The sequence below is a fragment of the Manacus candei genome, unplaced genomic scaffold (genome assembly GCF_025592945.1).
Source record: "Manacus candei isolate 608988 ecotype Guabito, Panama unplaced genomic scaffold, ASM2559294v1 h1tg000019l, whole genome shotgun sequence".
NCBI lineage: Eukaryota > Metazoa > Chordata > Aves > Passeriformes > Pipridae > Manacus > Manacus candei.
In genome coordinates this window covers 2,249,356-2,310,303 of record NW_026138067.1, presented here as the reverse complement: position 1 = coordinate 2,310,303, position 60,948 = coordinate 2,249,356, and the positions used below count along the sequence as shown (strand labels likewise).

Sequence of the window (60,948 nt, the reverse complement as noted above, 5' to 3'; positions counted from 1 at the left end):
TAAAAGTTTAAGACAGATAATACATTAGTTGATTAAAAACAAATCAGTAAGCATTTGACGTTGCATAGCAATTTATTTCCAGGCGACATCTGTAGGAAGATCCTAAGGGAGAAAGTCAGAGTTCAATAACTCCATATGAAGCACCTCATATTTTGCCACTCATCCTCACACCAGTATATCTCAACAGGAAGTCACAGTCAGCACAACATATGGATCCAGTCTGAGCAGGCTGCTAATCCTCAAGAGTTGCAAGACTACTTATGCTGCCCATCATGACAGACATTTGAGCTACAGTCTTCCCTTGACTTCTCCAAAGAGAGCATAAAACGGTTTGTGTCCCAAACAATCCACAGTTTCTGAACTTGGCTTTTATTAATTTTAATTTTTTTCCCACAGAAAAAAAAATTTGTTACAAGAGAAAAATACTTACTATGTATACATAATTTCGATAAAAAACTGTCCAAGACAACAAACAGGATAAAAGGAATTGGATTCCTTAGATTTGTTATTAAATAGCTGCATGTAGGTAAGTCCATATGCCATACATGCCACTGCTAAACGCCACTGTTAACAAGTAAAGCACCACCAATAATTCTTCTGTGTAACTGAAGTAACAAAGTTCAAAACTTTGAAAGGCATTAAACACCCATCTATTGTCCCATTAAATAAATAGGTAACCTTAAACATCACTGAAAGGCAGAACTACATACATCTAACTGCACTGAAATCAAAACCATTGCCAGATTAGTTATGTATTTAAACATATCTCTGAGGTACAAAACAATCCAGAAGACCTTTAGGCATCATTAGCTCTGCATTTGGCATAGTTGGAGTGTGGCAACATAATCGTGACTTTTTTTTAGCTGCAGTGATGAAGTAGAAAAACATCATTAAAATAACACACACTGCGTGTCTTACAATTCCCACCTTGTTTCTCCCCCCACAGTTAGTTTTTAAAAAGAGTTCTAAAAGCATGATTATACAGATTTATGTTGAGGTATTATTTCACATGAAATATTGCTTGTGTTGGAACAAACTCAGCTTTTCTTTCATCTCGAACACCACAGTACTCCACAGTCCACCCACCTGTCAGTATTGAGGAGACTTAGAGATTCAACAGCCGTTAGTGATAACAGAAGTTACTCGTTCCATCTCCAAAACACAACAGTAAAACAGACACCTCTACATGCAAACACATCAGGTGCACACATGACCTCGCATTCACACACACAGCCTGCACCTTCTCCTGTTGGAGTTTTGGTTGAAGGACAGGTTATACGAAGTCAACAGCCATAATTAAGAAGCATTTCAGTGACACCTTATAAACCCTACAACCTGATCTCACAGCTCTTTTTCAGGTGAATTGCATGGGAAAGCTCATGAGGATCACAAGATTTGTACGTTTTCAGATGACTTGGTGAAAATAAGGTGGTAAGAACAAGACCTTTATCTTTCAATAAATAGTAATGCCACCCGAGCAAATAGTTTGAAGAATTTTCAATGCCTGTTAAACCTTTTGGCCCTCTTTCTTCCACAGTTGTGTATCTTCTCCTCATTTCCCCTCTCCCCTGTCATGGAAATTGTATTTAAGATTGTGTTGTATTAAATTGGATTTCCATTTACTTTAGCAGAAATAAAACCAGTGGCTTTTAAAATAATATGAATAGAAATGTATGCTCAGAAATGCCTTTCCTTAGTCTCAAACATCTCTCAAATCTATCAACCGAGTTCAAGTATGTGGTAATTCAGAAAGCAAAAGAGCATTTTTTAAAGATTAAAACAAAGCTGCACATGGTAGTTTAGCCATGGCTTGATTAAACTTCGTTTTACAAGTCAAAGGGTCATGGTGAGTGCCTGAAAATACTATACCAATTTATTCTTTCAAGGTAATTTTTTTTTTCATTTACTAAGATCAAGCGTATCAGAAATTGGAAATGCAAAGGAGGAAATAAGTCAGCAAAATAGCCACACAAATTGCTATGCAAATTCTCATTCTTCCCAGAGAACAGCTGGCACACATCCCAGCTGCAACACTTACTACATGGGCACCCTCGGAGGCTGGCGTATTAAGACACAACGGAAGCTCTAGAAATCAGGGGGACAGGAATTAAAAGAAAAAATCTTCACAAAAAGAAACACAAATTGAGGTTTTTGTTTGTTTAATAAAAGCTTGCAAGGCACATGTTTCAACTGAATTGCAACATCTACAGCAAAGCAGATCAAAATTTGTAAAACTTTCCCCCAGCCCTTTCAGGAAGTTAAACCTGTGACCTAGTTGAAAACCAAGCTGGGCTTGTGTGTGTACAAATCTGATGTAATTATGCCCTACTGTTGTCCTTCTGAGGGATATAATTGTATATCTCAGGGAACTTATTGTTTATTTTTCACAGAAGCTGGAGCTTAGACAATATTTTTGCTAGTCCACATCTGGATAAGAAATTAATCCACTTTGTTTGTAAGATATGATTATTTCAGTCACTCATTTTAATGACGCCTTTTTACAGGAACAACCACAATGTTCTCTCACATAGAAGGCTCCTTCTGTTACTTAAGGCTGCTGTGCCAATGGTGCTGCAATACAATTTTCTCTAATATAAAAAAGCAAGGTAAAAATCTTAAATGATTCTCCTAAAGTAGAATCAATTGAAGTATTAAGAATACATCTTAAAAACTATGACAAAACTAATAACAATAACTATGTCACAGTTCAAATAAAACTCAACACATTCATTTAAACATGTATAAAGGCCAACGTGCTGCAACATAGCTTTGTTTAGATGTCTGGATGGCCTTGTTTGTGGTTTTCTTAATATGTGTGTTCTACACGTAGGTATTCAAACTATGTTCTATATGGTAAGACATACATACAGCACTGCAGTAAAACACAACAGGCAGTCAAGGACAGTTAAATATTGCATCTTGGCATGGCAGTCTAAGGCATGAAGCCGAAAGCTTTGCGACTTCTTCCACCCAAGTGCAGTTGTAACCCTGAAGTTTGCTACCTGGAATGCCTTATTGCTGTTATGAAAGGATATTCATGAATCATTAACTTCAAGAGAGAAAATGACTGAAACACAGACATGTGATTCTTTGACAGTGATTCAAACAAACTTACTTTGTATAAGGAACTCTAAACTTACTTCCAAATATTACATCTACATCCATACTAGCACACAGAGGGGAGGTTCCTGCAGGCCTGCCTTGGCTCAAGTTAATTTACAAGCTTCTCTTGCTAAATGGCACTTGAAAAGCCTGAAAGAGCCCAGTGCAGTAAAACATGTACTTGTGCACAAGCAAATAAATGCAGCCTGCACTTGACCAGACACACACACACCCCCACCCCTCAACATGATGACTGTATGCCCAAAAAGGATATTTACTTTTACCCTGTACCACAGTTGTACTGGTAAATGTTTCTCTCAGTGACCACATCCCATATATTCAATAGATTTATCTGAGCATTGGTTTCAAATAAAATGTATAAGTTAACATTTTGTCAAGACTCATAGGCATAAAAATATAACTGAAAGTAAAAAACAGATTACGGACATTGACTTTTACAACAATAAAGCTTTTTTCCTTTAAATCACTCCAAAAGTGGTAATAGGTTTAAAAAAATCTCAGCACTACCTGTCAGTGTAAAGTAAGGAAGTGTATCTGCATAGAGCAGAGAAGAGTCATGCATATACACCAACATGCTGCAGTTCCTAATAATTTCAGAGTTAAAATCTCTGATCTTGCATTTTATCAACAAGTGCAGTAAGGATCGTTTTGCAGCTTTCATTTGCAGATATTTCTGTTGAAAGTTCATCCTATTTTGACAGATCCTTCATTAAAGACATCTGGGCTCTAAAGAATTATTCCCACATGCCTGATAGACTGGCCTCCAGGCCAGGTGTTACACAATTACCTAACTACAGGTAACTCTTAAGGGGTGCACAACTTCTTCTAGAACTTATGTTCTGGCTTTCTGTCCAGTTACACCTACGTTAAGCAAAGCTATCATTGCCTTTTATTGGATTTTCCATTCTCAACACAAGGACTAGGCCCAGAGTTGGAATTAAAGCATAATTCACTCTCTTGAAAGTCTATCAGTCAGCAGCAGACAAGATGATAAGAAAAATAGTTGCAGAGGAAAAGGGGGGGTCATATAACAAACACAGGTTTTAGAGGGAAGCAAAACTGCACAATACTTTCCCAGCTTTTCAAAGATCTCTGTGTAGTTGCATAATTGATACAAAAATAGCTATGAACGACTGTACCATTATTTACTAATGGTGGTGACTATAGTGTTTTAAATGACAGTTATGGCACTACCTTAATATAGCTATCTCATAATAAATTGAATGAAATGAGCATGACCTATCCCTCCCCATACACAGACACACACACACGCATACCTCACACACACAGAGGGGGTGAAACCGAAGTGCAGAAGTCTCAGTAGCAAACCTAACTGTCCTGCTACACTTGCCTGAAAACAAGCACACTGTGGTATATACTGGCCCATTGTGCTGGCTGCTAAGACACACATATGCATACACACACATACACACTTAGGCATGGAAGAATCCTGAAGACAAGTTCTTTCCAAACTGAAGATCTGACCCTGTCAGCTCCTACTGCTAGGTCTAAGCCCCAGCACTTCCACCAGCATGTCTCTAACAATATAGAGATCAGTGCCTTAATCTATGGAAGTGTTGTTTAAATAAAATCTTCCTTATTCGATTTATACAAACAGTATAGCTACACATAAGATGTATAAATGTGTTTGATAAACATAGAAATGTTTACAGTGGAAGACAGGGAGAATTAAAACAATGACAATTAAAAAAACCAAACTAAATATCCAAACACTTATTTGAAAAGACTCAAGATACCAACTGCTTTTTGGCTAAAAAATAAAAGCTACATGACCTAAACGGGCTCTTGAAATAATTTTTATGCTATCACTGAGGTCTATGCACATCAGTTCTCTAACACTAAAGTTAGAAATCTCATTTACATGAAAATTAAAATGATTTAAAATGGGAAGAAAAATGTAAAAACATGGAAGACTGTCACATGTTGTAGAGACCATAAAATTGATAAATGTTCCCGTTTCCTTCAAGGATGGTATCTCTGTCTGTTGATCTGTAGTTCCAAAGAATTCCAGTTTCGTAAAAGAAAGTTGTCAGTATACTGCACGTGTGCACATATATCTGAAAAAATAACTTCCTTGATCCAAAGGAACTTTTTAAACCGAAATTCATTCAGAATAAATCCTCAGAAGGGAGCTTGCATGCTTTTTCATGACTGGAAGGATATCACAGTGTTGATTCTATATACAAAGTAGGATCTATTCCAGTACACTCGAGTAAAATAATTCACATATGGAGAATAGTTCATTTTGATTTCATGACAAAATCGTCCATATTTTGAGTAGGCATAGTTGTCATCTTCCTCACAAACCACCTGTCAGAAAGAAGAAGACCTAATTAAAATACTGAAGGTAAGTGGTTACAGAATGTAACTCTGTACATTTAATTTATTTGGTATTCTGTAAATTTCATTTATGATAGACATCTAATTTCCATACTGTACAGTTCCTATAAACTGAAAATACATTCCCCTATAATTTGTTTAACCACCCAAAATAGCCTTTTTGAATTAACCCCTTTGCCAGGATAATAGACATTAAAACCAGTTTACTTCATTCACATAATAAAGAACAACACAGCAGAAATCACCCCCACACACCCGTTTACCCAGCAGTTCAAGCCTGACCCGCACAGAGCACACCAGTAATGAAGGGAAGTCTCAATTACCTTTTCCACACCAAGTAAGTTTGACACACCTATTAAAGGCACAACACACACACATATAGCCCTACAAATTCCAACCAGTTGACTTGGAAGCAAACTGCTTGTGTGTTTGAGCATCTGCTGTTTGATATTCCTGAAGTAATCTCTTCATTATTCCTTCTGAATAATGAAGAAATTTACATGATGTTAAAAAAAGGTGGTAGGACAAATTCATGAAGAAAAATCCACCAGTGGCTATAAAGATAATTTCCCTGTAATGCTAGATCGCTGGAAAATATTTGTCTTTCCTATGAGTAATCTTAAGTTCTCAGGGAGAGTCAGAAATAACATACTGGGCTAGGACTATAGGACATACTACAAGCTAGAAAGTAATACTGATCTTCTTAAACACATCCATTTAGTAAACACATCCACAGACCTGTCAACAGCATAACATCCCATCCACTGTCTCACTTTGGGAATAAGTAAATGCTGCAGTCTCTAAATACATACCCACTAGTTTGGAAAGTCTTGATAATCTTTCAATATGACTTGGACAATTTTTGTTAGCAAGCAAACTGAGAGATTTTTTTAAAGTTTCCTGAGACAACACACTATATCAACTCTCAAGAACAAACTATGTCAGTTTTCTGAAAAAAAATAAATACTTTATTCCTGTTGGCCATTCCACTAATTTTTCTACAACTACCATTTGAGGTTTCAAGTCAGCATGGACTCAGCCATGGACAGGAAGTGTAAGTGATGCTCATTACTAGGCAACCAACCTTTTTCTAAAAATACTGAAAAGTCAGTTGTCTACATTTAAATATAGGTACCAGTTGTTTCATTACAGATTTAGATTACAGACATTCCTCAGAACAGATTTTAACTGAAACTCTCGCCATGAACCTCCTTTTCACCTTCAAATCTCTCCACTATAAATAGGATAACCCATGTCACTTTTGACAATTCTAATTACACAGAAATAGTAAATGACTGGTTTTCTGTACTGACAGCACTGTGTGTGGCATTATCCAAGACAGGCTCCTTGGATTTGATTGAAGTTTTTTCCTCCCTTTGACTGAAATCATCATTGCAAGCAACAACTGCTCTGAAAAGTGCTGGGAGGTGTTCCTTCCAGTGTTAGGAATTAAAGAAGGAAGAAACTCTTCCTGATACATGAATCAAACAAAAACTCAGAAATCTGACAGTAAAACTGTGCAGCTGAAGTTAGGATTATCAGGCTTATGTGCAAGAAAGAAGCATGCAGGAAGCATGGAGAGGAGAGAAGCAGCGGTATGAGGGTATGGAATCCTGAAATTGTGGTTAATTGCTTCAGAGGACATTTTAAGTGTGAAGAGGGAACAGGAACTTACTCATGCAAACACAGATCTGAGAAGAAACTGAGAGATACGTGTGTTGATTATCAATGATGGAGGTTATTCATACACACACACTCTAGTTGTGGTACAATATATTGTATACAACATGGAATAATCATAGCATACATGATTTTAGCAGCAAGGCAGGGAAAGAAAACAGATTTCAGCAATGGTAAGGAAGTTAACTGAAAAATTGATACAATATCCTTCCTGGATAAACAGGTCAGGAAACCTAAAAGTGAAAGTGACACTAGTTGTAGATTCCTGGGGAAAATACAGAGTAATCCCCCAATAACATACCACTCCCTCAAAACAAAGCAGCTAGAGGAATGTTTGCATTACAAGTTCTTTTGAAATGTGTTTCATCAAAAGTATAACTTATAAAATAATTAACACAGATGAACCGCTTAGATTTTTCCCCTAAGAATGGAATATAAGACTATATACAAGAAATGTATGTATCCTCCCCATTAAAAAAAAAAAAGGATTCAAAGCAAGGATTCACTTGGTACAGTTACTACACACTAGACTGTAATGTCAAGTAGATGCTTCAGTTCTTTCTTAGTCAGGAGACCAACTAAATGAACTAACCTGTGATTGCCTAGAAGTAACCGGTGACTCTCTCGTGTACACCTGAGAACGAGCAATGAAACTGTGAGTTTAAGGCCACTCCTGCCTTTATAAAGTCAAATTTTTTGCTGGATTCTCAGGAAGCAGATGAACAAGTGGTAATGAGATTGCTTTATAAACCCCATCTCAGTCCCTACTTCAGCAGCAAGAGCAGCACTATCAGCATTCCAAACAGACAGAGCATGGCAATGACTGAAACAGCATTCATGGTACAGTTTATACAACCAATTTTTCTACCAGATGTGGTTTAAACTATCTATTGGGGTGCTAACCTATCTGCAAGGCTGAATCAAATAGACTTGTAACGTCATTAGTACCAAACAGGCTGTACTGAACTAAATGGCAGGCTTGTCCTCATCCCAGCCAGAGTTTTAGAACTGAGTTTATCCATTTAATGATTGGCAGAAAAGCAGCACAGCTAGATACTTGTGTATTAGGAGGGATTAGGGCATTTAAATAATAACATTGGGTAAGATAACAAGTGTAAGAAACAGACAATCCAAAACTCAATTGATTACTTTTAAAATATTTAAGTCTTTGTCTACATGTCAACTACAATCGGAAAAACAAGATCAGCATTATAAGAAGATTTCTTTTTAAATTAATTATTTATGCATTCAAACATTCTTATTTTCTCACTATTACTTACATGACCATTAGCAATATCCAATAGATCTTTAACTCTGCATCCTCTTACAGGTCCCACTTCATTGCAAATTGAATCTTCTATAACCAGAAAATTGGCTTTGTAGGATGTGAGTATCTTATAAATATCCTCTGCTGACCTCTTTGAATAGATCTGATAAATCTATAAATTAAGAAAACATGTTCACGGAATGCAAAAATCAATGATAATACTGGGTCACACACACCACACACAACGATCTGCAACAACAGACCAAATGTACACACCAAGTTATGTCTGGTTCTAAAATCTCTGAAATAGGTGAAGTAGTGGCCAGCTGAATGGGAAGTATTTGTCTCTACTCATGGCAAGTTCTCATCTTACATATTTTGAGTGGCCTGAAAAGTCTTCAGAAATAATATTTTGATATTTTTTTCTGTCCAGAGTAAAGCACTGATAATTTACTTGATAATCCCTTCTGTGTCTGCTGGACTCCTATGTCCTCCTTCCTTCTAATACATTTGATTGTTCTTCCATTACATTTGGGTGAAGAGGAACACAGTTCCTGTGAAAGGCCATGTTTACAAAATTGGATACTCACATTCTCGTTTCTTTTCAGAAGATCATCATCGTTGTACAAAGGCAAACTTGACACCATCCATCCAGTACAGAGCTTAATCACACCCATGAGCTGTGGGCTGCCTGCAAACACTGCAGCCACAGGAGCCTGTCGCCTGCAAAAGCAACACCAACACACGTCTGAGTACAGGATGCATTTCTCAAAACTATGTTCTTAATTTTATACACTGTGGGATCTTTCAAGGTGCTGTGGGATGAACTGGATCACATGGAGGTTTCATTGGGGGTCTAATTTTAGTTGGTGTTAATGTTGCAGTGGCAGTAGTTTCCTTGTCAGGAAATGTTCAGATGTGCAGGAACATGGAGTTTGAAAGGAAGGGCTTTTGCTGGGGCAAGGACTGATGGCTGTTCTCCCCTCCTTGCAATCCACAGAGCACCATTCAGAGTGGTCCTGGAATGGATCCAAGTATTGTTTTTCTGAATGGCTGTCAACTTGCGACAAAACAAGCTTGTGAGGGAAGGTAGACAGAAGGAAAAACAACATGATGTTATCTTGTATAAGAAAGTCTTCTTATCATTTTTATTTGATCTCTAGAACATGCATTTCATGATCTATGAGAAAATAACGTCATCATACAGAACAATGTCTACACTAATTAACTATGTTTCTAGGTTTCGTTTCATTTTTTGACTATTTGTATTCCTGTGTTAGTGAGATAAAATAGTCATTGCCATACTTTATTACAGACTTTAGGCAACTTCTCTTGCAGGGAAGATTCAAAATAAATTTGTATTATTAAAGGGAAAATTTAAAGAAAATATACTCTAGTAATGTCATTGAATTAAAATTCCCATATGGATAGCTGAGTATATCTTTAAGGAAAAAACCCTTTATTTTCTTTAAAAATATGAACAGCTGCTACAAATAAGGGTAGTAAAATTGCTCTTAGCTGAGTGAATCTCAATGCAATTGCCATGATTAATTATGTACTTCAAGACTAATATATGGAGACTAACATAAGAGCCATTAGGTACTTGGCATTATCCCACTTGCTGCCTTGAAGAGCTACAGCAGTGACAAACAACATATACTACCAGCAACAGCAAGAAGAAATTGGCTGGAACTCTGTAATTACCAGTCTTGCCTTTTCTGAAGATGAACAGGTTGACATTAAAGACTACATAAATACAGAAAGTAATATTCTAAAAAAATGCAGTTAAAGGTAAGTTATTTGAACACAAGGGATCTAATTTTCAGAGAAGTACAGTTCCTAATAATGACACAGTACAAATTTAGATTGAATGAGGCCAGAATGCATTTCTGAATCTTCTGGTGAGAGGAAAAATCTATCTGTGAAAATAACTTGGTATTAGCCATGTATACACTCAGTATAAACTACATAACATAGCTCAGCTCTTGTTGTGCCCTGCCTAGGCAGACTGGTAAGAACCCTTCCAGGATCCAGGTCACAGGGGAAGTCTGAATCATACATGTTCCTCTCCACGTATCCTGACAAAGTCTTTAAACCCTCACATTCAGGCATTTCATTTGACTGGCTCATGCACGTAAAAGTTTAGTGTTTCTGTCCCTCACTGGTGTTACAATCAGCATGAATCCTCAAATCCCATGAAAAGTTAACATGCAAAAAACCAAGCACTAAGATGTCCACCTTTATTTGGAAACTAGGTCTCACGATGATATGATTTGCTTGCGTGTTTCAGGATCTTCTACTGTAATCAATGACAAACTCCTGTTTCTTTCCATGGGAATAATAACAAACTTAAAATACACATTTCTCCCCCCATGGAGATAGACAGAGGTATCTTTGTCTATCAGCTTCACAAACTGCTGAGGTAAAAATACCCTGACAAAAAGCAGTAAAATAGAAATGTAGGACTTCTTGCTTACTTTATCCATGTCATAAGTTCTACTGTATCAGGATCATAGAATTCTTGCAGTTCTGTAAGCTCTGTCATTATCCTAGGGAAAAACTGATGGAAATGTTTCTGGTTACTTACAGTAAAAAAAAATATCTACAGAGCATCTGATTATATTAAGGCCTTAAGTGACAAAACAAAAATGGGCTTCAACTGACTTTTCCCTCCTGACTGGTACTTTTATTTGAATATTTTGCAAAACATAGTTTATACTTAACGTGACAGCAGGAGACCCTCTCCAAAATAAATATGTTAAACACAAGTTCTCATCTCTCTCTCTTTCATTAGAATACTTAAAATTAAAAAATAAATAAACAAATAAATAAACACACAGCAAAAACATTCATCAACGTTAAGTGGCCTTAAATGCATCAAAACCATAGCTCAGGTTGTCACATGCCATTATAATAAATAATGGCACTGAACCAAGAAGATGATAAATCTCTCATGGTAAACCTCCTTGAGCAGGAGGGGTTGGACTGTTGTGAGTTGATGGAGAAGTGTTATTCAAGCAGGACAGGAGAAATTTCCCAGAAGGGCCCTGGTAATCTGCCCCAGACTTCCTTCTGACTTCAATCACTACAGCAAAGAAGATTACACTATACTGTATGAAGTAGGATATCTCTCAGTTTATGCTCTTGAAAAGCATTTTGGGAAAAGGAGGGATTTTGTGAAGTGAGACAAAATGCCATCTGTTTCAAAACAGACCAGACTGCAACCCTGCACCATGGCTTCCCTATCCTGTCAGGTTTGAGGGCTAAAGGAACAACAGGTCCTTTATTAAGCCAGGTGATTTTGTCAGCCCTTGAGCCATTAGGAGCATTTATCTGAGAAAGGTATGGCTGGAAGCTGTCCAGCCACGAGGGGCTGGAGCATGTACATGTACATGCTGGTGTAAATGCTAACTGAAAACTACCTTATGTCAGCCCTTTTGGAAAACAGATATAAAGTTTACAAGTTATGCCAGACCAAAGGAACAACTTACTTTGGGACAGCCACAGTGGATAGTAAGAAGTGGGAGCCTGCTTTCAGCTGAGGCATTTCCACTCCCATTACCTGGACAACTCAGCTGTCAAGTGATAGCATTCTACAACCAGACATGTTAGAGTTGCACAAGAACAGCTGCCACATGTTTGTGTCAGGACTGAAAGCTGTAGCACTGCTGTTATACACACACCCAAACTATTCCTAGAACAGATCGATAGAAAGAGGAACCACTACTGCCACTCCAAGGAGAACCCACTTGGCTCAGCAATCACAGCCCTGCAAAAACCTGGTTAGATGAGGGATTGTGCTAGACTGAGTCAGAAAGCAGCCAAGCAGAAAGATGCTGAGCTGTACACTCAGCTGTACACACATAGCCACAGTAACAGATTAGGGGTCTCAAGGCATTTGCACTGTTCTGTTACTACTAATCAAAGTTTCCAAGCTCAGGGATAAGTTATGAAAATCTGGAGAGCAAACTGTTCACCATTGCTTAAAAGCAGCAACTGGATCTGCAATGGCTGAAGCCCTCTAGAGTCCAAACCCCTATACTGCTTTCATTAAAAAAATCTGAAAAAGAGTTATTTGGTCAACTAAACTAGTTTCCTCTGTTGTAAAAGAATTCATAATTCTATTGAGCAATGGCAGCATTTTTCAGGAAAATATCTATTGCTCCATCAAAAATGTGTAAAAGGTCAGATTACATTGCAATCAAACTTTCTATTATAAGACAGACGTTACAAAACCTGTTCAAATACTGTTGGCCAAGTCTGGCTTCTATATTTGAATTCTTATAAAACTATTCAAACTAACTATTTTGAAGCTATGTCAGTATAACAGAGGGTTATACTTTATGGAATGTTTCCCATGTTTTTTAGACTCACAGAAATTTAAAAAGTAATTTCCAAACACTCTCCTCCCAGTCCATCTGTGACTTGCAATAAAGAACTAAGTGTTTATTTTAAACATGGAAACATCTGTAAATTTTCTTCCCTGTACTGTTGTATATACACACCTCTACACAGTGCTCTGCACAAAGGATTTAACTCCATTATAATTTGATGGGAACTTTTCAAACTGATTATTTACATATGGTCTCCCATAATTTTATTTCATCTAAACTCACTCCCTCTCACTAAAACCAAGATTGGGACAACACATTTTTCAATATTTTAAGATTTTATTTGTTAGTATTTTGTTTGTTGAGTCAGTTTATATATCCAAAGCATAATAGCTGAATATAACATTTAAATTTAAATTTAAATTTAAAAATTTCTTTATTACAATAAGTAAGCATTGACAAACTAAATTGTCAAATACCTCATACTGAAAAAAGTAAACAGTTTTGTTTAAAAACAAAACATATTTTCAGTGGATGACAACTTCAATTGCATTATATATATTTCATTTCACTAAGTATATTATATTTGCTCATCATTTTGACTCATGTGCTTACATACAAAAAAAAACAACAAACCAAAAAAACCTTCACAAAGGTACTTTTCTTACCTCTTTCCACAAGCTGAATCCAATTATTGTGGGAACTGCCATACTCAGAATAAGAGCCTAGAAAGTACATGTTAGAAGAAACAGATTATGCACCGTTCTCCAACCTTGAGGTGTCTGTTGATTCTACTCATATAGTAAGCAACATTTATGCCTGAAACCTTAGAGTGACAGTAGGTGAAACTTAGTGGGGTTTTGCCAAGCAAAAAACTCTCTGCAAAGAAGAATTTACATAATTTAGCATAGATGAATTAATTTGACCATGATAACTTTACCATCAATTTTAGGAATGGTAAATAACAATGATGTAGGGAACAGAAGAAAAGTAAATACCTCACATTCAAATGCAATGAGAAAATCTGAGACAGGAAAAACCCAAGCATTTCAAACTTCTGCTCTTGTTGATGCTTTTGTTCAGATTAACAATATTGATATGCAAAACCCAGAAACCCATTTTTTCAGCACACCATCATTCTAGCTGATCTAATTTTTGCTTTGCAAAAAGGTGAAAATAGCTTGTATGGTACAAGAAACATTTGTTAAGGAACACACAGAAGGCATTCCCCTGACAACAAGCTACTAACACACCTACTGTGTTAATAGTAAAAAAGCAGGTCTATATAACAGAATGCATGAGTACACAAAAGAATGTGCTTACCATGTACATGAACATATTGGTACTCCTTGATTGAAAGAACACTGTCAATGTTTCTGATATAACAGAATTGTAACAGCATTTTCACAAGTGACACTGTGAACCTCTAAGCATAATATATTTATTCCTATAAGCTTCTTGAATTTAAGGTAAGTAATATCCTATCCTTATTTTATTAATAAAACTAATGCACAAAGCTGCTAAAAATCACACAAAGCAACTCTTGTCATATTGAGAATAAAGTTAGGGTTGGAAGCGGGGGAGTTGTTTGCACTGTAACACAAGCTCATCTTCAGTCACACCATTTCTCTACAATGGCCACAGGTAAACAAATCTTACACAAAGTAATTCCACTTATCATTTCTTACAAAGCAGCTTTACTCTCAGCAAGTAAATACATCTTAATATCACATTTTAAGATTAATTTCTTAGTAAAACAAGGCTTATATCAATGCTTGCCTGCATACCTGTGCTGTTTTCTCCTGCATTCCTCCTAAAAAGCACATGACCTTCTTGGCCAATCTCAACTAGATATGACAGAGAGACTGAGGTCTCCAAGATTTGTTAAAAGAAATTAAAGAGATGAGCAAAAGGAAGATGAAGACAGCTCTGCTTCTTGTGAGGAAAGGCTGCAGTGTGAACACAACTTTATCACCAGGTACCAGACAACAAGTGCAACAGTGATATTATGAATGAAAGACACAGAGAAAGCAGACTATATGAGACCCACTGCTCACAGAACAACATGTTCTTCTCATGGGCTCTTCTACTGGTCTTAGTTAACTGTTTGCAAAGTTATATGCTTGCTACCTATATTTCCCAGGACATTGGCAACAGTAACTCACCAGCAGTATGGGGTGCACAGCTTTCAGTCGAAGCCACTTGAAAAGTGTCATCCAAAGTTCAGGAGAACACACCCCAAATGCAGCAAGCATGCAAACATAAGGTGTCCATAGATATTTCATTCTGAAAAACACTGCAATAACTTAGTTGGGACTCTGTGCATGCCTCTGCACTCAAGCTATTTATAAAAAACATTTAGATGTTTTTCACATGCCAAACACCGTCTGGATGTTCAAGTAATCTGAGGTCAACTTTGATGGCACTGAAGGGTAAACCAAGGAAATCTCTAGCAGAAGAGCAGGCACCTGACTATCTGCTGTGAGATGGAGGAGCAAGATCCAAGGTAAAAGATGACAAAATCCTTCACAGAGTTCAGGGGAGGATGAAAGAAAAACAAAGGGAATAGTAAAGTCACTTGGCTGTTGTGGTTTTCCAGCCAAGAAAGGACAAAAAGCAGCGATTCAGCAAAGCTGCACAGATAATGTACTATAAGAGTTCCTGAAGAAAGGAAAGGAAAATATTTAATAAACAATTTATGATTTGCTGGTGTTGTCTGCCTCTTAAGAGTAGACTAGTCAGCTCAACTACACAATAACACAACAGTCTGCTCACTTTAAGAATTTGTGAGTATTTAGATTTTAGGATGATGAGCATAATACAAATACAAGACACCTTCAAGCTGATTAAGCTGAGAGACAAGATTAGAACAATGTCTTCCAAACATCAGCTTCTGTAGCTTTAAGAACTAACACAATACTTTTGAAATTAGTTTTTCTACTGCTTTAACATGTCAAGCAAAGGTATACTTTGTGGTAGCCTACACACAAGAAGACAGATAAGAAATCTTCTACATGCCAGTATTCCAGAACTACTCTGTTCATCAAAACACTACACAAGATCTTGCTAGAATACAATATTAAAAATAATTATAGCAACGTTCTACACTTAAATACCGCAAAGAAAGTTATTAAAATGTAATTAAATTCAAGTCTTGGATTTTGGCTACATTAAAGCTTTAAAAACATGTTAAAGAGACTAAGAACAATTGTATCAAATTTATAATCACAATTATCACTGACTGCTCCTCTACTAACTAGTACCACTACATGCCAAAATTATTTCTGAAAAGGGGTAAATTTCAAAGGGGTGAATGGTGTATCATGTCCAATTAGGAACTCTCTGTTGCTTTCAAAAGAGATACATTAAAATCAGACTTACCCTTCTAAACACATTGCTAGACAACCAAGCAAAATTGTGTGAATGACATGATAAACTATTTCTGGCCTCTCTCCAATTCGACCATCCTCAAGTTTAACTGCTTCTTTCAGTGGTTCACCACTGCAGTTGGAGAAAATGAGATATCACTTAATTCAGACATTACCTCAGGCAAAGGTGTCAATAAAAATACATTTAAGTCAGTAGTACACTGAGATCATATTGTGTCATATCATACAATACAGTTGCACTGTTTACTTGGTTTTTGTATGCAATCAATGATCTATCAGTACCTACTGTCCCTTGTTTTGGATTGCAACCTCTCTGGAGCAATGGTTGCAAATTGTTACAATGGGATCACTGTCTATGACCCTTAATCCTATTTTAAGGTAATTCAGCACAAGAGGCAGTCTAATTTAAGAGCAGGCAGACTCCACAAACATTTAGATGAAGCATGCTGAACGTGCATTTAAAGTTTCTTCATATCACTAGGTTGGTGAAGAATTATGGAATCTGTAGGATAATTGTGTTTGGAATGTGTATACCATTTTATGACAAAGAAAGATAATGAAAGTAGCTTTGAGTCACATATTCTAAATTCTAACAATATATTATAACTAAAAATCACAACCAAAATCTTACAACAAATGTTTTTCTACAAACAAGATAGCAATGCATAAGATAGGTAACATATTTTTCTACCATATGATTTCAGGTTAGAATTTTATAATAAACTTCCTCATGACAAATGGAAAAATAGTTTGAGATTATTAATTGATTCAAAATTTGAAAAAAAAATGAGGGGGGAGAAGGTTTATATTAAGTTTTTCTTTAAAAAGGTGTTGGACATAGTGTAGTCGCTGCTTATTATAAAGTAGTAAATAGCTATTTCAACCACTAGCAAACAATCAGAAGTTTGCTTCATTGTTTTGAATATACCAGCATACATCTGACCTGACATTTTCATTCACAGCAGCATAATTTTTATCTATTAGAAATCTTCATTCTTGAAATAAACCTACTGATTTTTGCTGCAGACAAGTGAACAATTTGTTCTAATACCTGAGCAGTTACACCGTTCATCTTCTACCAGGTAAAGATAATTTCCTAGTCATTGAGTTTCCAAGACAAGCTACAGTAGGATCTACAGTTGCTATTCTTAGTCTGTAAACAGACAGCTCCACTACCCCTTCTCTCAAGGGAACTGTGACTGTGAATCACTGTGAAACTAAAAATAATTGAGTTGGTTTTACTTCAGCTCTGTTCTCAGCAGCAAAAGCTGATGGACCCTATCACAATAAGCCAGCATTTTAAAAAACAAACAGTGAAGCATTAGAAATCACAAATCCTCTCAACTCCACCTGTCTCATTCTTCTCAACATGTAAACTTGAAAAAGACAAAACCAAAAAACCCAAACCCAAAAGAGAAAAAAAATTCTAGTAACGATCAGGTAGCTTTGCTGTTGGAACTGTAGCACAGATATAACATTTTTCTCTCTGGCAATGGGAAGAGACATACGTATATCCCAAAACAGAGTTCTGCAGGAATTGCACCTATGGGGAAACAAACCAATGACAACTCCCTGTCCTGACTGGAGGGATGCTCAAGAAGCTCCTCACTAAAGGACTTTTCTTTAGGAGGCTCTGGTGGGCCTTCCCACTGGTGCTCACACCCTGACAAGCTCAATGGTAGAACAAATTTTGGAGCAACAAACACGATAACCATTCCCTTAGACATCAAGGAAACTCTTATTTTTAACTTATTTTTTAGTATAAATAAGCTACTTACCAAATTCTCCTAAAAATGACCTGAGTTACAGAAAAAAGGCAAATAATTAATACTAAAATATAAAAAGGCAACAGTGATGACTGTGTTAGTCGCAAAAAAAAGTCTTGGGAAGGTGCCTGAAGAGATTCTTGACAAAGGAGCCAATTCATTGTAAAATTCCTAGTAAGGCAAAAACATCCCATTAAAGACAGTAACAATACCCCACAGATTAAAAAAAAAAACCACCCAGCACTCAACCAATTGTAGTTTAACCTACTCATGTCATAGGAAACTATTTTAAACACATCTTTGAAAAGTTAACTTTTTATCATTTGAAACTGCTTTGCAATACTGTTTAGAGTAACTGTCAAAAGCTTATCTTCCCAAAAATTATCTGTGATGTGAAGAGACCAGGCTACAACTCTTCCATAGCACAAAAGCCCAAACTCCCATATAACTCCATTATGGAAACCACAAAGCACTTCATTGTCACAGTGGATTAAGATTTTAGAGATACTGATGCAAGAAGGTATGCTTGTTCTCATTTCAAACAAGGAGATGAAGAAGGAAAAGTGGTCATCTGAGATCACAAACAAGCCTGAGGCACTGCCAAGAATAGAATCCTTAATGCTGAAATTCTAGTTCTGTAGCCGAACATACTTGATCATTCTTCTTTCTCAATTAACGAGCAGGAAGATTATATAGTCTGCCAATAAGCACAACCAGTCATATTCTCAAGTGGAACTGGTGCAGCATGTGGTTCTGTGAATGCATTCTTCTCTTACTTTGTTTCGCTTCTCTCCCTCCTTTTATTTTCCCCCAAGGGAAGACTAGAGGACTGAATCACTTTCAATTAGATGCAATAAATTTAAAGATTAACAGCTAGGTATGTCCGAACTGGCCCTAAAAGACAGATCTTGAAGCTCTTGTGCAGCAAACCATAATTTCAACTCACAGTTACACAGTGCTCTAGGCGTAATTGCACCCAGTTTGTCTCAGTCTCTGGCTTCATTGCAGGGTTTGACAGCTTGAAAACTGACATGTAGAAAGTCCGCAGGGGAAAAAAAAAGAAAATCTGTAACACTTGGTAGCTGAATAAACTGAAATCCTGACCAAGAGTCCTTTCTTTTCTTGCAAAACACTTAAGAATGAGGATGTGTTGTGTGTTTAAAAAATGCATCTTAGCCAATGTCACTACATCTCATCTTCCAAAAAATCCCCAACAACTTCAGTTGTGTGTGACATCATTTTTCACTTCTTCCCCTGAAAGGCTGTGAAGCAGTTTTGTAAGAGAGATGCAGCTTCCAGGCGAGAGTTCCAACTCCTGCACAGAATTGCAAGTCTTGGCTTGCATCCAGGAGGTGTCTCAGTCCTTACTAATACTCCATTGGAAGTTTTCCAGAAAATCTGTAGCCATGAACATCTTCTTGTAGAACAACATTCAACTCTTTTAAAGACACTAATGTTTTTTCTTAGAATCACAATTCCTTCTGACTTTTAGGGTGTCCCTTGTCCTAATTTCTTCCAAAACATACAGTGGGGTTTCAGGGGCACCCCATAAAGCAAGCATGTTTGGATAGCATTGATAGTTCATGAACTCTTTACAGAGCCTTTTCTTTTCCAGGCTATAAAAAGCTATTACTGCCACCTTTACATTATTATCTTTGCTTTCAAGTCTAGAAACCCTAGACAGGCTACAGAAAGTTTTCACTCTTCAACATCACAAGAGAAGAAAAATCCATGAAATGCTTTCACCTCAAGGTATGAAAAATAGTGAGGTGCCTTGGAAATCTCAAAATCATAAGTCAATTCTGTATATTTTTAAATTCAATATTAAAACTGTTTCTCTAGCTCCTCTGTAAAATTGTCACAAGACATTGAAATTTTACACTTCTCAGAGCAGCCTCAGATGTTTGGATATCTTGGGAGGTGTAAAGAGTTTAAAAAACTTACTTAGTTGTGTTTAATCCAAGTTTTACTTCAATGAACTTCAGCAAATGCTCATTTTCTTTATGAGGAACAAACATCTGAAAATTAATTTAGCAGAGAAAAATCATATGAAATGCTGGAAGCAGCTTTCACATAGTCATTCAGATCATAAAATGTCAGGAAACAATAAACTATTCAAGATTTAGCTAAAACTAACAAAGTGGATTAAGTGTGACAATTAAGAATCACAGAATTAATTAGGTTGGAAAACACCTCTGAGATCATCGAGTCCAAACTCTGACCAAACACCACCCTGTCAACTAGACCGTGGTACTAAGTGCAACATCCAGTCTTTCCTTAAACAGCCCCGGGGACGGTGATTCCACCACCTCCCTGGGCAGCCCATAACAATGCCCAATCACTTTCTCTGTGAAGAACTTTTTCCTAATGTTCAACCTAAACCTCCTCTGGTGCATCTTATGACTCTGTCCCCTTGTCCTACTGCTGGTTGCCTGGGAGAAGAGACCAACCCCCACCTGGCTACAACCTCCTTTCAGGTAGTTGTAGAGAGTGATGAGGTCTCCCCTGAGCCTCCTCTTCTCCAGGCGGAACAACCCCAGCTCCCTCAGCCACTTCTCATAGGACTAGGTACTGGTATAGTATTGTAAATGTTCATTTCAGTAAATCTATCTTTAGGGTTTCCTTCAGAATATTCTCTTCATTTTGTTCATGTACTCCAACAGGAGGGCCAGTGAAAAGCTGACAATAAGTTGCCCAAAGACTACTGAGCAGTGTAAAAAGGATCATGAAAAACAGACACAGACTTACTCCCAAGGAAGTCAAAGAGTGCTGCGCTTGGCTCCACTGGAAAATAGGACTGCAGCTTAGCAAAAGTTATGAGCATTTGTAATTTTCACAGAGATTGTCTGAGCAGCCTAAAGTTCTGCAACTTAACTCGTAACTGTAATTTAACTCGTAGTTTTCAAGGTTAGGTTTTATTCTCCTGGAGATACAGCAAGGCTAGTCAATCTGACTGGCCCAAGAAAACAATCATATCTGAGCATTCTTTCAAACTTTTTAGGTTTCACTAGTTTCTTTAGTTTTAAGTCAATACTGTTAATTAATACAGCCAAGGTGAGTTTGAAACATAAAGGAAAAGCACAATAAAATATGTAAAAGACTAGAGCCAGCAAGAGGGAATTGCTAATTAAAATATAAGACCAAGTTAAAATCCTATTGTGCTAACTCAACTCCTAGCTGACCCCTACACAAAGTGAAAGTCTCTGTTCCCATGTTCTACTTGAAATTTAATTGAAATTATCTACCCTGAGACTAATCACACTTGTTCCTTGCTACTGTGCCTCCATGCACAAGAATATTGTTTTAATATTTAGACCAGTTCATAGGGCCCATCCAAGTTATAACAAAACCCATATATATAAAAAAGATAAAGTGTGATTTAAAGAGTATTTCCATACTAGGTTTCAACCCAAAAGACCAAAACCCCAACAAAAGACATCTGTTTGAGTTGCTAAAGTTTTTATATAGATACAAAATTACTTCATTTTCAGTACTCCTATTTGCTATGAATTAAGCTATGAACTATCATATCAATATGATAAGAAACATTTCAAAAGATTTTTTCAAGATATATCTGCAACTTTCCATTTAGACCCTGACAATTAAAATCACTTTTTACAGAGGAATCTTACCTTTAATAAGAAGTTTAGTGTCACTGCCACTGTAAGTACCAAATAAATGTACATTACTTTCAGCAATCTTGACATAAATGTACCTTTTTTCATATTCATCTGCAAAAATATTTTAAGAATGCTGTATCATTTGGAGTTCAGTTTAAATTTTCAAACTACACCCAGAGGAGGGTCTAGTTACCTGAAGGCATTTAGAGAGCATTAAAGCTGCTACGAAACTGAGTAATGGTGACACTAATAAGGCTGAATTTTCAAACTGCAGAAGGTACCCCAAGAAGAGAGAAAACAGGTAGATTTTGTATACTTCATGCACCTGTTGAAGAAAAGAAATAAACCATAATAAAACAAAACTATAGTGGATATACATCTTGCTTTTTAGAGCAGTAGCTCATTTCTCTGTTAATGAGGGGACTAATGGATGTGGATCCTCCAGCTCGAGTCTACAGGGTACCATTTGGCTCTGGAAACTATTTCACATCTAAACGATACTGGTCAGCCTCAGTAACTAGTGCACAATTACTTCACAAGAACTCTGTAAAAATGCCAGAAGTGGGAGTATTTTACCATGTCTCCCCATTCTGTAACACCTTGCTGTGATGCAGCATGAAGCAGTAACCACAATGCACCAGTAAGAACACAATTTGTGTGACAGAGCTGACTCCTGCAAACAGGTGCTTTCCTTGCCCTCAAAATAACTTGTTCATTGACATTCATTCGGGAGTACTCAGATTGTTACTGATACTTTCTGTTATTTACTATTTGATAAGCAGATCTTATAGATCAAGCATTTCCCACTGCTGAGGAACAGAAAAAAAAAAGGTAACTGAAAGAAGGGGTGACGAATTAGAATTGCGTGCAGATGGATATCTAATAAAAGTAGAAGGCACACATGTACAAAAGAGCATATATACCTGTTGCATTTTATTCTGCAACAGGCAGAATTAAAATGCCTTATTGTTGCAACATTTCTAAGAATCATTTTGCAGAATAAATTCAAATACTTTCTAGTATTGAAAAATCAATTGGCCTTCAGCATCTGTCTAGTCTATTTTTATTGTCTAAATCAGTGCAAGGTGGGCCATTCGGGGTGAAAACGAGCCCTTTAACTCCATAGAGCCAACAGAGCACTTTTTTGGTCTGCCCCACCCTGCCGTGATTAGGGGAAAGTAAGGAAGAGGCAGCCAGGCCAAAATGGAGTATCATTCATCACTCTTTTAGCTCTCCAAGGATGTTTCACGTCTCAGAAGCTTTGTTTAGCTTCTGACCCTTTTGTTAGGAAAGCTGTCCCAAAACAAGTAGACCAAAAGAGACTCAGTTTAAAGCTATCTTATTCTTCTGATGACATGTGCTTCAGCTGGGTCCAAGCTGCAAGACACTCGCCCCTCAGTCTGTGCCCTCTGGAGTCTTGAACAGTTTGTATGACAGGCACCTCAGAGGCTGCGTATAAGTCCCCAACTATCAGTGGGTTGAAAAGTTTCAATACCTTCTCTGTCTGTGCCAGGGCAAAGCTGTCTAGCAGGAAAAGAGAAATAGCCTGCACAAACAGGAGATAATGACTATATTCCCACATCATCATGAAGGTATATGTTGAAGCATTCACCAAAAGATAACAAAACTTCTAGGAAAAAAAAGAAAAACAAGAAAAAGCATTAATTTTGTACCTATGTATCTCTGTCACTAAGTAACTAGGAGGTCATTAAAACATTAACTATGGAAATTAATTATTATTTTAAAAAATAATTAAAATACTGACTTTAACTGTATTCAACATGTTCTCAGTTGGAAGAAATTAATTACTGAAACATTCAAAAACATTTAAAGTCAACCAGAAGAAACATCATTGACAGAGAGACAGGGTAATGAAGTAAACCCCATCTTCTCCAAGCAACAGTAAAAGCAACAAAACAGTTTACACAGTGAAAAAAATTCTGCATCAATTTATTTAAAAAAGGACAGACAGCACATAGCTCATTACGACATTGTTCTCTCTGAACCCTCACGGGGGCATAGCAGGGCAGGGCACAAGTCACCTAGCAAAAACTGCTAGGTGAAATCCAAGTGACTGTTTTGAAAAGAACAAACAAAGCATCTACTGTTTTCTGCCTAGAAAGGCAACAGTGGCAGAGGTAACTACCCTAGAGCACAGTTCTACCAGCAACTCTTTGTTAAGAAACTAATTTTGCTTTACCTCAGCAGAACAATTTAGGTTTTTTTTTAAATAGCCTGTGAGAGCTGCTACTTGACATGCAAAATATGGCAAAGCCCAATTTTCCCTTGATGGTATGGAGTAATCAATTCTTGTTGTATCTGTCCTAGAATAAAGTACAGAGAAACAAAATTATTACAATATTTATGGAGCAAAGATATCAAGGAAAGCCTAAACGTCACTTCTAGCCATCAGTGTGGCCTTGTAAGCAAACTTTTCCCGGTTTTGGTGTGAAGTAACACTGACACAATTTCACCACAGATACAGGTCACACATTTAATAACAGCACGGAAGGCCCAACCTTTACTCATCTATTCAGCAGGTCTCCTTATTAGGTGGCATTTATAGCACTGAAGCCAAAAAGCATCTGCCTCCAGCTTTTTCTGACCTGCCTCAACACTTCCAAGTGGGATGTGTCACACACTGCTTCTGCCAACCTGCATAGGGACAACTGAGGAGTGCTAAATGCTCTTATGTCCCCCAGGCAGGGAACCGCTGCCCTGGCAGCAGCTTTTCACATTGCAGTGAAAATCAGCTCACAGCTGAGAGAAAAGACTCCTTTCAGTTCTCATACAGTATGTTTTAAACAAGTGATTCAGGTGGTTGAGCACAACTTAGAATACAAACTGGTGCTCCCTCATAGCAGCAGCAGCAGCAGCAGATATTTTGTCTACAGGGAAAATTCTGCCCAGCAAAACAAGAGATTAAAGACGGATGAGGAGCATGCAGGGTTTTCCCATGGAATGACTTGACAGTATCCACATAATTAGAGGTGTAGGTGAAAGTTTTAAAAAGTGCTAAAGTGACTTAGAAGCACAAGTAACGGTTTCAAAAGTGATCAAAGGCATCAGCTTCAGAGGTACATAGTCTTCTTTGTGTCTACTGTGCCTTTAAAAGGAAGCCTTAAGCTCCTTTATCATTTAGATATTTGAAAGCATCGCCTTTCATTTTTTCCTCTGAAGCCTCTTACAGAGGTGTATTTGGAGCTTTTCTAACTACTAGATCTTTCACTTTGTTAACATTGTTTAATCTTCTTTGCTGTTGAAAAAATTACAGATTTATTCACCATTTTTCCTACTTTCCACTGTTTACACAAGCGTAATGAACACTATTCTTAGCTACTAATCACAGATTCGGTCATGATGACTTCACACTCCTTGAAGATGCTTCCCAACAGTTCAACTTTAAAGATATATCTACAACACTTTGCTCCTCCATAGTTCTTTTATTTCAAGTGCTCTCAAGTTCACAGAAAGCCCCAGAGCTACTTGGTGAACAAACCAGGAGCCTGAACATAGGTTCTCATTGCCCAAATGAGGCTCCCTATTATTGTGGTGCTTCATAAGGGGAAGGGACATTTTCTTCCAAGTGAATTGTTTTAAAATAAAAAAATCTTGAGGTCAAGATCATCCGAGAAGATTCCACTTTACAGAAAAATCCACTACAAAAAGAATATTAAAAAAATCAAATATTATTTGCAAGAAAAATGCACTTGGATCATTTCCTTCTAAGCAACAGGACAACCATCACAATATTTACAACTGGTCAGAGAGAGCAATTCTGTTTACAGCTGTTTTGGACATTTGTTTTCATTCTTCACCAGCACAAAACCAAAACCTTCTGGGGAATGTTTTTGACAAATGAAATCGTGTGTGCACACTCCTGTATTCACACACATACATAAAGTCAGTTCAACTGGCAGCGTGGGTGGTTTGGACAACAAGGGGCCTTTCCATTAATAAAATCATCATGAGAATCAATCAATCTCTCAAAAACATTTTGTATTCAGCATAAGATCCTGCTCTCACACTGAGAACACAAAGCTTAATAGAAAGCATTTCAATCCGGTCTAATATTTGAAAATGCCTTATTGACAAACTAGATTGTATAAAGATGTTTTTCTTACCTGTTAATAATGAACCATGCTACAGTCAGCATTCCTGCCAGCCAAGTCCCACTCATAACCCAACTGGTTACAAACAATGCAGTCACATAAATTCCCTGCAGTCCAAAAACTATACCAATGTAGAAATACACTGGTTCAATAACTTCCTGAAATTACAAATAAAAATGAAGAGACACAGTGGCAACTGAGCTGAAGCTGGAAATTATTACTATTTACTATTTGTTACTGCTAACAGTGTGCTAGGTGCTTTACAAACAGGTAAGAGATGTCTCCTAGAAAAGTATTGGGCATACTTATATTTGGGGCTCAGGAAGAACAAAGCAGTGTGAAATAAGCGCACCCTTCAGGACTCAGCTTGCTACTGCCATGAGTTTTGTATTTGCTTTAGCATGAACATTGTAGCTGTTATCAGATTTAATAAATCTATACTGCAGTGGGATATAAAGTTCATAGGACTACTGAAAGAAGTTATGTGGGGGAGGAACTTGGAGAAGTAAAGATGTGGCAAAAATGGTTCCAAAATAAATCAATAACAAAAAGAAAGATAAATGAGGGAGGACACAAGTATGCAGCATAAGCAGAACAAAGCCCGAGCAGAGCAGAAATTGACAAAAGGTTTATCCACGGAAGTGTTTTTCCCTAGGAGAATGGGCAGACAGGTACCACTATGACAGACTCCTGTACTCCAAAGGAGCTAACTTTCCTGTTTTTAATGGATAGCACAGACATTCCCCACATTTCTAAGCACTCTGTAGAAGCAAAGAATAACAGATAAGTTTAATGCATACAAACCCCCAAAATCCTATGCCAGAGACTAATCAGAATTGAGGAGAACCTGGACGTGGTGAGAGGCTTAGCTCAGCTCATTCAGCAAAAAATGCATGTGTTCATTGTATACAGCATAGAAAGTCTCTCTCGCACACAGACACAACCATAATGAAAACACAGAAAGTAGGAGAAATGCACATACTTCGCTACCAGATGCTTGATATAAAACACTGGCAATCAACTCTGGGTACAAAGTCATTTGCTGGACTGCATTTATTGTCTTCAGTGATACTGTCTTATTGTTGTGTGTCAACTCATAAACACCTACAGACAAAAAAAAAATATTATTCTTAGAATCACTTACTATTGCTGTTCTTAAAGGAGGTCAAAGTGTATTCAAAGACGGGGGGGAACAGACTTGATGATTAAAGCTACTAACTGATTCACCACACCTAATTTTAAAGGAAGGAGAAATTTCTGTGTCAGGTGCCATTCCACCCTACTGATCTAGCAACCATCTGAAGCACAGTCTTTCAGTAACGTACTGGTGCAGTCCTGGAACTACCTACTTACAGATCACCTTCACAGGAGGTTCTTAAGATGTGAGACAGATCTAACAGGGATGAGCAGGATGTATTAAACCCGTCTTCAGAAGGAGGTCAGGTATGACAGCCTCATCATCCTTTTCAGCCCCCATTTCTGAGGCTTCTAAGAATCATTTACTGAACACAATACGTCTTTCTATGGGGTTGAGATGAAATTGAAGCTGGCATACTTGAAGGACACATCATTCTAAAATGTTATATTTAAAGAAAAGACTTGTCAATACTTAGGACAATAGAGGGAAGATGAAAAACAATCCAAATCGCAGTGTGGGGGAGAACAAAAGCCTCAAAACCAATGCAACAGCCAAACCAGACAACTGTTTCCATCTCTGAGCATATCTTGGTGTGTAGGCTGCAATTGGGTTTCTGTAGGCCAAACCAGGTCTTGCAGGACTTATAACTGAGTGAGATAGGGCTGTTCACTCACTCTTCTCTCCTGAGCTCTTGCCTTTTCCCCATGCCAGGCCAGGTGCACTTCTGAACTCATGGAGCTAGCAAGTGCTCCTCCTTCTTTTCAGTGCGTTAGTTTTCTGCTTGTTTAGGGACCTAGGATCAGTGAGCTCCAGAGTCAGTGCAGGATAACGAGTAGGAATGCAAAGGAAGGAGAGATCATTGCCACCCGGTCTGTTCTCCTTCCTGTCCCCTCACTCAGTCCTCATCAGCATCTATTCATCATAGCTGACAAGAGTAAAAACTTCTGGCAGGGACAGGATGGACCAGATCAGCTTGTGACAGAAACAGTTCCATCTTCTGACAGAGCATGGAAAACAGTACTTTTCACCCCCCATTCCAAAACCCAACATAAATTATGTTTGCATGGCAGAAAATCCACCATGTAGCATGGACAAACGCAGTGATAACTTTGATACAGGGCAATATGAGAACAATATTAACCCTGTACTAGAGTACTGATTAAAAGTAATCCGCTGGAATAGTTAAATACTGTTTACAGGATAGTTAAATACTGTTTTTTAAAAGGCACTGAAAAGTTAGGACAGCATGTGGCTTTTAATTAATCTGACTGATACACCTATATAAGAGCGTAAAATCAGTCCCCCCAGCCTGCAGGAGTTTTTTACTGTCTCCAAAAGGAACAGGACTTTTCAAAGTTAATAAAACAAATGAGTTTTGTACCTCTTTCAAAAGAAGGAGCCTTTAGCAGTTCTTTATAGAATGAGTAATAAATGGCACTGTCACCCTGAAATGTAATTTCTCGTTCAAGTTCCTAGAAAAAAAAAAATATTCACCTCCTGGAATCTCTTCTCAGAGAAGACTATATATTTTCAGATAGACTGGTTTTGTAATACAGGACATGGTTATGACTCCACTGTACATCTTCAAAGTACTCCACAAAACATTAATCTTCACAGCACTTCTGTCAGGTATATATTGCTCTCCATAACTTAGCAAACATGCTTGGAATCAGAGCAACTCAAATCCACATCGTAAGTTAGCACTAAATCCACAGGATCCTTTCATATTCAAAAACCTGAATGTCATTCAACTTTCCATACTTCACTAAATAACACAGTTCTTAAAAAAGACAAAATCCAAAAAAACAACTACAAAACCCCCCAAACCAAAAAAACAAACACAAAAAAAACCCCCAAACCAATGACAAAAAAAAAAAGCCCAACACATATTCCTATTGCTTAGCTTCTGCAATCCCAGTATGCTTCAGTTATTTCTCCAAATTTTAGAAAGATATTTCAATGATAAATGGTGGCATGGAAAAATGTACAAAAGCATGACAAGTCAAAACTAATGTTACCAGGAGAAATACTTCAACAAAAAAAAAGAAAGAAAGAAGATAAAAATAAAAAAAAGAAGAAAAAACTATATCAAAGACAGGTCTCAGTAGAAGGACATGGGATTCTGCAAGCAAGTAGTTCCAACCTGACAGGGATCAGCTTTGGTTTCAAGGACACAATTTGGTTTTTGTTTCAGTAGTTTAACTTTATCTTTACCTGCCTGCTGGAAAACCAGAACTTCCGTTCGTGATATGTTGAGAGGTACACAGCATACATCATTCCACTGGTCACTGCCGCCAGACAGCCAAAGAAAAGTTTTGCAAAACGCTGGATTAACATATCTGAAAAGGGACAGTGAGAGAGTTAAAATAGTCCAGAGGATTTAGAAAAAAAACAGTATGCCCTACACATGACTGTCATTTCTGAACAGCAACTGAACTTACTGGAATCAGAATTAACACACCATCAGCAGCACAGATACATCGAAAACTGGTATGTTATTCCTGTCCTGCAGAGCTTTCTTTCCCAGTTGTTACCATTGCTTCACAGGACCCTCAGATAAAATACTCACAAACTACACTGCAAATTTTCTCTCCATTTCAGTAAGTTATGTTTTCAAATGAATTCCAAGAAGGAAAAGTATCTTTCACATGAACAGAGCAAACTCTAGATTCTACCTAAAACACCACAACCTTCTTAAAGACATTAACAGACAGAGGTGGCCATACCATATCTAACCATTCCTGAGACATTCAATTTTCCATTCTGTTTTTAAATATAAGAAGAAGGAATTAATCTGAATTTTACCAAACTCATTCAACGGGCATGTACTTCACTTGTAGCTCCTTTTTAACATAGAAGTTTTTGGTAGTTTGGTGAGCACTTGCCTAAAATTATACTTGGTTTTAGTTCTCTTTCTTGAAAAGCTGTAAGGACTTTTTGTCTTCTTGTTTCAGTACCATTACTTCATGCCTCTCAGCTTCCCAAGCAAAAGATCATTCCAGGAGCAATAAATATATTTATTTGTATTCAAATAGTAACAACAGTAACATTGTTAACTCCTCTCCTTCTCCCCCCGGCCCCCAGCCTGAAACAGTCCAAGACTACCATTTCACTCCACAATAAATACAATGTCATTATTAAAGAATTCTAATGTGCATGCCTGTTTTCTCTTGAAACATTCAAAAACCTACTTCAAAATAAGTCTGTTATAAATTACTGTGCTACAAATATCTTCCCATAAAATGTAAATGAGTAATGAAAAAAAAAATCAAAAGTCTGCTAAAAATTCTGTAGCTTACATTTTGGCGATCTTCCCAGCTTTGAGTTTTCTTTGTTTCTCTGCTCTGGAGCCATTTTGTCAGATTCTGAGCAGTTTTGTTTCTTTCTCTGTCGCAGGTCTGCTGCCCCTGAAGACATTTTTTTTTAAGTTACTGCAACACAATACCTAAAATCTCACTCTGAGAAATCCACGCAGCAGCAGATAGCAGCCAGTTATTGCTATTGATTCAATCCCAAGGAAGATATATTTGACAAAGACTCAAAGTGGGTCACATGCTCAACTAAAATAACAATATCACCATATAGAAATCAATTCCTATGTTATTCCTTAGAAAAAAACAATAGTATTCTCTTGAGGTCATACTCTGGGGTTACCCAGAACCCAAAATGGAAGCTAACTGGTTTATTTCATGATGAATGTATTATACAAATGAAGGAAATCAGTAGTTTAGATAAGCTGATGCAGACACTGGGAGACATTGAGCAATTTCATTCTACTCTCATCCTGGTTTTACACAGTTGTAGCAGTGTGCAAGGCACACTACTGTAATACAAAAATTGCTCTACTCTATTACTTTTAAATTGAGCTGCCTATCATTCATAAGGCAAAAGTTTTTTTAAGTAAATATAATATCACTTTTCTCCTGCTTTCAGATCTACTGGAACTAAGTAGATTTATGAACATTTAGTCTAACATATAATTAAAAAGCCCAGCCTGCTCAGCTATACAGATCACATCACAAGATCAAGAGCTTCCTCAGCTTCTGTTAAGTTTTCTGTAAACAGTAGCAGTCTGAAGCTCTGATCCACTTATTTTACAGTCTGAAAGCTAATGAGGCTTATTCAGAGTGCAAGTCTACATACAAAAAGACTCATTGCAAAAAGTATTTTAAAATTATTGTATTAAAGATATCCCATAATATTTATGTCATTTTGGAAGGGTGATGAAAAGGTATAACTGTAACTCAGGCTCTAGAACTTTCAGCTCTCCCATTTGACCCACTGTACAACATTGCTTGAAATTTTGTAGCCACCAATTTATTCTGGACTTAAAGCAGCTCTTTCGTAAAGCCATCCAACTTCAAATTTGAAGTGTCAACCTTCACATCCCACAACAAAGCTTTTTATTACTCTGGCTGTATATTATTTCAAGTCTTAATTCAGTCTAATTTTACTCCCAACTATTGGATTTAAGAGTTAGAAACTAGAGATAGAAATATAAATTATTAAAGCAATGTCTGCCTGTATCAGGGTGTCTGTGTGTAAACAGAGCAATTTATAAATTATTCTCAGCAAATCAAGACCTCGATGATAACATTTTTCATGCAACGAACAAAAAATGTCTACCTTATTAAACAAGACAAGAACTGGAATGATTTTAAACAAAACAAGGATTAGGATGTTCAGTATCACATTTATCATTATGCCAATCCAGAATCAAATGTACACCAGTATCACTTCATGTCATGTGTATATATGTATATATATATGACGAACATCAAGTGCCCTGCAATTAAAAATCACTTGTACAATACAAAATAAAACAGGGTGGGGAGAAAACCCTGGATCACCAGAATGGGTAGATATGTGCTTGGAAGGACAACTGACTGCCCTTGTCATCCTAGTTATGACCAAAGCAACAGCACTGAGAACACTGAGGAAAATGCATTTCTTCTGCTTTTCTGGTAGAGAAGTAAGCCACAGTAGAAGTGTAACACACTTATAAAGTCTAGAGTTAGCAGCAGTAATAGAAAATTCCTAAAGAAAGAACAATTTAAAATTCTAATTTTGAAACAACTGCATCTCAGTCAGCAAATGATTTTCACTTCTGTTTTGAATGATGGCCAACAAATCCCCTTCACAAAGCAATAACACAGAAGGAGCCAAGTATGTTACTTTTGTTTTGTCTGCAGCTGCCTCAAACAAGAAAAATTTTGTTTTCACTTCTATGAATACCTTAAACGGCGTGAAATGAAAGTCAAACAAGGTGACAAATAAAAATTATCTAGAATTTTGAACTGATGGCACAACCTCTAGTAACTCTCTATCCAGCATGCAATTTTTCATCTGAGATTGCTTTCCAGTTCCCTGTAAGTTCAAAGTGTATTTTTTTTTCAAATCTTGTTCAGACAACATTTTTTATGTATCTACTGCAGAAAAGCATAACTCATTACTCCTGAATGCCACGATATTCATCTGGAATAACATAGGAATTTTTCACCTGAAAATTGAGCACTCTCTGCAATTCTTATCCTCTCACCTAAAGAAGGATAAGATAGAGCTGGGAAAAATTCAGAGAAGGGCCATGAGATGATCTAAGTTGGGCAATGGCTCCCATACAAGGAACAAGGAAACGAGTTGAGGATGCCTCAGTCTGGAAAAGAGAATGACCAATAGAAACATGCCAGATGTCTATGAGCCAGTGAAGTGCACCAACAGGCTGAATAGAGAGCAGTGATTCACCTTCTTTTCTAATACAAGAAGTTCTCAAATAAACCCAGTGAGTCAGGCTAAAAGGAACTAGCTCGTTGCACATCACCTTCAGGTACACCACTCCTACTCAAAGAATGTTCTGTAAACCAAGAGCTTACACAGATCCAGGAGAAGACTGACACATTTGTGGAGGACAAATAACCAAAGACTACTAAACATGCAGAAACCACATCCAGCTCAGAAAGTACCCGAGCTGAGAACAGCTGAGACGCTGGAATATGCCATGGGACAGATTTGCATATGCTTGCTTTGCTCTTGCATTTCTCTGGGTGCCTGCTAACAGTTATGTTTCTGCTGATTTCCACAAGAAAAACTAAATGTCATCTCCTAGTCCCCACAAAGAGCATTAGGACAGAAGAGACCTCGAGAAAAATACTTGTGTGGAGGCTAAAAGTGAAACAGAATTACAGAATATCCTGAGGTGGAAAGGACCCAGAAGGATCACTGAGTCCAAACTCTGACCCTGCACAAGACAGCCCCAGGAGTCACACCATGTGCCTGAGAGTATTGTTCAAATACTTCTTGAACTGTGGCAGCCTTGGTGCTGTGGATTCCCTGGGGAGACTGTTCCAGTGCCCAACCATCTTCTAGGTGAAGGACCTTTTTCTAATATCCAACCTAAACCTCCCCTGACACAATTTCAGGCCGTTCCCTCGGGTCCTGTCACTGGTCACCACAGAGAAGAGATCAGTGCCTGCCCCTCCTCTTCCCCACACGAGGAAGTTGTAACTGCAGTGAGGTCTCCCCTCAGCTGAACAGACCAAGCGACCTCAGCTGCTCCTCATACGGCTTCCCCTCGAGGCCCTTCACCACCTTCATAGCCTTCCTTTGGACGCTCTCTAATGGCTTAACGAAACGACAGAGGAGACTGAAACACACGGAAGGATGCCAAAGAAAAAGCATACTCATGGAGGCATCCACGGAGCCCACAGATGCTGCCCCGGGAGTTCTGCCCACAGGCAGCACCGGGCGAGGGAGGAGAAAGATCTCACGAGCTCCTGGGCTCCCACCGGCCCGGCCTCCTCCCGCCTGGGGCTGCGAACCACGGGCTGCCCCGGGCTGGGATGGGCCCCGAGGGGCCGCCGGGACGGGCTGGGCCCGGGAGGCCGCCTGTGCCCTGCAGCCCAGTGTTCCTCCCCCGTGCGCGGCCAGCCCGGCACGGACTCGGCACGGACGCGAGGGGCGGACACGCCGCCGGCCTGGGCCAGCGGCCTCGGCCCGGCCCCGACCGCCCTCCACCCGGCCCGGCTCCGCGGCCTGAGGAGCCGCCCCTCACCTTCCTCCATCGCCGGCCCGTGGCTGCCGCCCTCCGCCAGGTCCCCCCGCCGCTCTCCGCGGGGCGACGCCTCCGCCCCGCCCGTGCCGCCGCCCGTGCCGCCGCCCGCCTCCCGCCGCCCGCAGGGGCGGGAGCGCTCCCGCATCCCCCGGCGAGCGGAGCGGAGCGGAGCGGCCCCGCGCTTCCTCCCGCCGCCGGAACTGCGGCAGCGGAGCCAGGGCCACGGCCGGAGCGGGGCGGCGGCGCACCGGGGCACGGCGGGCACAGGGGCGGGGTCGGGGCTGCCCCGAGGGGCTTTCGCGGTCGTCTCACGGGAGCCGCCTCGCAGCCTCCGAAAGCCGCATCCCACGGGCACCGCGGCGCAGGGCCCCGCCGCCCCCGCCGGCCAGCCCGGCTCCAGAGGGACCGTGACCCTTCAGAGGGGCCGCGGGTCCCAAGTTAGCCCGCAGAAGAGGAGGCTCGGGGGAGACCTTGTCACTCTGCAACCACCTGAAAGGAGGGTGCAGCCAGACGGAGGTTTGGTCTCTTCTCCCAGGGAACGAGTGACAGGACAAGAGGACACTGCCCCAGGCTGTACCAGAGGAGGTTCAGGTTGGACATCAGGGGGAACTTCTTCACAGAAAGGTTGATTAAGCATTGGAATGGGCTGCCCAGGGAGTCGCCGTGCCTGGAGGTGTTTAAGGAAAGGCTGGACGTGGTACTTAGTGCCACGGTCTAATTGACACGGTGGTGTGTTCAGTCTGAGGTTGGACTCGATGATCTCAAAGGTCTCTTCCGACCTGATCAATTCCGTGATTCTGTGAAATCAGGGCATTTCCAATGGATGTTTCTTGCTCGGCACCCTGCCTGCCCGCATGAAGAGCCTCCCTCCCGGGGAAGGGAGCCCTCCCTCGCTCCTGTACGGACACCAGTCCGGAAAGTCCCTGCCTAATGGCCAGCTAAAAGGGCCCGGTGAGAGGAGTGGGTGGTTGAGCCTTGACGCACACCTGCTTTGGGCTCCTTTTTGCATCATGATGAACTACTGAAGCATAGTACCAGCATCCCACTGTCACAGAGGCTGTATGAATGCAGGAGAAAAGGATAATACCCCCAACCCCAATGAAGTTACAGGTTGCTTTTGGGAAAACAACAGAATCACAGAATCGATTAAGCTCGAAAAGATCTTTGAGATCATCCGGTTCCAACCTATAACTGAACACCACCATGTATGTCAACTAGATTTATGGCACCGTGTGCCACATCCAGTCTTTTCTTAAACACCCCCAGGAAAGGTGACTCCAGTACCTCCCTGACCAGCCCATTCCAATGCTTAATCACCCTTTCTGTGAAGAAATGCCTTCTGGTGCAGCTTAAGACTGTGTGCTCTTGTCCTGTCCCTCATTTCCTGGGAGGCTGACCCCTATCTCGCTACACCCTCCTTTCAGGTGGTTGCAGAGACTGATAGCCTGATCCTCCTCAAGGCTAAACAATCCCAAAATGAGCTGTGTTTGGATAAAGGGAGGCCAGGGAAAGAGCATAAGGAAAAGAAAAGCGTCCTTAAGCAGTGGAATAGGTGGGCATTTCAGCACACCAGCCACCTGATGATTATCGTGGTAGTTGTAAGCACTCTGGCAAAAGAAGGATTTGGAGAGATGGGGGAGCTGGGCATGCCTTCAGAGTGTAAAGGATAGCATGGGAAAGTGTTTTCTGTAACTTAAACAAAGATCTGGTGAAGCCAATATGTTCACTGATGAATGTGATTAGAGATTGTAACTGAGTTAGAAAGACAAAACTGGTGCTGAAGGATCTTTGTAGTGATCTTTATGCATGAAATGCTGTAAGATCTTTATGCTTGGGACCAGATGGGATCCACCCAAGGGTAATGAGAGAGCTGGCAGAAGAGCTCGCCAAGCCTCTCTCCATCATCTACCAACAGTCCTGGCTCACTGGGGAGGTCCCAGATGATTGGAAGTTGGCAAATGTCATGCCCATCCACAAAAAGGGCCAGAAGGAGGACCCGGGAAACTACAGGCCCGTCAGCCTGACCTCAGTGCCTGGCAAGGTAGAACAGATCATCCTCAGTGCAATCACACAGCACCTACAGGATGGACAAGAGATCAGACCCAGCCAACATGGGTTTAGGAGGGGCAGGTCCTGTCTGACCAACCTGATCTCCTTTTGTGATCAGGTGACCCACCTGGTGGATGAGGGGAAGGCTGTCGATGCAGTCTACCTGGACTTCAGCAAAGCCTTTGACACCGTCTCCCACAGCACACTCCTGGGAAAGCTGGCAGCCCACGGCTTGGACAGGGGCACTCTGTGCTGGGTTAGGAACTGGCTGGAGGGCCGGGCCCAGAGAGTGGTGGTGAACGGTGCTGCATCCAGTTGGTGGCCGGTCACTGGTGGTGTCCTCCAGGGATAAGTGTTGGGTCCAGTTCTGTTCAGTATCTTTATTGATGATTTAGATGAGGGGATTGAGTCCACCATCAGTAAATTTGCAGATGACACTAAGCTGGGGGGGAGTGTTGATCAGCTGGAAGGCAAGAGGGCTCTGCAGAGGGACCTGAATAGGTTGGAGAGTTGGGCTGATTCCAAGGGGATGAGGTTCAACAAGGCCAGGTGGCGGGTCCTCCACTTTGGCCACAACAACCCCACGCAGAGCTACAGGCTGGGGACAGAGTGGCTGGAGAGCAGCCAGGCAGAAAGGGACCTGGGAGTTTGGATTGACAGGAAGCTGAACATGAGCCAGCAGTGTGCCCAGGTGGCCAAGAAGGCCAATGGTATCCTGACCTGTATCAGGAACAGTGTGGCCAACAGGTCCAAGGAAGTGATTCTTCCCCTGTACTCAGTGCTGGTGAGGCCACACCTGGAGTACTGTGTCCAGTTCTGGGCCCCTCAGTTCAGGAAGGATATTGAGATCCTGGATCAGGTCCAGAGAAGAGCAACGAGGCTGGTGAAGGGACTCAAGCACAAGTCCTATGAGAAGAGGCTGAGAGAGCTGGGGCTGTTCAGCCTGGAGAAGAGGAGGCTCAGGGGAGACCTCATCACCCTCTACAACTACCTGAAAGGAGGTTGTAGCCAGGTGGGGGTTGGTCTCTTTTCCCAGGCAATTATCAGCAAGACAAGAGGGCATGGTCTTAAGCTGTGCCAGGGGAGGTTTAGGTTAGATATGAGAAAGAATTTCTTTACAGAGAGGGTAATCAGACATTGGAATGGGCTGCCCAGGGAAGTGATGGATTCTCCGTCCCTGGAGGTTTTTAAGATGAGACTGGATGTGGCACTTAGTGCCATGGTCTAGCAACTGCAGTGGTAGTGGATCAAGAGTTGGACTTGATGATCTCAGAGGTCCCTTCCAACCCAACTGATTCTATGATTCTATGAAATGATATCAGGTAGGAGTCCAAGGAAGAGATGTAAATAAGGGAATGATGTGGCTACCATGAGACTCATCTACACTGTCTATTGCTGGAGTCCTTAGGGACTCTCTGAGTCAGGCCCTTGTCATTTTGGGGAGTCTGTGAAGCAGTGTTTGCTTGCACCAAACCATGAGTAGTGATGCTGCAAGGAGAGCATATTCCACCCTGAAAAAGTAGCAGCTTGGATGTTTGGTGGTGAAAGTCCTGAGTTCTGGCCATGATAAGCTGAGCTGATTATACACATGGAGCCAGGTTCATTGCAATATGACAATCCTCAGACGTTGCAGCTGTGGCAACATAAGTTGCTTCTGTGCTGTCAGGCCAGGGCAAAGGCTGGTGCCCTCTCTGGCCACTGCCTGGGGACATGCCTCAGGAAGCTCCCCTAGAAAGGAATCTTGCTGATACTGATGGCGTTTGCCACTGCAGTCACTCTAATGCTTGATTCTTGAGTTGGGATTGTCAAGGACAGAAGTTGTCACCCTACAGTGCTTCAAATCTGCGTGCAGATCTCTGTGGTGGGCTGAAGGCTCAGGGCTGGCAGAGTGGGCTGCTTGGAGTACAGTGGGAATTTGTGGTTGGCCACAGCCCTGGGGAGGACCTCCAAGCCTTGCCCAAACCTGTTGTGCAGAGAGAAGTTCGAGGCAGCTAGTGCAAGACCCATCCCAGGGGGAAAAGTGCTCCCAAGCAGCACGTTTTCCAGAGAGCACCATGTTTTCTCCTTCGCGATGTCCTGCTACAGCTCTAGGGGATGGACTGAGCATAGGCATGGGCTTGAGCTGCAGGTCACCATTCATCAGACCACAGCTGTACTATAGGCTAGCCTTCCACGTGGGATTTACCTCCACACATCATCAGATGGAAGTGGTGTATAAGGCCCCATGCATTAAAAATATTCTGAGAAGCTCCAGCGACTATAGGCCTGTGGTCTAGGCAGAGGTAGCCTAGCAAAACCTGAAGGGCTGGGGCAGTAGGGGGCTGGGGCAATCAGCACAGGTTTTTCTTTCACTTAGGTCAGACCTGTAATGTTTAAGGTGGGGGATGCCTCTAATCACCCAGGGGGGTGTGTGGAGATGCACCAAGGTTCACCGCCAGAGTGCAGACATCATTCCATGTGTAAGTGCTCTGGACTAAATTCTGCCACCCTTTGAGGGAGTCTTGCCATGAACATGAACTACCAGACTAGGATCATCATCTCTGAGAGCAGGATGGCATCAACCAAATATTGAAAGATTGCTGAAGACACCCAGCTATTTACTAACCAATAATCTAGAAATGACTGAGAGGTGGGCAGGTGTCTGTGTCTCATCGTGTGTGGGGGGGAAGCTTCCCAGGCATGATCTGCCAAGGGCTGTGCTGCCTGGGCTCAGTTTTGGGTTGGGAGGCTGTAATCCCAGCAGCTCCCAGCAGCTGACCCTGTCCTGCTGAAGAAGTATTGCATTGCTGAGCAGAGCAAATGGGCTTATTTAAACCTCTTAGAAGTTACCATTGGAGGAGCTATCAAAGGTGTTTGTGGGAATTGCCCTTTGGAGACTGCATATCTTCTGACCTGCACCAATCAACTGGTGGAAAACTGATTTGGTTACTTGTCTGGCAGCTGCCAGGAGAAACTAAACCAATTTGTGTGTCCTGTTGGAGCGTAAAATGAGATTTGTAAGTTTCCTGGGTTTTTTAATAAAATCTAAAGTACTTCTGCAGTTGTTGATTTTTTGAATAGTTAGAGGAGTTGCTTATGATTTTAATGATCCATAAATTATCCATTGCATTTCTAATGTATTGAGTTTGATCAGTTTTTTATTTGTTTGGTTGGTTTTTTTTAATAAGTTAACAGAATAAGCACAAATAATCATTGCAATGAAAAGAACACTAATTGTTTTAAATATTTGTATTCAGAGCATTGATACATGGATAGGGATAAAACAAATGACTGCTCAATTGTGCTCTAAATGTTGTTTTTCTCAAGCCTTCTTTGTACCTGCTGTTTTATACTGTACCTTGTTGCATTTCTTGTGCAACTTCAGTTTTCTACTGATGCTCCAGTATGTGGATCATCCCACACCTTGAATTCACTAGAATTGTAAATACACATCAGGTAATTTATATGCACAACTGTACAGTTAGCAGAGAAGTGAAAAAATCCATCCTGCTCACTTGATTTTCATTTTTTCTGAGGGGAAAAAAAAAATTGCACTTTTGAAAGTAGGAGAACCAAAAACCTTTTTTCATGCAAGTTTCTTTCTCCTAGAATGAATATGCTGAAATGATTTTTAAGGTAATGTTGAAAATGTTATTACTGTTGCACTTCAATCTTCAAAATGCTTTCTGTAACTAATATTATATGAAAGTTATTTCATTTGACAGCTTATTATGTGCCTTAAATATTGTGCTGTAATATTTTGCAATGAGTAAATACGGGGATGTTGTATTCTTTTTCCAAGCTTTCTCTGTACAAACATGCATCATGTATCTGCATGATGACAGCATTTGTTCTCTGTTTACATGTTATTTCTAAGCCCTGCAGACATAACTTTTCTTTTTATTTACAAGTTCAACATACTCATGCTTTCTAGTTTAACAATCATTCTTTCTCTCTTTTAGAGATGTCAGGAGGCAGACACAGATGCCCCTTGGTATAATGCATTAATACTGGGCATGTTTGTCATTACTCAAAAGTAAAAAATGCGTAGTTGTTTATTTTGTGAACAAACCAAGTTATATTTTTGTACGTTAAAGATCCCACGCCTAAAAGGCTTGTAGTGTTTCAATGATCAGCTAATGACTGTGGATATTTCACCCATTCTCCTAATATCAGCATTTTGTGGGGTTGATTTACTGGCTTCTAACTTATGGTTCTGGATTATCAGTATCCAAAGGTTTTGCTTATTTTAATAATTTTAGACTTTTCGCTCCCCAAAACTGTGTATCTTCTACAAGAGTGTAAAAAAATAGTGCCTAAAGAAGTGTTTGTGGGACCAAACTTTTACACTGTGCTCTCTGAAATGATGTGGGAAATGCGAGGAAATATGTGGGGGATATTGGGGGGTAATGACAATATAGAAGCATTACTTAAAACTGGACCTAAGAAGTCAGAAAATTAAATTACACAAACCATATAGAACCTTTGAGATTTTTTTCCCCCGTCTATTTACTTCTCTTCCTACCTTCTTTCAGCACAGCTTCCAGTGTTCTTCATGGCTTCAGCTCCTGCCTGCCTTGCCTAGGGTATGAGTAAGTCAGGATCTATTGTCACTTGCTTTATTGTAAGACATGGTCAAGATACATTAAATCAAGGGAGCTGATTTAGATTTGCACACTGAAACTGAGCTGGGGGCCACCTGTATCAGTAATAAAGCCTGCTAAGGGACTACAGGAGAAAAATCTTGATATTTCTTTGTTTGTTTGTCCATTTAAACACATACACCCTTAGTGATGTGACTTGCTTTCTGTACCACTTCCCTCTTTCTGTTCTTGTTCTAGTTCTTGACTGTGCTGCAGGTGAAGTTCCCCAGAGCAGGAGTCTGACCCTCGTGTTTTTGAAACATGCAGAGTATTGTGTGCCTGGCCAGAAATAATTGCAAGAGAGAATAACTGGCTGATAGCAGCCTTGCCCTCCACGTGGCCTCTGCTCTCTGAGCAGGCCCAGTGCTCTACCATTGTCTCTGTCCTTTCCTGCACTCCTTTTTTCTCCCTGAGCTGTCTCTTTGACTTTTATCCAAGAATAAAGCCCTTTGAGGTAGATGACTCACAGCTCTGCACTTCCTTTGACTCATGCTTTGCCACCTAGGACATTGGTCAGCTCTTACTAAATTGCAATTTGTTTTTTTTGTTGCTAATGACGACAATCCTTGCAGCTCACATCTCTGATTTCACTGTCACTTCTGCTGGGTCAGAGCTATGCTTGTTTTTAATACAGTTGGTCAAAGCTGTATTTCCCATTTCTCCTTCTTCATTTCCCCTTTCTCCTCTCCAGGGGTTTGATAGCATTTGTTTTTTCAAACATCCCCTGCAGACTTCAGAGCCTGGAGGCTCTTTTGTCTCTGGAGCCCAGCTGTTTGGGCTGCATTTCTGAGGAGGAAGGTGCTGGTCCCCACTACAGCCTGCCCTGCCAACATGGAAAGGTAGCCTGGCCCCTTGCCACCCTGTGCAGCATCCTCACTGTTCATCAGCTGCTTGGCTGCGAGCAGCACGGTTTCCCCAGCTTCCAGTGGCATCCCCGATGACACTTGTGCGATGACAGAGCAGTTGGTGGCATTGCACGAGTGTTGATGATGAGGGCTTAGCAAACACTTCAACTGGAGCAAAACAAGCACTAGAATTCAGGTCACTTCCCAGGCACTGTGTTGTCCCTGAAGGGCAGGGCTAGCATGACCGGAGTCACTGAAACCCCATCCCTGGCACTGACATCAACAGGAATGACTGATCACATCCAGGAAATTGCTCTTGGAATATTGTGCTGGCCTTTTCTATGTAAGTGTTTTTCAGAGAAGTGGAGCAATGTATTTGTGTCTTAGTGTCTTACTAAATACACTAGTAGGGCACATCTCCCATCCCAACATAGCAACTAGCACCCTTAGCCCCACATTCTTGTCCGACCATGTTACTGCTGGCAGAAGCAAGGGCAATAGCACTGCTTTTGATGGGTTTCCAACTTTAGGCAGGAAGGAGTTTGGCCTGATACTTGAAGATCATAAATCAGTAATACAAGTCATGGCCCTAACACTAAGCAGACAGTAGATCCCTTTTCAAAAGCTGTGTCCAGTGTTAATAAAATATCTTGGACTGAAGCAGCCCTCTGCAGCTGGTGCTGCTTTTCAGTGGAGTTAGTAGAAAAATACTCCAACACAGGTAAAACACAGTCTGACCAGGCTGATTAGCTATTACCAAGCTCCTGAACTGTTTGTTGCCTGCTGAGATTTCCTAGACAGCAGGAAAAGAAGTGGATGGGACTATATGTTGTTATTAATGTAGGGTGCAACTTCCATCTGGGTTGTGGATTCTTGACTCCCAGGCAGCTCTGAAAACCCCAGCTGTAATTTTCCAATGAGGAAATACAAGATGGGCAGTTTGTTACAGAGAGGTGTGATTCCTCTAGGAAGGGCAGTTCTGTTCCCTGAGCTTTTCTTGACTCCTGGCCAGCATTGCTGGGCTTTGACTTCATTCTCAGAACTGATGTTCCCCAAGTCTGGAGTTGTCTGAGTTAAACTGTCACATTTGAAATTATTACTTTTACTGGCGCCCATATCAGTCTGTATAACTGCTTCTATGAGACATGGGGCATTATGAAAAACACATGGAACGAACAAACCTAGTGTGTAAGCAGGATACCCATCACTGTGTAATTATGTCTAACTGTACAGTTACATAAATGGTTTTCTTGGGGAATCATCAGTGACGACAGCAAGCTTTGCCTGCCATGTTTGGGCTAGTTAAAGCACTGATTCATCATACTTTGAATACTCTGTTTCCTGCTTGTTCTATGGTAAATGGATTACTGCCTGCAATTTCAGTAGTAATGAATGAAGATGAGAGATTGATCCAGTGATAAAACTGGGTCGTCTGAAGAAGAGAAATGATTTACTCCACATGTCAAACCTCACAGCATTACTAGAATATCACTAGCTTGTTTGCAGACCAGTTCTTCCTGACAGATGCATTTCTATCAGTTGAGATATTCAAATCATGATTTGGTTCTTTTGTTCCTCCTTCATCTGAAGTCTCTTCATCCTTCTCTTTATGCTGCTCACATAAAGCAGTGCATATTTTTGCGGTGCATATTTCTTCTCGAACTGTCCCACCATCTGTTACACATCAAGTTGGTCAAATTTTGGGTGCAGAAAGCAGACTCTGGATGAAACCTTGTTGCTTACATGAAGAGGGGCGCAAAAGGGAGCAATGCCATGAGAGAGGGGATCTGGCTCAATATGGATCTCAGCTTCTTCCGCTCAAATGGAAGCTCCAGAAGAGATGCCCATGCTGATTATTTTAAAGAACAGTGTGATCTCCAGAAGAAAGGTACTATATTGGTGCAAGATAATTATTATTAGTGATATCATTACTGCTGCTATAGTGACTGTTACTGTAATACCTTATTGCAGTGCTTACACAAGCAGTAAATCCACACTGGCAAGTGGAGGGAGGGAAGGAAAATGATAGGTTTGCTTCAAGCAAAAAGTGGCCAAACTTGACATTTGATATGAATACAGTCATCTCAAAACAGATTCTTTGCTTCCTTGTAAATCTGTGCATTTCTGAGTTAATGCAAGTGCTTTCTGCACAGATGAAACAGAGAGCCTGAATAAGGTGGATAAGAGATCTATCATTAATGAACAATTTATGAAGAAATTAATTTATGGGGAGTTCAGATGAGCAAATATTCAACATCTGGCTAGTGCCAGATATTTTTACATTCTTTGTGATGGGAGATTCTTGGGGAAACCAGGCATTGTGATTGAGCTTAGCTGGCTGCACTGCTTTTTCCTGTGTACATCATGTTAGAGTAATTTGTTCAATATCCTTCCCAACTTTATGTAACTCTGACCTTACAGGTGAAGAGTTTGGTCCTGCCCTAGGAATTACAAGGAGAATGATGTTTGTTGACAGAGGTAGATAGTATCTTCCTCTTCAGTGAGCCAAGATGTCAGCAGCAGTGACTTAGACAGGAATTAACAGGAAATTTAGGCTTAGTCCTTGAACTCAGTGGTTTTGGCAGAGATGTGAAGAAATGAAACACAAAGTGACAGAGGGAGAAACCGATTCCCTCTCAGAAAGAGAGTTTACTTGAATTACTTTGTCGTGGACTAGCTTGTTTCATTCACAGAAAAAATTATGGGTAGTTTTGAGACTACTGCAGTATCCATGCCATTGACATGAGGGACCCTGAGAAGCAGCAGTCATGTAACTGTTCCCTGGAATATACTTCAGGAGGGTGTAATGCTGTAAGGGTCCAGTGTGGCTTCAGTGAATTCAAACAGCCCCACAAACATCACTGAAACTTCTCTGGTGAGTTTTGTAAACAGGATTTAACTATAAATTAAACCCAAGCAGATATGGTGTGCATTCAAAAATGTAAGTTATTTTACCCTGAAACAATTTCTTATATGCTAGAGTTTAAATTTTCATTAGTTAAAAGAATGAACATTCTTTTTGGTTCATGTCTTCCAGATGTGCAGGATTGCAAATCAATAGCCAGTCCCTGCAATAAATTTTCATTTAGACACTTTATGACCAAGGTAAGGAGTACGTATATAAATAGGGAGAAAACTGACAGACTGCTAGGAAAAGACTGTGCCTGCCTTCCTTGGAAAGGCTAATGGAAGTATCAGCCTACAGGTATAACATTTGCTTGTGGAGTGTTTTTCCCCCCTCCTCCTCCTCAGCCCTGTTTTTGCAGTTGGCATTTGGAGAAGTACCGATTTAAATCCAAACTAATGCTTATGTCATGTAATTCTGCTGAACTGAATGGAGAGGCAAGAGGCTTATGAGACCAGTTCTGGGAGATTCTGGCTGCCATTTGTGCCTGCAATAGGGAGTTCAGGGTCTTATGAGAGCAGAGTCTAAATTAAGGCAGGCTCTGGCATGCGCAGTGGCAGGGAAATGCAATTTGATATAAACGTTGAGGCTCCAAGATGAGCGAATGCCACCTACACTGCTCCCAGGAGGCTCCTGTTTCTCAGAATTGTTATGGCGGCGTGTTGCAACCTAGATATTTGTTGTACTTTTCAGTTTGCTTTGTCACTTTCATCAGCAGCTTTACTCCATAACAAAAACATACTAATATGTGGTAATATAATCGTACTAACATGACCACGTGTTTTCATTGACTCTAAAGAAGTGGGTAGCATTCTGGCACGCACCCTTGCAGTTTCCAGACTTGATTGCAGTGAGCAATTCCTACCTTAAACACTGAATTTCTATCATTACATAGAAAGGATTCTCAGTAAATAAAAAATTGCTGAGTGCACCAATAACACATAGCATTTTTCCATTGGATTAAACATACAGAGATTGTCAGGACTCATTACTTGCTGGCCAGCTTCGAAGGTAAATAAACCAAGAAAGAAAATTTAGACAGAAACTAAAAAAGAAACCTACAACACTGCCCATTGAACATTTCTTGCCCTGTGAAATGTTCAGTGATGAGGTGGATATTTTCCCTCAATTCACACTGCTCAACAGACACGTGTCAGAAGGTTTATTTATAGTGCTCATGTACACAGGATGCTGCTCTCTTAGCCAGGACTCTGCTGCTCTCATTTGACCTCATCCCTAGAAGGCTGAAACTTTATTACTGTAATGAATCTTTGTTTCTCCTTACTTGCTCCTGGGGGATTTAAACGTGCTTGTGCCAAGACGCCATCTCCTTGCTCGGCAGTATATAATCTAATATACATACAAGTTGATTTCACATGGGAATTAGAGAGGATGGAAGAGATTTGTCACAAGACATTTGTGACCTGTGTTACATCAGCGTTTGGGAACAAAATATGTCAGCCAAAATAAAGACTTGCCTTGTGAAATAGTTTATTAGCACTGATAAACAAGACTTCAACAGGAGTTGAGGGTCAGGCTAGCAGTCTGAAATACTGAAGTCATTTGGGACCTTGAATTAATATATTTATCTACAAACAGGTTCAGGGTGGAGAAGGGCAGGGCAGCCTTTACCACTGAGCAAACACCATGCCCCATCAGATGCCAGCCATCGTCGGAGAACTTTGATCTTCTTTGATTACTTGTTAGCCCTCAAATTGCTGCTTAGTTTTTATTAAATTCATCAGTGTAGAATTCAGCCAGTCTTATGCTCCTGATTCCCAGTAGCACTTGTGTGAGACACAAGTGAGTCTTTCTGCCTCACTTTTAGAGCTCAGCTTAAATGGTTTTCATCAACAGCTCCCCCTGGAATCGGATTTCTCCTTTGTTGTTCTGTTCCCTCCTTTTCCTCCAGGGCCAAACAGTTCAGTACTGTTTAATCCTGGGAAAACCAGGAAATCAGAGTTACTGGGAAGGGGGATGAGATTCCTCTCACCTATCTGGAGCTATCTGAATGTCTGCATGTCACTCCAGCTCATCATCCCAGCTCAACCTGAGCAGATGGACAGAGGGGGATCTCCTGGGGGCCGTTCACCCCATGCTGAGAGAGCTGGCTGGGAGAGGTGTGAGGAACCACACAGATTGTGCCCGAGCAGCGCAACTCCGGGGCTTAGAAAGAGAGCAAAGGCTTAACACCAAGATGCACAGGTTGACAGTCATGGATACATGGGACAAAGTAGAAAAAGGAGATTTTACAATGTGGATTGTCTAGTACGTTATTGATAACGCAGTCCACAAAACTTCTACAAAAATCTTCTCAGTATTTTATTTTTAAGAGATGTATTTTATTACAATATATTTTTATTTATACAGATTGTGAATAAATGTAAACTTGTAAAATATATAATTTTTATAATTTATGTATGGATGTTTAATATATATTTATATAATTTTAAGATGATATTTGTTTAATTTGAAACCCTTCTTTCATTCTTCCCCTCGAAATTTTTATTTTATTTTATTTTTTATTTTCAACTAAAAGTAAAGTGAATCACAATTTTACCAACAAGCCCCAGAAAAAGGTCCCAGGAAAGGCAACAGTTAAATCTGTGTAATAGATAAATCCCTTTGCATCTCAGAATTTTTCAGCAACCAGAGGCCAAGATTTCACCTCTACCTTGAGCACCCTTCATGCATTATTAACTCACAAAACACATCACTGTGCACGTTTAGTGTATGTAAATATAGAGTCTGATTTTTATTTATACCACATAGCACAGTAGAGTTAAAGAGCTTTTAAAGTGCATGTATATTAAACAAAGTTTCTCAGAAAACTATTTAGTTTATGTTTAAAAATCTGGACCAAACCTATAATTTTTTACAGTGTAGATTATCTGTCGCAATCATTATTTGCTATGTGACCTCATAATTTATTTACTTGTGTAACACAATAAAAATAATCCACAAATTTTTCTTTGCAGTGGTTCTGCTTCTCCTGACTCCTAATGCTTTATATTTGTTCTCTGTTTTGCTTTTAACTCACATTCCAGAAGTAACGTGCCTGGGGAATAATCTCAGTTATATTTCTGATTTGCTCTTTTTCTAAAAAAAAAAAGCTTTAAAAAAAAAGAAAAGAAAAGAAAAAAAAAAAAGAAGCAAATTCCAAACTTTCATGATTAGATAGAAACTTGGAAAACTCAAAAGCATGAAGGCAAAGGTATCCCAAATATATTACATTCATGACTTCTAAGCTAATCCCCAGATGTGAGGTTTGTTAGTGTATGAGAGGCTCCGTGCTGTGCTGTAGTTTATGAAACCCATACTGCTACATCAGTAAACAAAGAAACAGCAATTACGGCCAGGATTTGGGGTAGAGGTGGCAGATTGCTTTCTGTGAAGGTTGTGAGGTTGTTTTAACTGTGGAAAAGGAAGAGGATCCAGAAGTCGAGGAGCAGAACAGATGAAGAGAACAGGGGTTGGAACAAGGCTCCTTTTGTAGGGCTCACCTGGGCTTTGCAGAGAAGGATGCTCAGGGCTTGTCAGCAGACGAACTACTGACCAACACAAATGCACTGTTGTCCTGCGTGTGTTCCAGCCTTACTCCAGGAAAGGTACTGATAAAGCAACGAACATCCCATTGCACACCAAAGGGATGTTTAAATCCTCTGATCAGCATCAGTAGCAGCTTTGTTATTGGAAAGAAGAAAATGAAAACAATACAATTCAAGCTGTAAATTAAAAGTGCACTGCAGATGTAGATTTCATGATCCAAGTTATTTAAGAGTATTAGTATGCATATTAGAAGTAATTAAAAACGAGCAAGCAGGAAGAATGCCAGGTGAGAACATGCAGGTCAGAGGAGAATTCTCTACTCAATTACACAAGTGCAAACTAATATCTTGTAAATAAATCCACAATAATTTCTTTGGATGAAGTTACAGTCATGCTGCTTATAAGTAGCTTAACCGTAAGCACAGAAAACCAAAACAACAGCATACCATTTACAATTACAAGAAAACAAAAATTAAGTGGAAAACAGAACCAACTGGTCTGTCTGTTCTCAGCCCTGGAAATGAGGTTATCCTCTCTGAGGATGCTGATAATTTACTGGGCTGGGACTAGTCCAATTTTTTTCTGAGTAATATTCAAGAAGTATTTTCAAGAAGTATTTTAATATCTGAGAGTTGTCTGAGTAGTCAAACAAAAGACAACTCATACAACCCCTTAGGAAAAAAAATATCCATCTTGTTTGCCCAAATGCTAGTCAATCTTTTAATCCTCTTCAGATTAGTTTACTCATGTGAAATCAATATTTCAAGTACCTCCCAGAGCAAATAAGGTAGTAGCCAAGCTGGGCTCTATAGAGCTTCTGCATTCCGTCAGATGTCGCAGGGAGCCTTGACAGGTCTGTGCCAAATGGGGGGAATTAAGACCAGGTGAAATGCCAAGCTCCTTAGCTCATCTGCTGCAGAGAACAAGTCTGCAGTGTGCCCACTCAAGTCTTGTTATGGGAATAAATCCGACGTGCCTCACTTACTAGGTCAGAGACAATCTGCAGTGTACCGTGATATCAAATGTATCACAGAAGCCAAAAGCATGATTAAGTTGCAAAGGTAAAGGCTGGAAATTTAAGAAATGCCAGAATTAGGATGCTTACTCAGCTGACATTTGTTTCCTGGTGGCAAATGATTTATGATACATTTCTCTCTAGCCATGTGATCACCCACTGGTGTCTTCCCCTGCTCTGACACCCTCTTTGCTCTGTGCTGAGTGTACCCAGTCCATGGTTACTGCACACTCTTCAAACCCTGCTTTGAAAACAGCTATTTATTATTACATGGGATTTTTCATATGGTTGTATTGCTGGAGTAGCTCAGAAAAATAGAAGATGTGCAGAGAGTCCCCAGCATTTCCCATCTGCAGATGTTTGACCTGGCACTTGCAATAACATCCCAATGGGGAGGAGAATGGGTGGCTTACCCGCAGAAGGGGTTGGGGAAAACAAACGAAAGACAGTTCCCTTGGGCACTACTGTGGTGAAGGCCATCCAACTCACCAGCAAAATTCAAAGTCTCCTGTACAGACACTTCATCTCCACCATCAGTTCCTTGCCCTGATGTGAACCTTGTCTCCTTCTTCCCAGAATTTATCCCACCTATGTTCTATAAATCCTACAGCTCTACATTCATATTGGGCAGCTTCTTCTTTATGGCTGCACTCACAGGTCATATTACGGACCTAATTTCACCATTTCTCCTTAGTTCTGATGTCTAGTCTTGATGGACCAACATCACTTCTCACCTGTAACTGCAGGTAAGGTCATGTCCACCTTGGGCTGGAGCACCCCACAGGAAGTCAGATGTCATGCACTGAATCTCAACTGGTTATTCTTTTTGATTTCAATCTCAACTTGATTTACTCTTCTGTCAAAGAACATAATTTACCTGATTTCCCTGTGAAATTGCAAAAAAGCAGATCACTTAAAAGAAATCGCATTACCATGACAGACTTCTGAGTACAGAGAAACCAGGCTTCCTCAAAGAAAAAGTCACCAGTGTCTTATTTTAACATAGGCAAAATGATGTCTTTTCCTCTAGCATCACAGCTGGACACAGCTGCACTGTTCTACCCAAAATGTTCCACAGTAATTCAACAGGAGACAGAGATTCAGAATGAAAAATTTCAATTCAAGTTTGACAAAATCATAAACAACTGATTTATGGGTTCCTAATGGAACATGCTGAAGACCTTAATAACAGATGCTTTCAGCTCTGCTTATAATAAGCTGTAGGAATTGATGGTGTTCATTTTAAAACCATTTTCACATTTAAATTTTGATGGGACTCATTGGTTAGATGCTGTATGCAGGGCAAATAAAGCAAACAGTGTTGCTAGGTCATCAGCAGCCCTGCAGGGGTATTTCAGACAAAACTCCCTTTGCATTTAAGAGGAGGCTGGGCTTTGCCTCCATCACAGCTGCAGATTTGGGGCATGTAGGTGTGTTCTCCTGCATGACATTTAGTGCCTTGCTCAGAACGGCTGCTGATGCTGTACCATGTGTGACACATGCCTGTGCCCCACACTTACCCTTTCAGAGACCAGTCCCCATGAGGTATATATGCTTACCCTGCAGTCTTGGGCTTTCTCAGGATGCTCGTAAGTCAGGAGCTGCTTAGGAAGCCCCAGGACTCCAATTTGGAGTGACTGATGGGAATTTTCAGTTGCCTGGCTGGGCAAACCCAGACTTCTCTTCATTGTTTAGAAGAGGGTTATAAAACATTAGGAAGTGATCTCAGCTGAGGAGTATATCATGCTTTTCCATTCTATTCACTTACAGCATTTACTACATCTCCACATTATCGTTTAGACTTTTACAAGTCTTAATGACCCTTTTATCAGAGCAGCAATAACCAATAAATCCCCTTTGGCATTTATTGCTCTGTGTCTAATACATAAAAGACCCAAGTTATAACATCTCATGAATGATGGAGATTATTTTTCAAACTATTTCTTCAAATCTCACTGCAAAAATAAATGCTCTGATAAAGGCTCTGTTTCTGTTCAGCAACGGCCCTAAATTAAATTCACCCACAACATGCAATAAACTCTGTGGACTGGATGCTGTATGGCAAAGAGAAACCAGAAAGCCAAAACGCCTTCTCTGTGGGGAGGTGTTCCATCCCCTGCTCATGTCCTGCCAGGGTTGGTTTTGTCCTTAGCTACCAGAGGGTTTTCAGACCCAGGCACAATCAGCAGGAGTGCTGGGGACAGAGGACACTGCTTTGGATGTCAACAGCCGGAACAGAGAGTACAGGTACATCTGATGTGGTCTATTTGGCAGTCAGGTAACTGAAATCTGTTTACTGGGCTTTGTCCGAAAATGGTGGAGAAAAACAGGCACCACCCTACAGGAAAGGTTTCATTCCACCTACAAAAGGTACCCAAGAGGGACACCTGAAAGACGCACAGTCCCAGCTGCCCTCCTCCAGATGCCCCTGGCCCACAACAGTCATCCAACTTCAAAATGCCTAAAATTAGATGTCACAAATCCCTATGCCTCAGTTTGCAGTGATGACAACATAACTTTGAAGTTATCTCTCTGTTATTACAGGCAGAGACAAGATTCCAAAGGTTCCTTGTTTACTCATTGTTGTAATTCTTGCCCAACACGCAGTAATGTCCTGCACTCCCTGTAGGACATTCAATGAATCACCATTAGTACTATTTGAACGTGTGCCTTGTCTTGGTTTATCTACAGGTACAACACATGCAGTCACAGGACTCTGCAGAGTTTCTTGCTGAAACTCTCCCCTGCACTTGCAAAACCCAGCAATCAGAACACAACAAATTAGTCCTTAGGAACCATTTCAAGTGACCTAGTAATGAAGACAACTCAAGGATACTGTGTGTTGCTGGCAATGATTTCAGTTTTGCTAACTCTATATCTAGACACCAGACTTGGACTTGATTCAAAGCCCAGCACCGGAAAGACTTGGCATCAGTGGATTTTGGACAGGGGCGTAGATATTTCTATGGGGTGAATGCAACGCTGTGAGGAGATGCCCAGGCTAGGGCTGAGTGAGCTACTGCCAGGGCTGAAGGTTGGTATTGCTGTACTGGTTAGACACACTATCCCAGCTAATTAGCCTTGATGAGAAACCACCCGTTTTGACCTGGGCAGAGAGCTCAGTTAGGGCAGCAGTTTTCCACCTGACCTAAGCTAGCTCAAGCATCTCTGTGCCATGTGCAGACTATTTCAGTGCCATTGTAGCAGGCTATGTGCCAGAGAGACCAGACATGCTCAGTTTTTCCTGTTTCCCCTCTTCTCAGCTGCCCATTCATTGCTCTAGAAGGTCTACTGCCAGGTCCTCCTGTTTTTCTCTTTGCTCCTGCTGACCTCTGCAGAACTATAAACCCAACATCTCCCTAAAGAACTTTTCACTAGTATAATTTATTAGTTAAATCATTCCTCTGACCTGTTTCTTGTTCAACTAACATATCTCCCCATCCACTCAATATAATTGGTACAGCACCTGAACTCTGCTGCCAGGGTTTAAATGGCCTGACATATATCACTGAGTCACAGGATATTAAGAGAAAGGTGAGAGGATTATTGGCGCCCTGCCGCTGGGATCAGATTGGATTTCTTGTCCAACTACTGAAACATGTGGTTGTATAAAGAGGGTTCACACAGCCTGGGTTTAGTCCTTTCTCAAAGCTTGACCACTTGAACACAACACAGGACTTTCACTAAGGACTGGGGACTTGGCCACATAAGGAAGCCCTTCTTGCTTACATTGTCCTGTTGATTTTTGGAAGGTTATGATCCATGTGAGGCTCTGCAGAATGGGGTTGATGAGGAGACCGCTCTCTCTGGAGCTGGAGTTGCATCAACAGTCTTCTCTTGCCTGGCTGCACCAGCCCATTGTGAGAACCATTACCAGCAGCCTGTCTTTGCCTGCCAGTCCTCACATGGTCCCAGGCACTCCCATCTCTGTGATTTCTTATTTTGCATTGCAGTTCTCTCCCCACTGATCCTCTTGTTTCTAAGTTTAAGAAAGTATTAAACACTAAGCTGTAGGTTTTCAATGGTGACTAATTTTGTTGCACAGTTTTCTCACTCTTTTGAATTATAAAATATCAAAGGGTACAAAACACAGCCTCTGTCCTTACCAAGAGATATACATTCTTTCTTTTTGTTCTTTTTCCCGGGAAAAAAGGCCTGCTGATGTCATCTGCCTTGTTCAGGATCTTTGCAATTGGCCCGTGTCTTTTTTGGCTCCTCCTTCCCTCCCCTCCTCTTCTCCCCACTTCATACTAAGAGGTAACCAGGGAAACTGGGAACCATGGCAACCCAAAGCAGCATGATTTTTCTCTGAGAAAAAAATATAAGCATGTGAAATCCCTTTAATGTTTATACCAGGCAGCTGGGTCCGAATCTTCTCTACCCTTCCCCTTTGGAGCAGGGAAGCAATGGGCCTGCCTCGAGACCTGGGAGAGCTCACCTCCTGCCACTTGTTTCACCCAGCCAAAGCACCTGGCTCCCCGTGCCTCCACAAAGCCAGTGTGGCAGAAAGGCCTCGAATTCCATCAGTGTGGGTGGTCCTGGCACATCAAGAGCAATCAGACAGGCTAGGACAGTAACTCCCACAGCATCTTGTTCCCTATTCTCATCACAGGGACTTGGTTGCCCCAGCACTAAGTGCTCCTCAGTTTTGAACACGTTTCTCACCAGGACACGGGAAACTGCTTCTATCAACAACTGGAGAGGGGCAGCTCGAGCAGAGGTTTATGGTCTGATTTTCAAAGGATGAGCCTTTCCTGGGCATTTCTCTGTAGCTTTGCACATTTTCTCCTTGTAAAAAAATGGAGGATAGAAAAGTAGGTCTTCCCAGTCCCATCAAATTGTTCACCCTCAGATTCCAAATTCTCTGGATGAGGGGCAAGGCTTTCTTCCTGCCAGTCAAGGCCAAGGACACAGAAATCCAGGACACAGAATATCTATTTTTATTACTATTACTATAAACTACGGATGGTATCTGAGTGGTGCTGTCATCACCGCTCCTCCAAAATGTGAGAAGGGCACCTGTGGAAGAGGCTCCCTTCTCTCTATCTACTGCCATGACACTTCCCTTTTCCCTCAAAATGGGGAACAGGGTGACACTGTCTCACTATGGCTCAGTGCCCATCAGCAGGGTTGTGCACAGGAATAGGAGGCAAGGGCCCTGCAACCCCACCTGGGGCAGCATGACCCTGGGTAAAGCCCTCAGGGCTCAGCCCCTGCTCCCTGTCCCCTCATCTTGCAGCCAGGCCAGTCTCCTCAAGGGACAGAAGTAAGATCCCAGCCCCTTGGAAGCCCCAGGCTCACTCCTTCTACAAAGAGTTACCACAAGTGCTGTTCTTGGTGGGGTACAGGAGGTTTTGGTGTCAGCTGTAGAAGCATCAGGCAGCATGCCCAGCACTGCTTGGAAGCCAAGTTAGCAAAGAAATAACTAGCAGTTTTTGCTACTCTAAAAGAGTACAAGAGACAAACTACTTGACTTCTAGCTTATTTCCAAAATAGAATACTCACTATAAGTGGCCTTCTTTAGGAGGAGAATGATGACAGTAGTAAAAAATTGTACACATTTATTTTTGAGTTTGCAGACGGGTGAATGTTGAGCAATGGTTGGGAAGAAAACAAACAAACTCTAGCAAGCAGCTATTTTTATAGGATAGTTTTGTGTTGAAATTTCTATAAGTTGGCAACAGAGTCGCCATGAGACCTTTTATCCAGATAAGGCTATGCCAAAATCTTCAGGAAACATCTTGCATGTTTAATTTTTTACTTAAAAAAAAGGGGAGAGGGAGGAGAATGAAAACTCAGGGGAATGTTTGCAGACATACAATGTCTGCTCTATAAGGCACCAAGCACTTTTTATTCTGTGGATGTAAGTGGGACATTTCCCAAGTCCCCACTTGCTAAGTTCAAATCTGGGGTAGCTCCAAGTCAGGCCTTGCACCGGATTTGCTTGCAGGCTGGGAAGGGAGATGTCACCAGGCAGAGTAAACAAAGTTCATGAACCGTAAGGACCAGTCTGTGATATCTCACCTTTAAGGTCAATGAGCCTGTTGAGACAAGAATGGCTTTCCAGTCCCCCCAAGCACAGTTGTTTTAAAGAGATATGTTCAAAACTCTGCTGATCATGTTGTCCCTGCCTCCTGCCTCCCTGCCAGTGCCCAAACAAGGTCTGTTCATGGGAAGCATTGAGCCAAGAGGACATCTGCTGCCTCCGTGACTGCAGCTCCAGGCCCAATCCTCTGGGAAGTGGCTTCTTTATCAATGTTTGCTGTTTGTGCTTAATGTCTAGGAAATGTCTGGACTTAGACTTCATGCTATGTCATGAAAGTGTTGCTGTGTGCATGCACACATGTGTCTGTCTCCAAAGTCTGCACTATAAAGAAAACATTTTAGAATTAAGCGTTGGGTCATAAAGAAAAACTATTCTGTGCTTAAAAAAACAATCTAGATAGCTAGATTACCCCAGATAGCTTCTGGCTAATACGACGTGCCAAAATTCTATTTATTGGAGTTCTTCAGTTGAAATCTGCCATCTAGTCTGCCTGCAGAGGGGAGGAAAGGGTTACTTACTATGTGAGAACGGAAATCTAAGACTTGATCTTTATAGCTTGCTCTGTGATGTGAACATTAGATAGTAATGTCTCAAAACTAAGCTATTTAAGCAGCTCCAGTTTCTATGTTAAATTGGCTCTAGTGTGTTTGTAACCAAAGGGACAGCTGCATCCTCAAGAACCTTTCTTAACGCTTATAAGGATTAACTGGTTTTGTGTTGAGATTATTGAGATCATCTTGATGCATTTATTTTATTTTGATTTATTGCCTCATTTTCTTTTATTGCTAATAACTTCACTTTAGAAATATTTTTACCTTGATTTTACTCCCTTTGTTTCAACTCAGTTTCTTCTACTATGGGCCAGAGGGCGGGGGGATGGGGCAGAAATGTATGCCAGTTTGCCATTCTAAGAGCTTGACCATCTCCTCCAAATTTGCCTGTAGTTCCCTCTCTAAAGATTCATAGTGAATTTTCCACTTTTCTCATTTTCACACACATGTGCAGCTGCAAGTAGTTCACTGATGTTCCCAATGGAATTTGTTGCAAGTTTGAGCACTGAGGGAAGTTCTCAAAATAGTTTGTGAGTAGTGTACAGTAAGTCTTCTGAGCATTTCAGAGGTTGTTTGCAGAGGTCACACCTGGACCTGAGCAGTAGGTTGCTCTCCACTGAGAAGCTCTCAAAGGACCCCACATGTTCACCCAAAAGCAAGTGCCGTATTTACATCCAAGGCGTGGGTGCACCACGAGGTTAAAATAAAAAACCCTGTGGCATCAGTCACTAATTAGCTCCTGTTCTCATTGCATACCCATGAAGCTTACTCCAGGCAAATGAGAGACATATGCCAAGCACTTTAGAGACTAAGGGACAGGGAGAAAAAAATAAAGAGAACAAAAGTTGGGGCAAGGTGGGAAGAAGGAATGTCATTTATAGCTGTGTCCAGGATGGAGATAGGTCAGAAGCATTGAGGGAGCTAAAAAGGCTCCCTGAAATGATCAGTAGCCACCAGCAACAACCATAACCCTGTCCAGAGTGAAGGGCCATAGAAATCAGGTGAAGAAAAAGAAGAGAACAGGACAAAGAGCCCCAGGTAGTGCACGTGTCCCAGCAAGGAGATAATGTTTGTGTGTGTAATCAGTGTCTGGGGGTTTCTGCCACATGGAGAAGACATGGGTGTTTCCCATGTAGAGGGCTCAAATGCATCCTCCTGATGAGGAGGAGAAAGAGGAATTAATCCCTGATGAGAACTCTTGGAGGTTTGATGCTGGAGCTGGAAGGCGTGAGGAATGATAAGACATTGATTAGGTTTCTGAGTCAGCAGCAGAGACATATTCTCCACGCTACCATGGCAAATAGACTGGTCTATTTGCTCTCCCACTTATTTGTTGCCTAACTTATCTTCTTGACTCATTCCAAACCCTACTGATAGCAGAGATAGGCAAACTACACACTACAATCTTTTCACCAGCCCGTGGTGCACCTTCTGCTGCCCTATATCTCCCTTCAGGAATAACATCACAGCAGTCAACTTTTCTTTGCCAAATGAGAAGAAAAAAAAGGTGAAGACATTGGGAGTGAAATGACAAGGGGGATCCTGGAGAGGAAAAATGAGTTAGGAGAGCTCCTGGGAGAGGAAGAGGGTTTTTGAAAAAGTTTTTATGCACTTCAACCAGAAATGTGTCATGTTGGCACTGTGTTTCAGTGATGGTGATGTGCTCACCATGAGTGAAGCAGCAACCTGGTGTAGCAGCAAGGCACAGGTAATATGCAGTACAGTCTTTCATCTCTCTCTGGATATGACAGAGTTCTGTCAATGCTTACTTGTTCTGTTTTGTTTTGTTTTGTTTCAAGGACAGGATGACATTTCACAGTGCCTGCTTAGAGCAAAAGAACCAGCGTGGGGCTGACATGGGGCTGAGACTCCAGTCCTGGAGGTCTGTGAGCATCACCACTGCAGCCAGTCCCTGCTCCTCACTGGTTCTGAGCTCAGGCTTTTGGACCCAAAGTAGTCTCCTAAGCTCCTCTGCAAATTCCTCTGCAATTCCTTTTTAACTAATGTGCTTTGAGGTTAGTGCAGCAGTAGTGGGCATGGAGAAAAGGAGGAATTTGGGAAAGAGTGCAGCACACTCTCATGTTCTTCACTTGGATCAGGTAGTCTCAAACAGTCATGGGCACCTTTGAAAAAAACCAAGTTATTTCCCTCTTTCAATGAATTTGCAAGGGTAAAACAAGATAGACCTTGTATGTTCTGCTGGTTGAGAGTAACATGGGCAGCAGATCACACCTCTCAGCTCATGCTGTAAGAGCCCAGTGGGAATCCTGTCAGGCTCAGGAAGGCTGCCAAAGAAGATTGCATTGGCTTTGGTGGGACTTGACAGCAGATGGAGGTGGGAATAGGGTTGATTCAGGTCTGATGGACCTGGGACCAAAATGTCCTAGGGAAGATGAGTAGTAGAATAGGAGCTGTGGATCTGGGATCCTGCACAGGAAATCGGTATGTGTGGTGGGAAAGTGGGGGGAGGGGACTGAGATATTAGTGATGGGAAGGCAAAACCATAGCAAAGAAGGGTGATGTGGACAGTGTGGGTGTTCCTCCTCCTATGCACACACATACTGGCTTGCAAAGGGATCTCCAGAACCCCTCCTTTTGCTCCAAGGGACCCTGAGCTTTCCTTCACACCTTGGCTTGAGGACCACTGGTGTCATGGCACCTCTCATGACCCACCAGCTGTCCTGGAAAGAGTGTCTATGCTGCAGTCACCTGTATTGGAGCCAGGAGAGAGCTGATGTGCTCCAAGACATTGTCTTGGTGGGGAAGAGTCAGGCCATTTGCAGGCTATGGTGTGCCTGGCAGGACCTGCCTCATGGTCACCGGCCCTGCCCCACACTCACGTGCTGGTGTCACATACACACCGTCAGCAAACTGCCTGCTGCTAATATCATCTAATCCCAAATAACCCTAATCCCAAGTAATGCCTTGTAGTCTCTACTTTATAAACTAAATGCAGTGTCTCAAGAGGGTGCTGCCTCCAGCACTCGTACAGGGTAGTATCATGTACAACTGCCAAGACTTCTCTCCAATGGTCTCTTCTGCCTTCAGATGTGTGAGTCTGTTCCCCAGGAGAGGGACAGGCTCTGCTGGAGTGGGCTGCATCATCTCCTAAATGAAGGAAGATGGCAGCTCTGACCTGGAGATCTGGATTATATCTACTCTACCTGTTCAACGTCCAGGTTAGTCTCGCTGTTTGTAAATTCGGCAGCTCCAGGTTTTACTTCTTGGTGCAGCATTCCTGCCTACTATATGAAGTCCCAGTAGCCTGTCTGAGAAAGGCATTCGATCACCTTAAAAGTGACATCCCAATGCTTACAAGAAGCTTTACTGGTGACCAAGGTGTTCTCAGAAACAAGAAGGGCTGCCAGAGCAGACCTCTCTCCTCTGATTAGCAACTGCCAAATTTTTATACCTGGCATAGCATGGAAGTCACTCTATTCTTTTGGATCTTCATTTTTCTTGACTGGGATAAATGCCCACAAGTGTCCTTTCGTGTTTGAATTTTGGCAAGGACATCCTCAGCAGGCTCTCCTTCAGGCAGTTCCTCTTTCCTGCTGCACAGGTGGCCGCTGTGCCGATACGGAGTACACATGAAAGGTCCAGCCTGAGAGTACATGCTGCTGCTATTGCACATGTGGAAACTGAATTCATTGAAAAGCGGAGAGACTCGTGGGGAAAGAGACCCACTTTCAGTTTTGCCCCCTACCGTGCTGCTCTTGGAGGCAGAGACATTCACCTGAGTTGAATCAGCTGCAGGAGGTGTAGCTGGAAGGCTGCAGTGTCCTGCTTATCAACTCACAAACACGAGAATGTGATTTCATGTCACAGGCTCTGTCTGGGCTGGTAGAAGCTGGTGCTGGCTGGGCCCTGCTGAAATTTCAACTTTGCCTGCTGCTAAGGCACATGAGGTCTGCTTCATGCTTTGTGGCTTCTAAAATCTAAGGGAAATCTCTTGTTCAATGTAATTTCTGCTGCAGTGGAGTCAGTCAGGAGATCCCTGACTAAACTGCTGGAAGGGCATTGTGGGTGTGTGATCCTAGATCCCTGACTTTTACACCCTGGATTTTTTTTTTCTACTTTTTAACTTTCTTCCTTTTTCCAGCACACATTTTTTCATTCCCTCTACAGTTGAAGTGACACAGAAATTCTTATGGATAAATGTTCAGGACACTATTTAAATAGGCAGCTATATCTTGTAGATCATTTGCTTTGCTATGTTGCAAATGTTGCATTTTGTATTGTGTAATGTGAATTATGGATATGTGTTGCATATAGTCCAGGATAGGCCCCTACTTGTCATGATGATTGCTAAAATTCAATCTCAGTCTTTATTTATAATGAAGTTGAAAGAGAAGCACTTGGAGGGCTGTAGCCCACCCTGTTCCTTATCACCTACTTGGAGGTACTGGTAAATTAACCAGATGGATCCAAACTATCCTACAGCCTAGTATGAAGGAACATGCAAAACTCCAAATCCAGATCCCAATCTGTTAGCGAACGACAAGTTTAGGTAGTAAAATGCCAAACTAAACCTTGCATTCAAAACACCCTTCCACTTGGATGTTCAAAATCCTGTGCCAAACTGAAGCTGAGTGCTGAGCACTGCGGTATTTCCAGAAGTTGCTCATGGAAGCTTCCTCCAGAACCTAAGCCTGCTTGGTGCCAGAGAATGCTGGGATTCACATCTATTTGGCCAGTTCTTGGTGCAAACGCCTGCATAGTGGGATGAATTAGGCCCTTAAGGGCTACAGAAAGACTTTGGAAATAAAAGTTTATATTTATATGGTACATTTTATCCCAAAGGACCCTAAATCAAACTATACAAACTTTACATGAGCAGCAGAACTGAAATGCAGCTGCGTCAGGAATGGCAGCTGGCATGTGTTAGCGGGACAAAAATAAGCCAAGTGACTATTTTTGGCCAAGGACATCAGGGCAAACCCCTCTATTGCGAAAGGGCCTTCAAAACTTCAAAGTGCAGTTTTACTCTAAATAGTGATTGTGGATAAATAGATCTTTTGTAGTCAATTGACTTGTTCCCAGGCACATCAGGGGAATTCACTCACTAAAATAAGGATTTGCTACATATTATGCCAACTAAGGCTGCAGAACTTCCTCACCCAAGATAGCACATTTTTACTTCAACTCCAGTGCTGTTCACAGAATTGGAAGCCTTTCTTACACAGCCCTCACTACTGAGAGTGGGACATGGAAAAAACTGCTCCAGCTTTCACAGCTGAACTTACCCTAAACTGACACATCTGGAAATGCACATTTTCATTTGTTAGCTGGGCAAATAGATGTTGATTAGAAAGATAAATTTTCACCATACCCATCAAGGTAACTTTTCAGCATACAACTGACCTTTAAATATCAGTGTGGAGATGCCAGGACATTTGAAGGTCTTGCCACAAAACACCTCAGAGAACAGGCTGTGCAGCATATTTCGTGTATTTTTGGGCTATCCAAACATTTCACAACATGAAAAAGCATGGTTCCTTGCAGCAATGTCACTGATGAAATGCACAATA

The 60,948-nt window shown here is 40.9% G+C and overlaps 1 protein-coding gene across 3 annotated transcripts; it reads right to left on the bottom strand.

Annotated features, from left to right (window-relative positions):
* Positions 1–362: 362 nt before the first annotated feature.
* DPY19L4 (dpy-19 like 4) lies at positions 363–33,995 on the bottom strand. 3 transcript variants are annotated; one of them, XM_051785263.1, is made up of 20 exons: positions 33,836–33,995; positions 30,087–30,194; positions 29,002–29,126; positions 28,169–28,259; positions 26,632–26,753; positions 25,662–25,807; positions 23,738–23,861; positions 23,033–23,167; positions 21,731–21,862; positions 21,550–21,648; positions 19,862–19,935; positions 17,930–18,088; positions 16,144–16,263; positions 14,928–15,048; positions 13,431–13,487; positions 10,909–10,991; positions 9,022–9,154; positions 8,445–8,603; positions 7,757–7,798; positions 363–5,454 (listed from the first exon to the last, which is right to left on the bottom strand). In XM_051785263.1, exons 1-20 carry the CDS (start codon positions 33,978–33,980, stop codon positions 5,290–5,292), a joined length of 2,340 nt encoding a protein of 779 aa, XP_051641223.1. In that variant the 5' UTR covers positions 33,981–33,995; the 3' UTR covers positions 363–5,289. The 3 variants fall into 3 exon arrangements, with proteins under 3 accessions (XP_051641223.1, XP_051641224.1, XP_051641226.1); XM_051785264.1 differs by having other exon boundaries at positions 23,033–23,164; XM_051785266.1 differs by lacking the exon at positions 7,757–7,798.
* Between the last annotated feature and the right edge of the window lie 26,953 nt (positions 33,996–60,948).

What these genes read in the sequence shown, in the direction of transcription:
- DPY19L4 (XM_051785263.1), bottom strand. Translation starts at nt 33,980, where the DNA reads ATGCGGGAGCGCTCCCGCCCCTGCGGGCGGCGGGAGGCGGGCGGCGGC. An exon ending in CACTAAACTTCTTATTAAAG is followed by an intron (nt 19,936 to 21,549) that starts GTAAGATTCCTC and finishes ATTAATTTTCAG; the next exon opens with ATGTTTGTTCCTCATAAAGA. An exon ending in CTGTGCACCCCATACTGCTG is followed by an intron (nt 13,488 to 14,927) that starts GTGAGTTACTGT and finishes TGTACTTTCTAG; the next exon opens with GCTCTTATTCTGAGTATGGC.